We start from the raw sequence: 63,972 nt of genomic DNA, 5'->3' as shown, positions 1-63,972 counted from the left end.
TATATTTAAATTATTTTTTTATTAATCTGAGATGACTATAATATAACATATGCTCAAAGATAACCCTCAACCATATGATATTAAACTCTCATACATTATTCATAGTATTTGAACCCTCGCTTTCTATCGTGTTGTACGCCTCATAAGCGCCTTAAAGTGGCCGTTCTGCTTAGCGGAGGCGTCGATAGCAGTGTCGCCCTTCGTCTCCTTCATGCTGCTGGCCACTCCTGCACTGTTTTTACCTCAAAATTTGGTTCCAAGTAACCCCTTTTCACAACTTTTTGTTTAATTGTTAGGGTTTAGGGTTGTTAGTGTTTATAATTTGGTTTGCTGGTGGGTTACTTTGTTCGGCAATGGGAAAGTCATTTTACGGTGTGTAATCAAGCAGATAAAAATGTTATTACACTTTTTGCATACAATTTTCATTTTAGTTTTCGAAAATTTAATTTAATTTAGCTTTAATAAAAATTGTGAAAATTTTAAGTGATGCCCATTCTTATGGTACTTAATTTATGCTCGTTCTTATGCTTGGTTTTATGTAGGAAGACTTTGAGAACTACTGGACAAAATGCCCTTGGGAAGATGATTTGAAGTACGCAAGGGCTGTTTGTGATCAGGTTATTTTATTTTATGAAGTTCCATTTTTTTTTGTCTTGAAAAATTCTATTTTGGTTGGTAGTAGAAGGGCCGAGTTGGATTGAATGTAAATATTAAAAAAATCTTTGGACATGCAATTCTTTCATCTGTTTTACTGTCATTTACATTTCTTTGCTTGCATGAGTGGTGCTTCGTGTTTTTGTGGAAAAGCTAACACGATTGGCTAACTGGTTTTTTCTTCTTCTTTTTCATGGTGTTTGCATTGCAGCTGAAATACTTTGACTGAACGTATTATCATGTTGGTTGTCAGGTTGAGGTGCCTTTAGAAGTCGTGCATCTAACTGATGAATATTGGAATAATGTGGTACGTATTTATCTTTCGAGTGGAGTTTTCATCTTGTCTTTACCAAAATTTAATAAAATTGGTCAATTTGATGAGTTCAATAAGCTGTACTAACAACACCCAACTTTAACATTTTTAAAATATCCGTGAAAAAAAAATTAAAGGAAACTATAAGAAAAAACAGTAAAATTTTGAACATATAGAACTCAATATTATTGCCAAAATTCAATATACACATAAAGTTCAGGTATAATCAGTCCATAAATCCAGAACAACAGAAGCAGACACTCTTATCGCAGGAAGACCCATCAAACCATGAGAGTGAATAGAAACATGAAATCAACTAGCTTTAAGAATGTGAAATCTAAGATGCATGATAAAGGAAGAAATAATCTATAGCACCAAATGAAGAGTAGAGAGAACACGATGCATGGGCACAGCAACAAGCTGGAAGCTTCTAGAAAACCAGAAGAGAGGCAGAAACTGGAAAAGAAGGTGCCCTAAGCTTTGAAAAAATATATTTTTAGTGATTTTGGGATTGGATCCGGTCGATCTTCTTTAAGAGTTAATTTTAGTATGGCTGTATGAGTTGAAAAAGTTTGACAAATAATTTTGGGAGTGGATTAGGTTGATCTTTAACCTATTATGATTCAGTTTTAGGAGTCCATTTTAATTTGTCTTGAAAAAGCTTGACAAATAGAGTAAATTGAATCATTATCTGGTTCTATTATTTTTAAACCCCCCCCTTTTTCTGGTTCTTGGTATTTTTCCAGCTTTAAGTGGTTTTTACATAATCAGCATGTTATGTGTATCTTAATGGAATGCTTCGCCAGTTCCATGTTGAACCAGCCGGTCTGATCTAGTTTTTTTATTCATTGGTCTTTATAAACTTCCTTCTCTCTAGTTAACTATTGGAATGATTGGAATTGGATTTCCTTTACAAGAATACTTAATTTAGTAATTATTGATTGTCTTCATTGATCATGAAAGTTACTTCTCTCTCAGGTTTCCTACATCATTGAGGAGTACCGATGTGGCCGCACTCCAAATCCTGATGTTCTTTGCAATACGAGAATAAAATTTGGTATGGAATCTAGCTGAAGTTAAGCCATTTATCTATGTTGAAGGTTTTTTGGCTCTTTTTGGCTCTTTTTGGGTTTGGTAAACTAGTAGTGAGTTATATCCATGCTATGTTCATTTTGCATTTATGTTTATAGTGACTTCCAGGTGCATTCATGGACGCCATCTACAGTTTGGATTATGACTATATTGCATCTGGGCATTATGCGAATGTTGTTCACCCATCTGCTGATCAGAGGACATGGTACTTGTGCAATAATTCTTGTCAATTCTTATGGCTATCTTGAAAGTGTCTTTGTTAACTTTTATCGAAATTTTATTCTTTGCTTATTGGAGAAGTATCAGGCTGTCGTATGATCATAAGGGTTGTGCTTCATGTTGAATTTGCTTTGATATGGAAAACCATAGTTTTAAACAATGCCTAAGCATTTTCTGGAAAATTACATTGTCAACATGTCTACTCCTATTTCTTCCAGTGTTTTATTTCATGTTTTGGACCTATAATCAGAACTTTGCATTTCTTAATGGAAACTATTAGTCAAATCTTTGTTACATACCGATCATATATATACATATAGTATGAAAACAATGCTTGAAGAAATGATTTACTGGAATATTAGGAGTTTGGTTATTACATACCAATCATTTGTATGTTTATTCAAGATCATGAGTGTGCTTTGCTTCTTGTAAGATACTGGTCTTTTTTCTATATCCTGTTATATATAGGTTCCGTACAACAATTTGTTCTGTGTATGTTAATGTACAGGTCAAGGATCAAACATACTTCCTTTCACATCTCTCGCAGTTCCAGCTCAAACGACTTATTTTCCCACTTGGATGTCTCTCGAAGGTGAGTAGCACTAGATTAATTTCAATTTGGTCAATTGGGATGCTATCTTCTCTATACCCTCTGTTTGTCACATAAGGTGGCATCTACTTTGTCGTCATTGTTGTTATGATTAATTTAATTGGTGAATTTCAAATTATTTCAAATTTCTGTTATTAGAAAGGAAAGCAGGATGGCTATTGTATAAACACGTAGATTCATTGTATTAATCAGTTCGTGTAACAAACAGTTTTTTTTTTTTATTACCTAGATTCTCTTGCCTTGATGTCATCCTGTTCACCTGCAGGTTTTCCATAGCACTTATCTTTTAATACTGTAGATGTTTGATTGTTTTTACTGAACTCATTAAGTTAGTAGTCTGATTTTTATGGCCTTCTCTGAAACAAAACATGTTTTCCTTTTTGCTTCCAGGTTTTTGTGGTATTGTTATGCTTAAGCCAGTCTGTTGTGCTGCTTTTTAGTTCTGACTTTTCTTCTATATACTACCACATCATCTACAGGATGAAGTTCGCCAACTTGCTACTAAGTTTGACTTGCCAAACAAAGATAGGAAGGATTCACAAGGAATTTGCTTTCTTGGGAAGGTATGTTTTTCTCTTTGATAGGTCAAGAAGGAAATGCTTTAGGTGAGGTAATTGAGGAAATCTAGAAAATCTTCTAGTAGTCTTTTATGCACTTAACTGGCACCAACCAACAGTTTGTAGTAATGTATGAAACTTTTTGCTGATTTGATATAGTGGATTGTTACAGATAAGATTAGTGATTTTGTCGGTAGGCACATTGGGGAGATGGAAGGTATCATATTAGAAGCCGAGACAGGAGACTTCCTTGGGAAACATAGGGGGTTCTGGTTCTAAACAATTTGTCAACGCCAAGGCCTACGTCTCCCTGGAGGACCTTGGTATGCTCTATACCTATTGACTATTCATATCAGTCTGATCATCATCATTTTATCCTGGGTGATGGAAGTTCTTAAATTTTACGGAAGAATTGCTTTAGTATCCATTCTCTACAGTTCCACTTTGGAATTTGAAGGAACGATTCTTTTTAAACCAAGCTTGTCTGATAATTTGCATATAGTATGGGTTGCATGCATCTTAAAGATGCTTATGTTGATGGTTGATCCAATTTGCTAACATTATTCTCCATTTATTCCTATAAATCAAATTGATTAGGCATCCCAACACCAGTTGGCAGAAACAAAAACTTTTCTGCCAAGTAAATATGCAACCTTAGCTTTGGCTTTGAGATTGTATCATATGATAGGATCATGGACCAGGGGCTAGGTCTGTTTTGATATAATTTTAAAGTTGGAAATCGAACATAAATACATTGGGCTTAGGTAATGGTGCTCACCTTGAGTTGAGGACTCCAGGAGAACCTCCCCCTTTTGACTTGTTCTTTGACAAGTTGTTGATAGACATTGTCTTCTTCTTTCAGATATTTTAGGACCTTAAGACTTGGAAAATTCCATTTTTCCCAACCTTCTGCTCTTGTTTCCAACCATATATTAGTTTTTTCTCAGGTATGTTGTTCAGAAAGATGTAAAAAATAATGTTGTATTTGTATCAAGAAATTATTTCTCATTGGACAAAAGAAGGCGAGTGTTTCGTGTTGGTTCTTTGAAGTGGTTTAGTGGGTCACCTCCAAACTATGATGGTCAGCTCCAATGCAAGGTAAAACAATCCCTTTACCCTTGGTTTTCGGTGCCAGTCTTTTGAAACGACTTTATCGCATAACTAATTTTATTGCTAGTCTGCTAGTATAATGGTTTTGAGTCTTATCGCTTGTAGCTAACTAGTCTGAACTTTCTAGGTGAGACATGGTTCTGGCTTTTATAACTGCAGCTATGAAATGGTGCATGTTGAAGATGACAAGGAAGACGTTGCAGTTGTTCAGTTATCTGAAGATGATCAAGGTCTTGCCGCCGGGCAGTTTGCAGCCTTCTATGAGGGACAAACCTGCATTGGTTCTGGTGTGATTTTAGAGTCCTGGGATGATCAAGGTTTTCCTGTTTGTGCAAAGGCTCTTGAGATTGCAAGAATGGAAGATAAATCGAAACTTGGGAAACCAGTTAAGATCATGACGAAACCAGAAACTCTTCCAGAAAAGTCTGTTCACACTCAACTTACCCCAAGCTTATGAGTGCTTGAATTTGTGTCTCGGATAAATGACAGCATTCATCCAAAGATGATGCATTGACCTTGGTTTCAGCTAAAGATTGAATTGGTTGCATATACTTGAGGGAACCAGCCATTAACTGTGTTGCCAAATCCCGACAAATCATTTTGAACAGCTTGGTTCGGATAGTGAAATGTGTCTGTGCCGGCATCTGGAGGTTAATGCGTCAACTGTATTGTTATTGTCGGTACTCAGTACCCTAGGGTCTAGGAACCTTGAAAACGCCACGTGCCCACAACACTTAATGCTGGCCTTTGTAGTTATAAAAAAAAGTAAATGCTTTGTTGTCGTTGTGGTTTTTTTTAATATTATATTTAATATATTATTTTTACTGATTTTAGGAAAGAGTATATATTTAATCAAGACATAATACAACAAAATTACCATAACGTTTGATAGCAGTGTTAAGTTTATCCGTATTATTTTTTTGGAACATTTGACTCTTTAATGTTTCATTTTAAGTAAAAAAACATCCTCATTGGATGAAAATCGTTAATCAACTAACAATCAACGTATGTAGATGACATAATAAGCTTATATAACATCGAACGCTGATATAGTAATATCATATGCAAAGTTGATGATGATATTTGCCATGTCAACAAAAATTATTTTTTTAAATAATTATATTAATTTTTTAATAATTTTTAACCAATACAAAAATGACATGTGTCATCTTTTCATTAGCTTAAATATAAAATTGTAAAATTTGCCTTCCAGTAAGAATTTATGCTTATTTTTTAAATATTATTATTGTTTTTAATATTTGTGAGGGATAAATTGTAATATTGGCCAAAATCCACCGCTTAATTCTTTCCGTTACAAAGAAATGGCAATTTCATCACCAGCAGTTCTAACTCCTCCTCTCTACCTACTCACTCTCACTCCTCCTCAGCCACCTTTGTTGTAACCCCCTCAGATCGATGCAGATAGTTCGATCCGATCTGGAGTGTCACATTAGGGCCACCGGAGCGACCCACCGTAAAAATAGCAGAAAATTTAAAACTTTTCTTAAAACATGTAAAATCATAAATGATTTATTATTATTCAGAAAAAAATAGGTTTTTCAAATTCAAATATAAAACAAAATACAATTTACATGCCTCTTAATCACATGTACCATACTCTGCAAGCAACGCCGGAAGAACTCCCTTACTGATGTTGATAGATGTACTCGTACAATTCTTTTAACCTGCAATGGTGAGTAATAGAGTGAGCTTTAGAAAGCTCAGTAATACAGAACTATCAGATGATACTACATGACATGCAGATAAATGGGAAGCCATAATTTCCTTATTGAATCAAACGTATACCAGTTGCGGAATAATCTGGGGTTCCATTAGTAGTTCATCGAGTAGAATCCATGAATCTCAGTTTATAAGAAACCTTTCATACTATCACGTTTTCATGAGGTCGAATAGGATATCTAGTGTGTTCCATCAGTACGATAAAATCATAATAGGTACACTAATCAAATGATAGTTCAGTAAAATCCCATAAACCATACTGTAGTGGAGCTTTTTAAACTCCTATTTTAAACCATCTTACAAAGAGTTAACCTAAGGGAACATCTTAGGGCCTGAGAGCCTACCCAAGATAGATTTTAAGGCTGTGGGGGGCCTACCTAAGAACACATCTTAGGGCCGCAGGGCCTACCCGAGAATGATATCAGGGCCGCAGAGCCTACCTAAGAGTCACATTAGGTCCATAAAAATTTTCCAGCTTGATCAGAGCTGTACTTTACAAATCTGTATCTCCAAGTTACAATTTATACAATGATACAAATCCATAAGCCATCACCGTAAAGTCGGTGCATCCATAAAACAGTAACCATAGATTTTAGTGTACCACATGTTAAAACAATAAAACAATTTTCAAAATATAAGGAACACACTAGAGAATCCAAATATTTTTCAGATGTATTTTGTAGTTATCAATATGGATAACATGAACTTGTGCAATTTGATCGGATTCCAGTAATAAGATCTTATTGAAGAGAATCGATTTCTAACCGATCTAATCAGACATTTCAGATTGATACTTTAGAATTCCACTAAGTTTCTATGTGTATCAGGAAAACGTTCAGGAACCTTTATACATAATAATTCTAAATTCAGATTTACTGCGAGTGATTCCATTACCCAAACAATCAGGGGTATTCAGGAATATACTTTGAATTCATAGGATTTCAGCCCAATTGAACCAAATGAGGTATTCTGAATCTTTTCCTTATGCGTTACTTGCGTTTTCAAACATGACCGAAGTGATTTTAGATGAAAATAAAGAATCAAAGATTCAAGTAATTTACAATCTATGACTATCGACTGTATTATCAACAACTCGAGTTATACAACTCTCAAACTGATGCATGTCAACAAGTCAATTCATTATTCTTCCAGTGTATTCACTCTTTAATACCATAATACAGATCCATAGATCATCCCCATAATCATCGCTGAATAGATCTCCCAACTGTCTTTATTTCATTTCCATATTTTAACGATATCAGGAAATACGGACGTACTTGATTCATGGTTCATAACCCATAAAGATAATTCATCATGTAAGTTCAACAGTGTTTCCAAACTCATCCAAATCACTTATTTAATCCTCATTCATTGAGGTTATTTAGTTCATTTAACAATCATATCTATTCTTATTACTTCAGAGTTTTCCAGATTAATTCAGACGTTTCTGAATTCAAAATACATATTGCATTTCCATTCAGTTTAATTTGGTCTTCATGGTTTATTTGTCGAACAAACGTCCAATTTTTAATACTGAATGCGATCTAGAGTTGAGCTGAGCTGAATACTTCCAAAATTATCATCGATCTAAACTTGAGTAGACGAACACGTATTCAAGTAATATCTATGTTGTTCGGGTACTGACATATCATTAAAGTTGATCGGCTTACTTAAGCAGTGTTCCATAACTTTTTAAAGGTAGCCCAATACATGTGCTTATTTGGATTCCTTAATTAATCTAAGGCATATACTTAGAATAGGACACAAGGGTATTTTGGTAATTTTGGTGTTCATTTTTATTCCATTTATTTCAGAGCTCGAAGATATTCAATCATTCTTGAGCTTGGTGGTATTCTTGGGTCATTTCCATTACAGGGGTATTTTGGTCATCTTACAGATCTAGAATATTTCAATCATTTTCTTTCGCCCAGTCTTATTATTAAATTCAAACGTATCATCTACTTCAGTCCTTTCAAACAATTATGCCAAAAGAGCAACATCTATAAAATATTTGTCATGTGCTTACTCAATTCGGTGATTTCCAAGTTGAATGCCTTCTCAGATGTTAGTAACGAATTATTAGTAATTTTCATACAAAAATAGGATCTCAACAATTAAATTCGTACTTAATCGAGTTAAGTACGAATCCTCAAAGTACTTTTTCATTCAGGGTCAACTCTGACTATTTTACCCCTCAAGGGCATTTTCGTAATTTCATAACCAGATAATTTCGATAGTAATTCTTAACGAAAATAATTATAATATAGAAATCCTATGATTAATTGCTTTCTTGAACCTTTTATGCTCTTGAAATGGTTCCCTTAACAACTTCTAGTATCTTGTACAAACCACCTTGGGGTTAAAAACTGATTATCCATATTTTGTAAGCAAAATCTAGCATTTCTTAAGCACATTTGTAGTTTTATCATATCAATATATCCTTTCAGAGTTATTAATCAACTTCCAGGGACAATTCTTGACATCTTACAACTTAAGGGTATTTTCGTAATTTTACCCTACCAGAGTATTATCATAATTTCCCATCCAAGTACCTTTAACATTTAATCTTTGATGAAATAAACTATAAGTTACAAATCCATGTTGATTTCTTTATCACTAAGCACAGAACTTGTAATTTAATTCTAACAATCCCTCAATTTCTTATAAAAATCATATGAACCATAATCAATTACTGAACCCTTTTACTGTATTCAGATAGAGTGTAAAAACTAATTAACTACACAAATGAGACCAACATTATCTTAATCATGCATTTACCAATATTCACATGTTCCATAAAGCATAAAGAGGTAGTAAAGTATTACCTCGATTTCTGTGCAATACTGATCGACCATAAAAATTCCATTCGAACGCCTTTGATCTTCAATTCAACTTCCAATAATTCCTCAGATACATATCAACAAAAATTATATCATAAACGGAGCTTAATTGTGATAAACGGATCGAATCAGGTATAAATAAGTGAAAAACAGCTTACCGAGTTTGAATTTGGCGAAACGGACTTCGGATTCAGATTTTGGACGTCGAAAGCATAAAATATGACTTCGGAAATTTGGAATTTTCGGTCAAAATCAAAGTCAACGGGTTTGACTGGAACTTTCGAGGCCTTCGGGTTCGAATTTCAAAAAACAGATACCAGAATCGGATTTGGAACGTCGAAAAATGTCAGGATAGGTATACTCAGTCAAAGTCAAAGGTCGTTTAATGCCCGATCAAAGCTAGTCAAAGTTTTAGTCAATAGTGGTCAATGTCGGTCAACGGTCAACGGGTCCGGTCAGGTCGGGTCAACGGGTTGGGTCGGGTTGTGAGTGGTCAAACCGGTCAAAACAATTCTAAAACCGGTCAAACCGATCACTTTTTCCTTCCCCACGCGCAGTGGCGGCGCATGGGGGCGCGTGAACAGTGCTAAATTCTCGGAAAAAAATCTAAAAATTATTTTGAGTGATTTCGAGATACTTACAAAGCTCGGTTCACAATTTTGAACGGCTGAGAGCTCGATTTCAACAAATCAGAAACTTTGACCGCTTCACCTCCTCACGCGCCGCCGTCGACAAAGACCAAGGATGACACCGGCAGACTCGGAACGATGCAAGGAACACGATGGTGCGGGAGGTGTCGTAAAAGGATGACCGGATCGTCGTGAATTGATGAAAAACCAACTAAAACCGAGTTGTTACTGACGATGCTTCCGATTGAAATTAACGACGAACGGTGACGATTCACGACAAAAGGTTTGAGGGGTTTTGTTCCTCGCTCGACAACGAACACGATGGTTGTTTCGGCTCGTCGATCGGAGGTCGGACGGCGAGTAGATCGGAGTTGAAAGTTGGTGACCGAGAGATGAATTAGGAGCATTTTCTGTAGAAAATGCACGGGAAATGGGGGTTATATTAACTCCTAAAGAAAAATGGTCAAATCATGAGTTTAGCCACTGAACTTCCTGCACTTTTTAAAGCGGTCTGCCAACTTTGAAATTTTACAATTTAATCTTATCATAACTCTCCCTTATTCCATTAAAAGAATCAGAACATATTTATTCTTGTAGAATCAATTCAGCATCGGTTTTGAGAATAAGCCCATAGAACGATAACATATCCCAATTTCATTTATGGAGTTGGATCGGAATTTCTCAGATGAGTAACTCTCACATGGCTTGTGAGGTACTTTACAGAATTCAGATAAACGTTATTGATATTCCTTAATGCAAAGGTAGAGCTTTAATGGATAAAAACTTAGGTTTGCTCGTTACAGATAGGGACTCAACCTTGGAGTTCCAGCTTAGAGAGGTACGATTGTAGTCTAGGGGCATGTACTGATCAGACATATTTTGACATTCGACCGGGCGGTCTATCTTGAAAAATTTTGACTCAAACCGTAGCTCTGATACCACTAAATGTAACCCCCTCAGACCGACGCGGATAACCCGATCTGATCTGGAGTGTAACATTAGGGGCATCGGAGCGACCCACTGTAAAAATAGCAAAAAATTTAAAACATTTCTTAAAACATGTAAAATCATAAATGATTTATTATTATTCAGAAAAAATAGGTTTTTCAAACTCAAATATAAAACAAAATACAATTTACATGCCTCTTAATCATATGTACCATACTCTGCAAGTAACGCCGGAAGAACTCCCTTACTGATGTTGATAATTGTACTCGTACAATTCTTTTAACCTGCAATGGTGAGTAATAGAGTGAGCTTTGGAAAGCTCAGTAATACAGAACTACCAGATGATGCTACATGACATGCAGATAAATGGGAAGCCATAATTTCCTTATTGAATCAAACGTATACCAGTTGCGGAATAATCTGGGGTTCCATTAGTAGTTCATCGAGTAGAATCCATGAATCTCAGTTTATAAGAAACCTTTCATACTATCACGTTTTCATGAGGTCGAATAGGATATCTAGTTTGTTCCATCAGTACGATAAAATCATAATAGGTACACTAATCAAATGATAGTTCAGTAAAATCCCATAAACCATACTGTAGTGAGCTTTTTAAACTCGTATTTTAAACCATCTTACAAAGAGTTAACCTAAGGGAACATCTTAGGGCCTGAGAGCCTACCCAAGATAGATTTTAGGGCTGTGGGGCCTACCTAAGAACACATCTTAGGGCCGCAGGGCCTACCCGAGAATGATCTCAGGGCCGCAGAGCCTACCTAAGAGTCACATTAGGTCCATAAAAATTTTCCAACTTGATCAGAGTTGTACTTTACAAATCTGTATCTCCAAGATACAATTTATACAATGATACAAATCCATAAGCCATCACCGTAAAGTCGGTGCATCCATAAAACAGTAACCATAGATTTTAGTGTACCACATATTAAAACAATAAAACAATTTTCAAAATATAAGGAACACACTAGAGAATCCAAATATTTTTCAGATGTATTTTATAGTTATCAATATGGATAACATGAACTTGTGCAATTTGATCGGATTCCAGTAATAAGATCTTATTGAAGAGAATCGATTTCTAACCGATCTAATTAGACATTTCAGATTGATACTTTAGAATTCCACTAAGTTTCTATGTGTATCAGGAAAATGTTCAGGAACCTTTATACATAATAATTCTAAATTCAGATTTACTGCGAGTGATTCCATTACCCAAACAATCAGGGGTATTCAGGAATATACTTTGAATTCATAGGATTTCAGCCCAATTGAACCAAACGAGGTATTCTGAATCTTTTCCTTCCGCGTTACTTGATTTTCAAACATGACCGAAGTGATTTTAGATGAAAATAAAGAATCAAAGATTCAAGTAATTTACAATCTATGACTATCGACCGTATTATCAACAACTCGAGTTACACAACTCTCAAACTGATGCATGTCAACAAGTCAATTCATTATTCTTCTAGTGTATTCACTCTTTAATACCATAATGCAGATCCATAGATCATCCCCATAATCATCGCTGAATAGATCTCCCAACTGTCTTTATTTCATTTCCATGTTTTAACGATATCAAGAAATACGGACGTACTTGATTCATGGTTCATAACCCATAAAGATAATTCATCATGTAAGTACAACAGTGTTTCCAGACTCATCCAAATCACTTATTTAATCCTCATTCATTGAGGTTATTTAGTTCATTTAACAATCATGTCTATTCTTATTACTTCAGAGTTTTCCAGAGTAATTCAGACGTTTCTGAATTCCAAATACATATTGCATTTCCATTCAATTTAATTTGGTCTTCGTGGTTTATTTGTCGAACAAACGTCCAATTCTTAATACTGAATGCAATCTAGAGTTGAGCTGAGCTGAATACTTCCAAAATTATCATCGAGCTAAACTTGAGTAGACGAACACGCATTCAAGTAATATTTATGCCGTTCGGGTACTGACATATCATTAAAGTTGATCGGCTTACTTAAGCTGTGTTCCATAACTTTTTAAAGATAGTCCAATACCTATGCTTATTTGGATTTTTTAATTAATCCAAGGCATTTACTTAGAATATGACACAAGGTTATTTTGGTAATTTTGGTGTTAATTTTTATTCCATTTATTTCAGAGCTCGAAGATATCCAATCATTCTTGAGCTTGGTGGTATTCTTGGGTCATTTCCATTACAGGGGTATTTTGGTCATCTTACAGATCTAGAATATTTCAATCATTTTCTTTCGTCCAGTCTTATTATTAAATTCAAACGTATCATCTACTTCAGTCCTTTCAAACAATTCTGAAAAAAGAGCAGCATCTATAAAATATTTGTCATGTGCTTACTCAATTCGGTGATTTCCAAGTTGAATGCCTTCTCAGATGTTAGTAACGAATTATTAGTAATTTTCATACAAAAATAGGATCTCAACAATTAAATTCGTACTTAATCGAGTTAAGTACGAATCCTCAAAGTACTTTCTCATTCAGGGTCAACTCTGACTATTTTACCCCTCAAGGGCATTTTCGTAATTTCATAACCATATAATTTCGATAGTAATTCTTAACGAAAATAATTATAATATAGAGATCCTATGATTAATTGCTTTCTTGAACCTTCTCTGCTCTTGAAATGGTTCCCTTAACAACTTCTAGTATCTTGTACAAATCACCTTGGGGTTAAAAACCGGTTATCCATATTTCGTAAGCAAAATCTAGCATTTCTTAAGCACATCTGTAGTTTTATCATATCAATATATCCTTTCAGAGTTATTAATCAACTTCCAGAGATAATTCTTGACATCTTACAACTTAAGGGTATTTTCATAATTTTACCCTACAAGAGTATTATCATAATTTCCCATCCAAGTACCTTTAACATTTAATCTTTGATGAAATAAACTATAAGTTACAAATCCATATTGATTTCTTTATCACTAAGCACAGAACTTGTAATTTAATTCTAACAATCCATCAATTTCTTATAAAAATCATCTGAACCATAATCAATTACTGAACCCTTTTACTGTATTCAGATCGAGTGTAGAAACTAATTAACTACACAAATGAGACCAACATTATCTTAATCATGCATTTACCAATATTCACATGTTCCATATAGCATAAAGAGGTAGTAAAGTATTACCTCGATTTTCGTGCAATACTAATCGACCAAAAAAATTCCATTCGAACACCTTTGATCTTCAATTCAACTTCCAATAATTCCTCAGATACATATCAACATAAATTATATCAGAAACATAGCTTAAATCCGGTCAAACGGATCGAATCAGGTGATAAATCAGTGAAAAACAGTTTACCGGGTTCGAATTTGGTGAAACGGACTTCGGATTCAAATTCAGGACGTCGAAAGCATAAAATATGACTTTTCGAAAATTTGGTATTTTCGGTCAAAATCAAAGTCAACGGGTTTGACCGGCAATTTCGAGGCCTTCAGGTTCGAATTTCGAAAAACGGACACCGGAATCGGATTTGGAACGTCGAAAAATGTCAGGATATGTATACTTGGTCAAAGTCAAAGGTCGTTTAATGCCCGATCAAAGCTAGTCAAAGTTTTGGTCAATAATGGTCAACGTCGATCAACTGTCAACGGGTCGGGTCGGGTCAACAGGTTGGGTCGGGTCAACGGGTCGGGTCGGGTCGGGTTGGGTTGTGATCGGTCAAACCGGTCAAAACAGTTCCAAAACCGGTCAAACATGTCACTTTTTTCTTCCCCACGTGCAGTGGCGGCGCGTGAACAGTGCTAAATTCCCGAAAAAAATTCTAAAAATTATTTTGAGCGATTTCGAGATACTTAAAAAGCTCTGTTTCACAATTTTGAACGGCGGAGAGCTCGATTTCAACAAATCGAAAACTTTGACTGCTTCACCTCCTCATGCGCCGCCGTCAACAAAGACCAAGGATGACACCGACAGACTCGGAATGATGCAAGGAACACGATGGTGCGGGAGGTGTCGTAAAAGGATGACCGGATCGTCGTGAATCGATGAAAAACCAACTAAAATCGAGTTATTACCGACGATGCTTCCAACTGAAATTAACGACGAACGGTGACGATTCACGACGAAATGTTTGAGGGGTTTTGTTCCTCGCTCGACAACGAACACGATGGTGGTTTCGGCTCATCGATCGGAGGTTGGATGGTGAGTAGATCGGAGTTGAAAATTGTTGACCAGGAGAGGAATTATGAGCATTTTCTGCAGAAAATACACGGGAAATGGGGTTATATTAACTCCTAAAGAAAAATGGTCAAATCATGAGTTTAGCCACTAAACTTCCTGCACTTCTTAAAACGATCTGCCAACTTTGAAATTTTACAATTTAATCCACAGTTTCTTTCAAAATACCAATTAAATCCACCACTTTATAATTTCTTAAAATTTAACCCATAAATTGGGATGTTACATTTGCAGTTCTCTCCTCTAAACTAACCCCTACTCAACTCTCCTTTTTCTTCCTCCCTATTTTTATGACCACCGTTTCCACCTCCTCCTCCGTCTTCCTTAGCCGCCGTGCCTCTTTCACCGTCAAAGTTGCCCGCGGCAAATTCGAACACAAAAAGCCCCACGTCAACATCGACACCATTGGTCATGTCGACCACGGTAAAACCACCTTGACCGCCGCTCTTACTATGACCTTAGCTTCCATGGGTAACAACGCCCCCAAAAAGTACGACGAAATCGATGCTACTCTTTCACCGAAGAGCATGCCCGTGGTATCACCATCAACACTGCCACCGTCGAATACGAAAACGAGAACCGCCATTACGCCCATGTTGATTGCCCCGGACATGCTGATAATGTCAAGAACACGGAGCTGCCCAAATGGACGGTGTTGGCTAAACAATTGGTGTCCCAAACATGGTCGTCTTCTTGAACAAACAGGACCAGGTCGACGATGAAGAGCTTTTGCAATTGGTGTTGAGGATCGTTAGGAGGAGGAGTGGGAGTCTTATAAGCATTTTGTTGTGGATCAAGTAATTAATACCTTGGACTCAAATACTCAATTGAATTTCATTGATAAGCAAGGAAAATACAGCAGAATAGAGAAGGAAATATAAGAAGAGAAATATGAGAGAATTATTAAGGAAGAGAGGATAACAGATTTGTAAGAATTTAATCTTAGATAGTTAACGATATGAAAATTGAATTCAAAGTGATGATTTCCACACTTACTGCCATTGACATGATTTTGGATGCTCTTTACATGTAGGTTCCCCATCTCATTTGATTACTGCTCTTGTAATTTAATATTCTGATCTTCAATCGGAATTTCTATTGTTTCCACAGGTTTAGATGAACCTATGGTTCCCGTTGTATCACTTGGAAAATCAATTTTCTTACTGCTTCGATTTGTTTGCTCTTCAACGCCATATTTCTTTGGTGTTGGCAAATCGTCGAACATATAGTGAGCATTTGTGCTTAAGTCATTTTGCTTAGGCTCAACTTTCTCTGATCCATCGATTTCAAGGTATTCATTGAACGTCAACCCCAACTGCATTGAGATTGCAGTTATTTAACGCATTACATCCTGAAGCATTTGATGGGTCTTTTCGTTTACTTGCTTCTGCTCCTCAGCATGAGCTTCAAGAGAACCCAATAGCTGTTTGTGGCGAGCGACAGTCTCATGCAGACTTTTAATGGTCTCTGTTTCGTTCATCATAGCACAATCTCTCAACGAAAGCACCAATGTTGTGGATCAAGAAATTAATACCTTGGACTCAAATACTCAATTGAATTTCATTGATAGGCAAGGAAAATACAGCAGAATAGAGAAGGAAAGATAAGAAGAGAAATATGAGAGAATTAGTAAGGAAGAGAGGATAACAAATTTGTAAAAACTTTTTCATGCTTTCCTTCTATCTTCTATTGCCTTTAATAGCCAGCTAATGTAACCACCAAACGAATCGATTTTAGGTTTTGACAAGGAGAAGGAGAAGTGAAATAAGGTTGGGTTTAATTTGATTTTGATTAGTAATTTTCTTCCTTTTTCAGGGTTTTGTTGATAAAGAAGGAAGATTGAAGAAGAAGAAGAAGAATAAACAGTGAGCTTTGAGTACAATTTTATATTTAAGTCAATGAAAAGATGACATGTGTCATATTTGTCTGGGTTGAAAATTATTAAAAAAATTTAATATAATTATTTTTAAAAAATTATTTTTTATGAAGTGACAAATGTTCCATCATCATCTTTGTATATGTGGTATTGTCACGTCAGCATTCGATGTTATGTAAGTTTGTTATGTCATTTTTATTTGTTGATTCTTATTTGATTAACGGTTTTCATCCAACGAAGATATTTTTTGATCTAAAATGAAATATTAAGGGATCAAATATTCTAAAAAAATAATACGAAGAAATTTGACACCACTACAAACATTAAGGTTATTTTGTTATATTATATCTTTAATCAATTACTACAATTTTAATATATCGTCCTGTCAGTACTTATAAGTTAAATTTTAGAAAGTAATCTATAGTGTGTGTTTTAAATAATGGAAACATTCTTTTAAAAGTATGTCTACTTTATTTTTAATTTTTTATAAAAAATTATAAAAAAAATAATTGGGGTTCAATTCTCCCCGGCGTGAGCGATGTGTGATTGAATAACGATTGTTTTCTTTTTCAGATCGTTTGATTACATGATGAAATGGGTATTACAAAGCTTAAACTTGGGTTGAAATTTAGTCTTGTCGATTCTAAAATCTTTCTGTAATTTTCTTTTTTGTTGAAAGAAAAATCATTCATATTTGGGAAATTAATTACACACCCAACCACATCTCGTGATCATGGTTTATAAAGGTTATGTCATTAACTGTCTAAAAATCCTAATCTTTTCCCTCTTATTATCGCGATTCTTCAACAGGTTTAGGGCCACATCGACGCTAACTTTATGAAATTAATGATGTATATCACACATTGAACCATATTACATGATGCGCTATGATTTATCATGACGATGCAAGTTGATATTAAAATTAAACATTTTGTTCAAAAAATGAAATTTAAACACATCTTGATGGGCTATATAATGTTTGTGGTACAATAGCCAGAATTAAATATTGGCATAGTCGAAATATTAGACTATTTGAGAAAAATATAAAGACTTATTAGGTATTTAAACTCGAAATTCAGCACGAACCAAGTGACCTTTGTGATTAAGTGATTGTTGTTATCCTTGAGGTATCGAGTTCAAGCACGTATATAGGTGTATGAGCGTTCATTGTCAAATAGTTGAAAATCTTTATACAAATATTACCTTGTATTCAATCTAAATTTAAAAAAAAAACTCAAAAGACAACTTCTAATTTGTATAATATTTAAACTTACAATGACTTAAATTGTAATTAGACCAAAATTTGAGTTCAACTCTTATTTGATTAAATATTTAATATATTTTTTAAATTTAAATATTTATTTTTATATAAATCAAAATAATATTAAACTAAAATTATATTAAACATATAAATTTTAATATAACTTGGGCCCTTGAGCCATAAGGGAGCTCCGTCCCTGAGTACAAAACGAGAATAAAAATGGAAAGCATGAAGAAAGTTGGAAATATGCATAAAAGGCATGTTCGATTGACGATTCCACGTTAAGATTTGCGTTGAAATTGATTAAAATAAAGTTTAGAATTTTTTGAAAATTTAAATAAAGTTTACAATTTTAAAATGTATTCAAATTAATAAATTAATGAATCAAATGCTAGTGATTATATAAAAAAAATTAAAATTGATATCAATATCTTTTAGAATATTGATACCAGAACAAGAGTACCATACTTCTGTTATGATATTGATAAATGCGCTACTTTTCCTTATTAAATATTAATTTTTTTATTAAATGATCAAACAAATTATCCCTTCAAATTTTAAATCATTTACAAAATAACTCTTAATGACACAATCATGCTTTATATGTATTATTTTAAGTTTGATTTGATCGTAGAACAACTCAGATATAGAATGTGGCATTTTTTTTTATTTGATTGAATAAAAGTGTTACACCAAATCAACATTTTTAGACTAATAAATTCATGTTTCTGGTAATTGTTCAGATGTGCAAGCGGAAGTGGTAAGTACAATTTACTCCCGACACTTGGAAGTCTCGGACAAACCACATCATTAGGACGTCAAATTTTATCACGTGATTATTAATGGTGGTGATTGAAATATTATTTGATAATAAATATTTAATTACCTTTATAATTGTTGGTGTTCGAGTTTGTGATATTTAAGAACAATAATAATTATTTTAATGATTAAGATAATTTGATTCGTGTTTATTAATTTTATGTTTGTTTTTAGTTGAGACGGCAACGCAGATATTAGTGGATTAATATATGGCATGCTTTCATGTCACATGCACACAACAGTCTTCTCTTGTCACCAGACTAAGTGGTGACAAACTGAGATTGTTAATTTTTCTGTTTGATATCTGATCTCTTTATTTTATATATTACATTTGTTGTATAAAAAATGGATTTGAAAACTGTAAAAATATTAATGTGTAAGGTTAGATAAATTTTCTTAAGAATTATAATACTTTTTGCTAATCCAAAAGAGTTTTGCTCGAACGTCTTTCAATGATGTGTAGTTTCGGAATTACATTCCGAGGTGCAGACTGAGTTATTTCTCTACAGTCGATTAACTAACACTTTGAATAGTTCAATCTGTAATATTTAAAAAAAAAATATGATAATTTTAGTAGGAACAAAATTTATATTAATATATAATATCAAAATTGGTCTCTTATATTAATTAAGGATGATGAGTTTGGACTAAGGATAGTAAAAATCAAGCCAGAATGTAGAGAATAATCAAGTTATAAGAATTTGGGATTAAATTGAAAAGTTTTAAATATTAAACACAAAAATGATAATTTTGCCATTAAGGGGTTGCAGAAGTCACATATGAGATGATTCTATCGGTTTTTGAATAAAATGAACTAAATTAAATTTTAAAATGAAATTCAATAATCGAATTGAATGATTATTCAAAGTGAAAATATCAAGGTCATGTATTCGAGTATTAACGACTATAACATAAGTGATTGAACATTTATTGTTAAATGATTTTAAATATTTAAAGTATATACTACTTTAGAATTACCTTAATAAAAGAAATTATAAATTTTGTATTGAAATAAAAAAGAATATAAAGTGTTTTAGGAGAAGACATTAAATACTAGTATTGATTAAAAATAATAATAAAAGAAAGGGTACCAATGTTACTTGTAGGAACTAGGAAGGGTCAAAATGATAGATAAAGGGAATATGAATCATTTCATTCCCCCCCCCCTTTTTTTTATATGTGTTCAATTTAATAAAGAGATTTTATCGAATAATTTTAGTAATGGAATGGAATGTTAATATTTTTAGAGGTTTTAGATTCGAATAACGAAGATTGTAAGACAATGTATTGTCAATAAATTAAAAAAAATTCTGATATTTTAATCATCTTTGATTATTAAAAGAAATTGATAAAAAAGGAAAAATATTCATTAAGGTAGGAGGACGTTAAAATTTTGACGAGGTGAAGTTTATGGGCATGTTTTTAAATTTGAAGAATATTTTTTAAAGTTGTCACTTTGTTTATTTTTTAAATTATCATGGATTAAAAAGAATCTTACACTAATTTGTTAATTGATGTTTTAAATATTCAATTTATAAAAATTAAATTCGTAAAATTAAATTACTTTTTTCAATTTATTTAATAATAAATAATTAAATTGAATTAATTATAAATTTTTAAAGAAAATAACATTCTTTTGATTTTGCTAACAGCTAATTACATGCTCTTGTTACAAGTTTAACTTTTTTGTTTACTTTTTTTTATATATTTACTTATCATAGATAAATTTACTATGAGTTCATTATTAAAAGGGGTTTTTCCATAGCAAAAGCGGTATTGCCTGTTAGCTATAGTAACCAACCATTATTCTTTTCAAGATTATCTTCATATTTAGTCTTTCGGTCTAAACTTTCATGGTTTTTGACGTAAATCGGATCCATAGAAATGACAAGTTGCAGAGCATACACCAGGAAAACTCACTGGAGGTCTATTCATTCATTCCAAAAGACTCAGAAAAAAGAAGAGAGGAAATTTAGAAGGTCATCTTTTTGAAAACACACAATTTTTTTTTATTAAAGGCTAAACTATGCCTCCAAGGCATTTACTTAGAATAGAACACACAGGGTATTTTGGTATTTTGGTGTTCATTTTATTCCATTTATTCCAGAGCTCGAAGATATCCAATCATTCTTGAGCTTGGTGGTATTCTTGGGTCATTTCCATTATAGGGGTATTTTGGTCATCTTACAGATCTAGAATATTTCAATCATTTTCTTTCGTCCAGTCTTATTATTAAATTCAAACGTATCATCTACTTCAGTCCTTTCAAACAATTCTGACAAAAGACAGCATCTATAAAATATTTGTTGTCATGTGCTTACTCATTCGTGATTTCCAAGTTGAATGCCTTTCTCAGATGTTAGTAACGAATTAGTAATTTTCATACAAAAATAGGATCTCAACATTAAATTCGTACTAATCGAGTTAAGTACGAATCCTCAAAGTACTTTTTCATTCAGGGTCAACTCTGACTATTTTACCCCTCAAGGGCATTTTCTTAATTTCATAACCAGATAATTTCGATAGTAATTCTTAACGAAAATAATTATAATATAGAGATCCTATGATTAATTGCTTTCTTGAACCTTCTCTGCTCTTGAAATGGTTCCCTTAACAACTTCTAGTATCTTGTATAAACCACCTTGGGGTTAAAAAACCGGGTTATCCATATTTCGTAAGCAAAATCTAGCATTTCTTAAGCATCTTAGTTTTATCATATCAATATATCCTTTCAGAGTTATTAATCACTTCCAAGGACAATTTTTGACATCTTACAACTTAAGGTATTTTTCGTAATTTTACCCTACCAGAGTATTATCATAATTTCCCATCCAAGTACCTTTAACATTTAATCTTTGATGAAATAAACTATAAGTTACAAATCCATGTTGATTTCTTTATCACTAAGCACATAACTTGTAATTTAATTCTAACAATCCCTCAATTTCTTATAAAAATCATCTGAACCGTAATCAATTACTAAACCCTTTTACTGTATTCAGATCGAGTGTAAAAACTAATTAACTACACAAATGAAACCAACATTATCTTAATCATGCATTTACCAATATTCACATATTCCATAAAGCATAAAGAGGTAGTAAAGTATACCTTGATTTCTGTGCAATACTGATCGACCATAAAATTCCATTCGAACGCCTTTGATCTTCAATTCAACTTTCATAATTCCTCAGATACATAACAACATAAATTATATCAGAAACGGAGCTTAAATTTGGCGAAACGGAGTATAATCTAGAGATTTCCACAAATGTCTTAAACATAGGTTTATATTTAAGACCATTAGGTAGAATTCTCAGATGTTTGGCTTTTGTATAGAGATCAAACCCCACTATTAAATCCTTTCCTAGGATGTGTGATCCTGACATTGTGGTTGTAATAGCACAACCTAGAAAGAATTGAATAGTAATTGGCTTACTAATGAGCTGAGTTGCAAACGTCTGATCCACTGCTAAATTAAAATATCTGGTATGAGATTTCCACTATTTTGAATGAAAGATCTCCGGATTCATGACCGTCTCAACAGCTTCAGTATCAATAAAAGCGATCACTAGAATCAATTTTTCATATTTTCCAAGGTAGATAGATGCTAGAATATGACAAGAACAATTGATGTCGATGATGAGCTTGTCTTGATTTAAAACATATAAACTCCTTCATTCTCAGAAGACCATTCTGTTTTTGAATCAATCTGATGATATTCCATGCTTTGCATGGAAAATAAGGATTGATCAGTAGGTTCATCTTCAATGGAAAAGAGGGATTCAACATCATCATCTTCTTTGATCTTAATCCCTATTTTTTTTTGGATTTGTTGTATCATCTTTGATCCCTTTTTGTTTCTGGGATATTTTTTTGTAAAATTTCCTTTTTATCCACAGACATAGCATCTTAATGACTTTACTCCTTGGGCTCACTTTTTATTCAGATATCTCCATTTTCTTCTTCTCCTTGGGAAGGATGATGATCTAAAAGATTCTTTTTTGAGATCTTTGTAGAACTTCTTCTTTCTTCTCTTGGATCCACAATGGCATTTTCTTCTTTCTTACATTTAATAGTCAATCCACACTCCTTGCAAGCTTTATCTAGCTCTCTGCTTCCAGTCATATAGTCTTTAATGATATTTTTTCTATCACAAATTTCTTCAAGAGTGATGTAAGTTTTCTGTTGGATTTCTCCCATAGTCAAATGTAAAATATCTCTCATTTGCTATTGTAGATGTCTATTGACTGCATTTTGCAAGATTTCTGGGATCGAGGCCAATATTGCTTGCTTCAAACTCTGATATGCTCCCAGAGTACAAAAGAACTTTGTCATAATGTTGAAATGTTTCTCTCTATCTCTTTTTTTTTTTCCCAAAAGAACAACATATTCTTTTGAAGAAAAAAATCTTTTCTCTTGAGAGTTTTTACATCATCTGGGTTTCCAAAGAAGCAATTATTCATGGTCCGAATAACTACTGCAAAATCTTGTTGAACTAGGAATTGCATTTAATCCTCTGCAGCCAACGTAATCCACCACTCTCTAAGTACACTAGTAAATCTAGAGACAAATTCTGTGAGGATATCATAGTTGTTTCCCCTTGTCAGCTTCTGTGTTTCCATCCACGAGTGTAATTCCTGTAGTCTTTGAGATCATATTGATACAAGAACATCATCAACTGTGAATGTATACTTCCTGTCATTGACTGGAAATGTTTGTGACTGTCTAGCTATTTAAGTTTCTTTCATATGTTCTGGTTCTATATCTGAATCTTATGTATTAACTTCTACCTGATGGGTGGTTTCCATAATCATATCTTTTGAGGAAGTATATGAATCTTCTGAAGAAGCATAATTACAATATTCTTAATCTGATATGTTACCTTCATGCTTCTCCTTAAGGCTAACTGCAAAAAAATTTTGGATAGTGTTTTCTCTGTATTCTTTGAGAAAGGAGGTCAGAGGGTTCTTCTGACCTTGTTGAATCATCAATGCCATGGAGAATTTTAGAGAATAAAATGGATCATCATCTTTTTCTTGGTTTAGTCTCATCCATTTATCTCTTTCTCTTTTTTTCTCAGCTTCTTGTTTCTTTATCTGCTGATAAAGCTCATAAATTGATGGCTTCTTTGTTTTTGTAGGCAAAGAGGAAAATAGTAACCCCTGCGAGGGCTTCATCTGTCTCTTGAAAGAGGCAAACATAGATTATGAAGGTTCTGGAATGGATCTCTTCAGAGATGGGAAAAGTTCTTCTCTTTTAAGGGGTTACGGAACTTGTCATGTTTCTTCAAGTACTTTAATATTCTCTTTTAGCTTCTTGATTTCCTTTTTCTTTTGTTTGAGATGGAAAAAGAAATCTTGTCCCGGTGAGGTAATTTCTTTTTCAACTTGTTGTAATCTTTTATGAAACAATACAATTAGCTCATTGACAATTTTTGTATTGGCATCTACTTTTGATTCCACATGGTTGAGCTTGTCATCTATCTAGGTAATCTTGGAGTCAATCTTCTTTAAGGTAGCGTTTTGAGTAAGAGCATTTTCTGTTTGCCAATTAAGAGTTGATTCTGCTGCATTGATCTTTTCACCTTGTAGTTGGACTAAAATCTTTGGAGCATGTTTATATTCTTTCTCAGTGAATTCCTCAAGAAGAGGAAATTCTTTATCATGAAGGGTTTGATGGTTGAAACATATAGATTGCAGGAACTAGTTGGTCATGTATTGGTGATTTTTGTTATGGGTGTTTACTAACCCATTTTTGAATTTTCTTGTAGCAAGATTGGGTCAATTTTTCTGGGTTTATTTTGGGTGTTGGAGGTGGAAGATTTGGTGGAAAATATTTTGGAAGTGTATCACTCTGTTTGTTTGTAGGGATTTGAGATAAATAATCCACAAGGAAAATTAATTTTCCATTGTCTTCTCCGAGAGGTCTAATAGTAGGATTTACTTGCATATATCTTCTAGAGACTAGAATGAGAAGCCTTTTTTCTTTTTCTTGCCAACCTTGTAAGGATAATATGTTGTATGATGATTTCCTTCAATCCATGTATCAAATCTATCATCAGCACAAAGTTCACACGAGCATTCAGGATCCCATGGATAATGACCTATGACTGGATCTTTATGCATATATATTGGCTTTCCAGAGACATCAAAATTTTCTATATAGGATATTTCAAAAATGGGCTTACAAAGCTCATACTAACAATTTGGATCTTTATTGTCATGAGCTTTTATGGGATCTCCAAGTGACAACATCATCAACTATGTGGGGAAGATTGATGGTGTTGGTTGTTTTTGTTGTAGATGACTATGATCAAATCTTATCTCCGAAGTTCCATATTCTTTGGAGACAATCTTGCTGTTGTAGGACCCGACTGATTGTTTTCTTTGATGAAATTGCTCATAATTTGTTATCCACCTGTCTGGTAACAAATGCAACAGTTCTGCTCTTGGAATTTAGCGAGGTACATGAACACAGTGTGATTGTTCCCGTGTGTTAACTGAAATCCAAAGTGATGAATCACTAGATCTGCTTCTAGTGAGTTTGAAAGCATGATCTTGAACTCTATTCACTATTTGATATTGAAGAGTTGCAATTATTGAAGATTCTACCTACGGGCTCCAACTATATGGATATGAACTTTTAAAGTATCCATAAGAATTCTGCAAGGGTCACGGTAAAATTTGGAAACAAATTTACCATTACAAGCACATTGTTCATAGTAGCCTCAACAGTATCAATACAAGCATCTTGGTACTTTAGATGACGTGTATCCAGTAAAGCAATTCTTGCTACTACTGATTTTCCTTCGGTGCCATCATAATTAAGAGCTAAGCGAAATGCACCAAAATGAAAATGAGAATGTTTTTGAACATTTTCCTGGGAAATCTGGAGGAATTTCCAAAGTTACAAATTGTTCTGTTGTGGATCCCGTGATAAAGTGTTTATCAAACAGAATGACTGGACATATTCTTTAACACCTTTAGAAGATGTATGAATAAGATATTTAATACTTTTAATAGAAAAAAGGATGATTTTCTGCAAGTAGAGTAGGGATTTAAAAGAGGAAGTTTTGTAGGTTAAAATTTCTCATCTTCAGAATAGTTAACTTCATAAAATGATGAGATCTTTTTAGCTATATGAATTTTAAGGGAAAAATCTCCCATGGTAACAAGTATTTGGAAGAATAAGCTTTTGCTAAAGTACTTTTTGACATGATTTTAGGATTTATTCTTTCTGGAATTTTTATAAAGTGAATAAATAGATCTAGGATTATAACTCTGATACCAAACAAGATGACAGAGTTGACCGAAAAGATGATCGGAGTACTGTAGCAAGTATGTTTTACCAGAATGAGACTTTTCCATTATAAATAAAGAGACAAAGAATCCAATTCCAGTAGGGACTCACTTCAGTTGGGGGAGAGATAAGCTGATTAGACCCAGTAAGCTTGGATTACCAGTTCTGACAATGAAGTCAGTAGGTTTATTACAATCTTGAGGAACCCATACAACATCAGTAATCCAGTCGTTGCATCTAAGAGCATCGATAAATCTAACAAGTGAGAAGGGATTACAAGTGGTGTTTGGATCGTTCATCATGTTTATAGCTTCAACACAACCATATTAAATCCGTAGCAATTCAAATCATTTCTTCTGGACACACTGAAGACCAATGAGAATCGCCCAAAGCTCAACTTGAATAACGGATACCATCCCAATTGTTTTTTGGAAACCAGAAAGCCAAGCCCCAATATAGTTAGTTCCATTGAAAATGTATTCAATGAATAATAATAAATTCAGGTTGACGAGAGACGATACTATTTCAATGAAAGTGTTTAGTCGATTGTTATATTTATAATTTATTATATTTTTATATTTTTTATGTTTTATTTTATTTTTTATATTTTAATGTGTTTATAATAATTTTATGAATATTTTAAAGTTTAAATTTTAGATAAATTTACTGATTTTCAATTAATTTAATTATAATTTTAAATTCGATTAAAAAAATCAATAAATAAAGTATAATAAACTATTGCGTTAACACCATTAACTGTTATATTAATATTATAACAATCAATCTAAATCAAAGGATAATTTTATACAAATAATTTTAAAACAAAATTGATACAATAAAAAGGTAAAAATAATCGCTTGATTCAGATTTACCTCAACAACAAAATAAGCCATTAACACTCTTTTATATTAGGATAAACTATACATTTAGTATCTAAATTATTAGTTTTAGTATTTAAATTTTTAATTTTTTTAAAATTATACATAATATTTAGTTTTGTTTCATTTTAGTACTCCAATGTTAAAAATTTAACACAACTTTTGCACGTGATATTTTATGAGTAAATTACATCATTCATCACTTAACTATCTTCTCACTCATATTTTGGATATTAAAGTTTAAAAATTTTCAATTTAACTACTCAACTTTCAAATTGCTCATGTTTTAATCACTCTAACTTATTTTATTAATAATATTTTGTGGCATGATATTTTTTAATTACTTTATTAATATATAATTAAAATAAAATATTAAATTTGAAACTTAGATTGATTAAATTAGGAGTAATTTAAAAATTAAAGTAATTAAATTAAAAATAAATAAATTTTAATGACTAAAATAATAGTGAGAAGATAGTTGAGCGATGAATGATGTAATTTATCCATAAAAAAGTTCCAGGTTGTAATAGTTCTGCTAAGTTTTTAACGGCTAGTATTAAAGTGAAACAAAACTAAACGTTAGGTATGATTTAAAAAATTTGAAAGTTTAAATACTAAAACGGATCAAAACTAATAATTTAAATACCAAATTACTTTATTTCATCTAATGATGCAATGGAAAAAGACATGTAATTGTCATAATAAAGTAGGGTTTCCAGATAGGTCGAATACCGTCTCAGTCCCAGAGCAAAGCCGTTAACATCCACCAGGACCACCACTGTTTTAATCAAGCAATTGATTTTAATAAATATATTAATAATCTGGAGATTTCCATGGGTAGATTTGATCTAATCCTAAATTAAAATTTTAATAAAATTAATTTCGGGAGATTGACAAATAACTTAGTCCATGGTAATGTAAACACAAATAACACAATTTATTAATAATTAAACTTTTGATCAGGGTTTTAAATAACGTTCGCGGTCACGTTTTCAGTCGCATCGCGTTTTTCACGGTTGCGGATATACCGTTATTTTCCGCGATAGTAGTTTCGGACACTGCCGCAACCGTGATATAACGATCATGATATCGTAATTCGGCCGCTATTTGAACCTGGTTTTGATTGATCACAAATTTGACTATAATTGCAGCTTATCTTATTCATTTTCAGTGAATTAATATTGTAGTAATAAAGGAGGGAGGTTAGGAAGCCCACACTATAATGGTGGGTGGGTGGGAAAATAAGTAGGGACTGCAATGACTGAGACGATTTCATGGAGTCCTCACCCGATTGGCCACGAGGGCTAAGCCTAAGTCTCCATAGCAGAGCTGAATACACACATGTATAAATATGTATGGGCAGAATTGAGAAAATGCAGCAAAAAAGAGTCCAACGAGAAGGATGGAAACGATAGAGGGAGAGATGAAGGAGATGAGGGAGTGTTACAGGAATGGCAACACCAAACCTATAGCGTGGAGGAGGTCTCAGCTCCAAGCCTTGCGATCTTTCCTTCACGATCATGAGGTTCAAATTTTCAGGGCTTTAGACCTCGATTTAGGGAAGCATTATGTTGAAGCATTCCGAGATGAGGTACGCACAAGCATCCTTTTCTTATTTTTCTATGAATCTCGATTATTATTTTACAATTATTTACTTGTTATTATTCCTGATAATTTTCTTACTTAAATTTGCAGGTAGGACTCCTGAAGAAATCAGTGAATCTTGCACTCAAGGATTTGAAAAGATGGATGTCAAGCACAGAGGTAATCATCCTTCACATCTTATTATTGCTTGCATGACTTGATTAAATCGTAGTATTCTGTTCTTTCATTATAATTTTTCAAGTGATTGGGAGTCTTTTATAATTTAGTGTAATGATGAGAAAATTATATTGTTATCAAGACATCATTCAGAATCAAAAGTAAACGATATTTTCTTCCCTCAAAAAAAGTAATTGATTGAGGAAAAAAAGTGCAGTTTTTTAAGCAATTGTATGATTAAAATAAATAAATAAACTTCAATATCATTAATTTGACACATTTATTGTGAGTACACATGTTTGATAGTTGCTTGCTGTCTACGGTGTCTTGGGTAGGGTACTACTCCATCTAGGCGAATTCTACTCCAAATTCCTGCACATCTCGATTAGCTGTCAACCATTAGAGAATTTATATACACTGATGTTGCAATAACAGGCTAAACTTCCTATAATTGCACTGCTATCATCTGCTGAATTGGTTCCTGAGCCTCTTGGCCTTGTCCTCGTTCTCTCATCTTGGAACTTACCCTTCGGTTAGTTTACTTCTGTCCATTTTCTTTTCGCATGTATTTGGATTTCTGTTTGGTTTTATCGAACTCTGGAAGAGCCTAATAGTATCCAAATTGCTATGCCTTGTTGCATGTAAAAACAGGGCTGTCGTTGGAGCCTTTAATAGGAGCCATAGCTGCAGGAAATGCTGTGGTTTTAAAACCATCAGAGCTGGCCCCTGCTTGTTCTTCACTTCTTGCTAATACCCTCCCTAAGTACCTTGATAATCAAGCTATCAAGGTCTTCGAGGGAGGCCCTGCTGTTGGCCAACAACTGCTTCAGCAAAAGTGGGACAAGATTTTCTTCACAGGTATCAACTCATACCAGATTGGATTGTCAATAGAAAATGTAACTGAAAACTGGGGATCATGTTGTTCTTCTACCTTAGTTTAGCTTGCTGTATAAGTAATATTTTTCGGAATTTTAAGAGTAAAACTAATGGTAGGAAGTGCAAAAGTGGGACGGCTAATAATGTCAGAAGCTGCAAAGAATCTAACGCCTGTAACTTTAGAGCTGGGGGGGAAATGCCCTGCTGTTCTTGATTCCCTCTCCTGGACTTTTGACAAAGAGGTTCTTTTTTTTAAATCGCTTGCAGATTACATGCTTAGCGGTCCGTAACAGTTCGATTTTCGTCGTTTGAATAATACTAATCTGAGTTTGTTCATTCTATCGAGGTGGCTATAAAACGAATCATTGGGGCAAAATATGGATCTTGTGCAGGTCAAGCATGTATATCAATTGACTATATATTAGTGGAGAAGTCATTTTCATCTACTGTGGTATGTGAATCTCTTATATTCATCATACACGCTATCCGTTTCTTCTCTTATATCTTAATAATCATAGTAAATACAGATTACCTCTCTTTGCAGGTGGAAATGACAAGGGCCCTGATCAAGACAATGTATGGAGATAACCCTAGAGAATCACATAGTGTTGCCAGGATAATTAACAAGCATCATTTCCTGAGGCTGAAAAACCTTCTAACTCGTCAAAATGTTAAAGATTGTATCGTCTTTGGCGGTTCGATGGATGAAGACAACTTGTAATCCATCCACTCTCCTTCTAGTTTAGCTCTGGTCAATCTTTTCACTGTAACTGCAAAAGCTTGAATTATTAATATATCTGATGAAGATACAAAATCCGTGCAGGTTCATTGAGCCAACAATATTAGTGGATCCCCCACTTAAATCAGCAATAATGACAGATGAGATCTTTGGCCCACTGCTTCCCATAATCACAGTAAGAAACATCTAGGCACTCTTAAACCACATTTATAATGCTAATAAGCTCAAGAAGTAGTAGTTTGCAGGGAGCAGTCCCTTTTCTTCACTTGAAAAATCGGGGTTTTTTTTGGGCAGTTGGATAAGATTGAAGACAGTATTGATTTCATTAATTCAAGGCCTAAACCCCTAGCAATATATGCTTTCACCAAAAATGAAGTGCTGAGGAAGAGAATGGTATCTGAAACATCATCCGGATGTGTGGTTTTTAATGATGCAATCATTCAGGTACATTTACAGTAAGTTGTAAGTTTAACAACCAAGCCATTAAATGATAGAACCTAATCATTAATGCCCCATCAAATGCAGTTTGCAGCAGACACCATTCCTTTCGGGGGCATTGGTGAAAGTGGGACGGGGAAGTACCATGGCAAATTCACCTTCGACACATTTACACACTACAAGGCTGTGGCTAGAAGAAGCTTCTTAACTGATTTTTGGTACAGGTTCCCCCCATGGAATAATCATAAGCTGGAACTCTTGGAGGATAGTTACAATTTCAATTATTTCGGATTGCTTCTTGTCATTTTGGGGTTGAAGAGGACTAGAAAGACTTTTCATGTCAACTAGTTATTCTTATATACATACATACATATGTCTGTGTGTTAATACACGCACGGCTACGACTCTCCTGTTAAAAGTATTAATGATATGTCGAGCACAGAGAATAAACATGGGAAAACAGTAAGTATAGTTTGCGGTCACGTTGTAATTTTATGTTTCTTTTAAATAATATATATATACATACATACATGTTTTTATGTTATCTCTCATGTCTTATTTCAATTACTATTCAAGTGATATAATGATGGCATACCAAAAATTATCACATCTTTGTATTATTCAAAGCTTACCATCACCAATAATCGTTACAAGAACATATCTTATTTTTAAAGTGGTGGAAACGATTTGAATCCCTAACAATGATCTCTTTCTGAAGAAAATCCGACGCCAACTTCATGAAGTTATGGCAGTCGACACAGATTCGGATGTTCTTCATTATTCTTATCACATTCCCACCACAATGTAAGTTCCCTTCATTCATCAGTGCAAAAACCAAAGCCATCTTCTCACTGTGGTGGAACAATTGCTCTTGTTTGTGCTCCTCCTCTATATCATGCAAGGCCAAGCTTGTTTCCGGTACATATCCGATCTCCTTTAATTGCCCAATTAATACCTGAAGCTTGGCGCATATGGCATCTCTTTGAGGATGATGTCTGCCTCCGGAGGCAAACTCGTGCACTTGATTCCCGACCTCGATCCAACTTTGTCCGGGCTCCTTTTTTACTCCTGAACCATCCATTTCTTTTCTAATTGTTCTTGCTTCGTTGAATCTTCCGCCTGAAGAGTAGATATTTGACATTTGTACATATCCCAATGAATTTTCAGGCTCCATCTGTTTCAGTTTGGATACGGCAATTTTAGCTAACTGAGTTTCACCGTGCTTCCTACATGACCCAAGTAGTGCACTCCAAACTACAGAGTCAGGCTCCATAGGCATCCCGCGTATAAGCTCCTCAGCCTCGGTGATTCGGCCAGCTCGTCCAAGAATATCTACCATGCAAGCGTAGTGGTCTAACTGTGGAATAATACTGTGATTCTTGAACATGGAGTCAAAGATTCTCATTCCTTCCTCCACCATTCCAGAATGGCTGCAAGCTGAAAGAAGAGCAACAAAGGTAGTGGTATCAGGTCTGAGGTCCATTTGTTGGAAGAGTTGTAGTGCTTCCTTAGCTTTCCCATGCAAACCATAGGCCTTAAGCATCGAGTTCCAGGAAACCAGATCACGATATCCCATTTCTTCAAACACTTTCTTAGACAAAACAATGGAGCCACATCTTGTGTAAGCATGGATCAAGGCATTTCTTAACACCGTATCATCCTCGAAACCAGCTTTAATCACTTGTGAATGAATTGCCAAGACATGCTTCTCAGTTACAAAGCCTGCACAAGCTTTAAGTACTATTGAAAAAGTATACAAATCGGGTCTCATGTCTTCTCGAAGCAATTGTCGATAAAGGAAGAAAGCTTTAACTGGGTCACGTTCTGCAAATGCAGTTATCATGCTAGTCCAAAAAATTATATCTTGGCAACTTGTGTCCAGGAAGAGATGATAAAATTCAGAAATATCTCCTCCAAGCTCCGAATAAGCTTTCATAAATGCAGTCGCCACTTCAACTTCAGAAATGAATCCAGTTTTAACACTGAGGCAATATACCTGAAAACAAAATTTAAGACCCAAATCCATCTCAATATCATTGCTTCCACAAAATGAAGAGAATACACTGAGCAGTGTGGCACGGTTAAAGCCAATGCCCTCGTGATGCATTCTGACAAAAACACCAATAGCATGCATCCCAAGCTTTGCTAACTGAAACCCAGCAATCATTGAATTCCAAGAAACCTCAGTCCAATAGCGCAGACTCTTAAACAATGTCCAAGCCTCCTCTACCTTATAATTCTTGCTATACATGGTAATAAGAGCATTTGCTATATAAACAGAGGCATCCAATCCCATCTTCAACAAGAGTGCATGCAATTGCTTACCACGCAAGTCATCACACGAACTAAGCACGCTTGTAAACGCAAATTCATTCGGCCGAGAGCGACGATCAGCTAACATATCCGAAAAGATTCGAAAACTCTCTGCAATCCGACCACATTGTGCATACCCCGAAACAAGAGCCGTCCAAGAAACGACATTCCTTATAGGCATTTCATCAAACAGCTGACGAGCATATTGTAAATAGCCACATTTGCAGTACATATTGATCAAATGGTTAGTGACAAAGAGGTCAGATGTGCCGTTGGGAAAATGGGCAAGCATGAAATAATGCAAATGAAGACCTTGTTGAAGATACCCATGGCGGGCGCACTCATGGAAGAGAGTGGCACATGTTTGTAGAGAGAGGAGTTGGGGTGATGTATTGTAGACGAGTGAGAGAGCTTCCTGGAGTTGTCCGCGTGAGGATAGGAGCCGCACCTCGTTGAGAAGATCGTTGGGTCCATTGCCTGCTACTGCTAGTGCTGGCTGGATATTGGAAGAGCTCAAGCTTCGGATTGAGACCAAACAGGCGCGCATAGTTGGGCGTAACATCATTTATATTCAAATTGCAGTTTCTTTAACTTAAATAGCTAATTTAGAGTTTATACGATGGTCGACATTTGGTCAAATAATTGTTTTGGTCACTTCATTATTCTTTAAATTTCGAGTATAACCTCCATACTTTTATTTTAACATGATTTAGTCCCTCTATTTTTATAATACATCAATGTTTTTCTCTTTCAAATAGTTGATAATGTTTTCTCCGTGCATTCATGCCCAGCATTTTGGATATATAATCGCAATATGGCATTCAATTAATACAGTAATAAGAAAAATATCCAAAGCATCACTATGGATCTGATAAGAAATAGTACAAGGGAACACTCATTATCACAGAATTCATCAACGATCTTTATCAGCATTATACCCTTTTATATTGTTAAGAAAACTAACACAATATACATAAACGAAGGCGGCTTAAAAACGTTATAATTATTCTTCTTCCACATCAAATCTTCAACCCGAACGAAGAGATTAAAACAATAACTTATCTTAACTAGCCCTTTGAAAATGTTGATGATGTATGATAGTAATGAGGTGGAGATTTCACTTGAGGATCGGTGACTAGTAGTGAAGATATGGTGGAGGGGGTGACTTGTAATAGTAAGGTGGTGGTGGTGACGGAGATGGTGGGGGTGGTGACTTGTAGTAATATGGTGGCGGGGGACTAAGAGATGGTGGCGGTGGTGACTTGTAGTAGTATGGTGGTGGGGGACTAGGAGAGGGCGGAGGTGGAGACATATAATAGTATGGCGGTGGTGGGCTAGGTGAAGGTGGAGGTGGAGACTTGTAAATGTAGGGAGGCGGTGGTGAGGAAGATGGTGGAGGTGGTGATTTGTAGTAGTATGGTGGTGGGGGACTAGGAGAGGGTGGAGGCGGAGACTTGTATATGTAGGGAGGCGGTGGTGAGGAAGATGGTGGAGGTGGTGATTTGTAGTAGTATGGTGGTGGGGGACTAGGAGAGGGTGGAGGCGGAGACTTGTATATGTAGGGAGGCGGTGGTGAGGGAGATGGTGGAGGTGGTGACTTGTAATAGTATGGTGGCGGGGGACTTGGTGAGGGTGGAGGTGGAGACTTGTAGTAGTATGGTGGTGGGGGACTAGGAGATGGTGGAGGTGGGGGTGAGGGAGATGGTGGCGGTGGAGATTTGTAGTAGTACGGTGGTGGAGGAGAATGTGTGTGCTCAGGGTGCTTTGGTGGAGGTGGAGAAGAATATTCATAAGGTTCATGATCAGCAACCACAGTAGCTGCCACAAGGCTAAATGTTAAAGCAAGGATGAAGAGAGGCCAGTGCCCCGGTGGGAGTACTGAAGTCCACATGTTTGTGTCAATACAATTTCTATTTCTGATAGTTAAGAAATTACTACTCTTGAGGTATATCCATGAACAAGAGAAGGCCCTCTTTATATACTCATTAATCTAATATAAAAAGCAAGCTGGATTTACATAACTGTATACCACTACCTTAATATAAAACTCCAAATTGCCATCGGAATTGGCTGTTTCCCCTGAAGTATATTTGGCCTGCGTTTGTTTGACTAATGCTCACCCGAACTAAGCATAAAATAAAAAACCCCAACGCGTTGAAGGTAAAAGAATAGGTCTGATGATGACTTCTGCAATATAATAATTATATGGTTTTGAACTCAGCATGCAGGCTGGCGCCGGTTAATAATTCATCAGTAGAAGCAATTTGGGATCAACCCTTGTTTGACCCTTTCGTATCCACAGTTGAAGTGTTCCTTTTTACCCGATCGTTTCTAATGCTTGAAACAAAAGGAAAATTCATGCTGTTAACCCCAAACACTGTAAACTACTTTTAATTCATTTAGAGCCTAAAGGAGATTGGATTTCTATTTTGTTTGTGTAAAGAAAGAATTTAAGTTTTGGTTATATTTTTTAATGGCTTCTAACTCTGTCTGCAAAGGAGTTCTTTCTCTGCTTAGTATTTTTACAGTATGATGCCCTGATTTTTTTGTCTTTGTGTGCATAGGTGTTCTTTGTCTGCAGGGTTCTCTTTTAAGCAGGATCTCTGTAGTTGGTTGCTTTCTTTGTGCCTTGTAAGGTTCTTATGGCTTGTTAGCTGTTAACCCCAAACCTGTAAACTACTTTTAATTCATTTAGAGCCTAAAGGAGATTGGATTTCTATTTTGTTTGTGTAAAGAAAGAATTTAAGTTTTGGTTATATTTTAATGGCTTCTAACTCTGTCTGCAAAGGAGTTCTTTCTCTGCTTAGTATTTTTACAGTATGCCCTGATTTTTTTGTCTTTGTGTGCATAGGTGTTCTTTGTCTGCAGGGTTCTCTTTTAAGCAGGATCTCTGTAGTTGGTTGCTTTCTTTGTGCCTTGTAAGGTTCTTATGGCTTGTTATGCCATGAACTGGAATTGAAATTTGGCTTTCATTCTAATAAAACTATTATGGTTGATCTATTTTTTAATAATTTGTAAAAATTAGGTTAAATTATATATATATATAATTGTACAAAATCATCATTACTACTACTTTAAAAATAATGATTTTTTCAAAGGATGGTAAGGATTGGAATATTTTAACTGAATTGATCTTATAGAATATATGGTGTACTCGGAATTCGATTTTTCTTTTTATAATCCTATTGAGAACAATGTTGGAACACTCGAGCGGAGCAGGTGGCTTCCAATCATGACATGTTGAGCAGGACGGCGGGATTCTCTCAAGGCAGTCTGGCTCGACCGTGGAAGCTGTTGTTTGGAGGCCGCCTCCGAAAACTTAGACTAAGATGATTACGAATGGGTCAAGAAGGGAGAGTAATGACATGGCATCTTATGGGGTGTTGTTCGTGATCACAAGGAAGTGTGGAAGATGAGTTTTAAGAAATTTCTTGGTATTTGCTCGGTCCTGAAAGCGAAACTTTGGAGTGTATGTTGGGCTCCATTGCACTTGGAATATGGGGATGAGAAAAGTTTTTGTCGAGACTGATAGCTTACATGCTATTCGTGTGCTCAGTGATAGTAAGATTAGCGGTGGTTCAATGACTATTTTGGCTCATATATATGGTTTGAATGATCACCAATGGGAGGTTCGGATTCAACACGTTCTTAGATAAGGCAATCGAGTGGTTTAACTAGGAATGTTGGGCCTAATGAAGTAGAAACTCAAATGTTCGCCCTTCCCCCTGATAATGTTCTTGACATGCTGAATGATGTAAGATGATTTTTAGGTTGTGTTTGACTTTTGCTTGTAAGGTTTTACTTAATTGATCATGTTGTTTCTTTGTTATTATCATGTGTACTCTTTTCCTTCGGTTAAGATTTAAGAGATTTTTAATGAAGCATACGATAGTAATCCTTTATTCATCAATAAATAAATAAAGATCTTTTTGGCAAACGTGTGTTAGGTTTATTTTCATGTGAATGCCTGCATTGAAGTTTTCATAAACTGATGCATTTTAGTACTTCAACCATTTCACATTTGGGATTCCACGAAATTGCTAATTTAAGCATCACATCCTCTCTACCAAATATTCTGACTAATTTATTTATTGGAATTTATCAATTAGAACATTTATCATTGCAGCTTCTTATAATTATAATATAATTTTAATCATTTTTGTTTGGTGTGTGTGATAACGAGGGAGCCTCCTAAAACTTGTTTGCATTTGAGATAACCTTCTGAAAAGCGTTTGATGATGATGAAAATGGGCAGGAGCACTAATTGGAATATAACAAACATCATCGAAAACTTTATACATCCATCTTCTACCATGTTCATTACTTAACCCCCCCGCCCCCGCCCCCCCCCCCCCACCCTTCTTTTTTCCCTTATCGCAAGAGCCAGTCAACTAATCTTCCGTTAAACAAAGTAAAAGATACAAAAAAAAATAGAACATCTTCGTAATAACGATAGAAAAAAAAACCCAAATCCAAGGGCAAAAAAGTGATAAAAAGCATACCATATATTTTCTTTATGTTCATCGTGATTATCCCTTAATGTTTGATCCGTCGCCAAACACCTCTGTATAACATATAGGGCAAGCCTGGAGAAATAAAGCTTCAATTAACACCTTCCCAAACTGCTGCCTAAATCAATCATGAGAAAGGGGGAAAAGTCAGTGGGCTACCTTATTGATGCTAAGCCATTTGGTGCCACATCCAGCATGGTAGACATGTTTGCAAGGTAGAGTAATCCGTCGCTCACCTCTTTTATATTCCATCTGGCAAATTACACATCTACTCCACAAAGATAACAATGATGAGATTTTCACCATATTGGCTGAGAGAAAGAGGAAGAGACCAAAGGAGGGGAGTGGGAATCCATACACTAAAACAAGCTGCAAATATCACTGGTGCATGATGAATGCGCAAGCATGCATATTATTCACAAATATAAACAAGACCTTGCAAAGCAGTAAAATTTATGTCGAGATGCACTAGGGTGGTTGTGTATTTCAATTTAAAATATGTGAAGCCCATCGGCCGCTGCTGAAAAAAAACCAAATTACATTTTTAACAGGAACGAAAGACGAGGCAGATGCCGTACCTCTCATTCCTTGATTTCTTCCTTGAGAACAAACTGCGCTTGTATTTTGAAACAGGTAGCAAAGAAATAAGTTCTTGGGAGAGACCACGACTTTGTGTTCCAACACTCTCGCCTAATTCAAGTAATTCCTAGAGCGGTAAATGTAATCATGAATGATCGATCACGAAAATAAAGTCAAAAAATAATTCATAAATACACAACCTATGTTTTCTAGAAATGTATGAAAACGTCCAAATTTGTTTGTTCTATTTTAATTTCTTGTTCATAAACCCACTAGATCTCATTGCAAAAAAAATGTTGTGATTAAAGAGAGAAGTGCTCGATGATTGTTTTAATTTTCAAATGCATCTCAACAAATATTGATCCAATTGTGTTTTTATCTTTTTCTCGAACTCAAAATTGCACCAAACTAAGCGTTAATTGAAAGGTTGCTAAAAAAAATAGAGAAACAAAGCAACAATAAAGCCAGGAATAAAAAATAGTAGGGAGTTTTTTCTATAACCTCATATGACATGGTGTCGGGATCAACACAATCTTGCCATATGGCCTGCATATTTTGACAAAATTTTGCATCATTTAACTTTGTGAACCATGAAGCTGAAACAAGGATTTAAGCCTCTATAACTGTACTATTATTAATTCTTTGGAAAAGCATAGATACTCTTCAACATGTATACAGCATAAAAACGTAGAAGATTGAAGTCACTAAAATTAGATGGTGATGCAAATAATCACTGACATATAAAGGAATGAAAGTTCATAGTACAAGAAAAGAGTTGCACCCATGTATTCATCAAAGAAAATAACAGAGAGAAACACCTGGTAATCATGAGCATTATGTTGTCTCCCTGGACCTGTAAAGTGAAAAGAAAAAACATTGGAATGAGGAAACTTCATCGAAAATCCTAGATAGCTATTGTTATAAGAATATGGCAGTCACTTTATTACCAGAACTGGCGATACAGAGAAAGCGACTACATTCACTCCATGCTAAAAAAAAGGAGCAAATACACCTTTAAAGAAGAAGACAACAAACTATAAAAAGTCCATCTTGGAAAGAAAGCCAAAAACAATCACCAAGGGAAGGAAAAACAGATTCAATGGATAGTTTTAAAAAATTTGTAGCTTCTAAGAGGGGGCATTTTATTAGGATCCAAATGAAATATAAACACAACTTAATCATTAGCCTCACTGAATCCTTAATTTCTCTTCAATCAAGTATGATTTAAAGTTCAAAATCCATTAAAACAGAGGTGCTGTCTGGGAGCAAATACTTGATTGCTAGAAAACATAGTATCCAGTCCAATCATAAAATATAGAGAAAGCATTAAATTTGCAAACAATTTGAAAATTCACCATAGAAAAACAAAGACCTCGGGAGAAATTTAATTCATCACATTATGCAACATAGTTAGGAAAAAATCTTGAGAAGGAAAGAGCTATGTATCAGAGGTTTATTAAGTGTAACAGTTAAACCATGTTGAATCATGCCATTGACATAAATCCTCAGCCTAATTCTAGAAATGCATGTTATGATTTATACATCATTATAACCTTTTTAACATTATATTACATATTTATGTACCTTCAAACGCGGAATTGAAACAATAATGTAAAGTATAATTGAGAAACTTACAATCTACTGAGTTCTCTAGCGAGTTGGCATTTGAGTTTCTTTCCCATTCCACATTCATTGCAGCAGTGTGTTGATTACTCATTGACGAGGAATTCTCTGATGCCCTTCTATATTCATCAATGCATAGCTCATGGTTATTCACCTCGTAACTATGATCATTATCTTGATCATAATACAAAATACTGCCAGAATCAGATAGGCCAAACTTGTAGAATCTTGAAGTCATAGATGGGTACACACTCTCCTGCAGACAGAAATTCAAGTTTTGGCTGTGACCAATAGTAACAATTCATTTACAATAATCTAAACAGAGGATCAATTACAATCAACTCTTCCAAAAAGTCAGCCTGTTTTTCATCTGATTAATTTGTTCTTGCAAAAACAAATCAATTCAAAACATTCAAAAAAATTATATATAAAATAAACTTTACCTGGACATGGGTAGCACCGTCAAAAATAAAATTGACATGTTGATAAGTAAGACCTTCAAAATATTCCATAAAGCTGCCAGCACTATTATAAGGGTAATTATTGTTGATGTATTGAACCTCCATATGTGGATCCCAACTCATTTCCAAAAATCGAACAAATCTACGGACATAAAATTTGACAATTCAAAATTTCAACGAGCAGTAGAAACAGACGATGATAACAACATAACATAAAAATCCTGAAACCCTTAAATTTTATGAACATAAGAAAAATAAATAAATAATGTCTAGAAGAACAAGTAAATCGAAACAATGAGATTCAAGTACTGCAACAAAACGTGTAACGTGTGAGCAAATATTCAAGTGAATGACAATGTCTGAAACAAAATTATCAACTCCCCGTTTGGTAACCGAGAAAAGGCATGAAAATGAGGAAGAAGAGAAGGAAACTACAGTCAAGCTTAGTAAGAGCTTAGTAAATCTTGTAAAGAGAAGAAACTTACTTTTCCTATTGCCTTGATTCAGAAACTGAACTTTTCCGAGCAACCAAACAGGAAAATGAAAGAGAGAAAACTAAAAACGAATTACCTCATTCCACGCTTATCAGATCTCCATCGGAGGAAATGCAGGATCTTCTTGCGAGAGAGCTAAAAATGGATTTAAATAATCACCAAAAAGCGTGAGGGGTATGGATAGAACAGAGTGGAATATATAACGATGAGATGCTTTTTGATTCACTACATATGGAGATACGATTTTTAGAAGAATTTGGTTTAAAACAATAAATGATGATATTTGAGTATTATTAATAGATATTTAGAATCAAATTAATGCGGTGATACTTCGATTATAAAATATTATTTTATTAAATTCTTTAATTATTCCGAGTTTTAAAATTATCTTCCAATTATAATAGGAGGGAGAATTATTCCAAATCAATCAATTATTTTTTGAGATTAATTTTTTAGAACTTGAAATTGATTTTATTTTTGCATAAATAGTCTGTTTGCAATTGAAAGTGTTCTTGGGACACAAAATTTCTTTATTTTATACTATAAAAAATGAAAAAGACATAAATTAATATTGACACACAAGGAATAGATGAGTTCTTAAAATTAAAATATTTGAGATTTAAGATTGTTCAATTTTTATAAAATGAATCAAATTGTGAAAATTTTCCTTTATTTTTTTATTTATTTTGTTAAAAAAATTGAAGCAGGAAAAGAAGGAAGCAGATCAAATGCTACATGTGATGCATTTACTAGACAAAACTAAACTAATGAACATCTAAAAATGATTAAAGAATAAAACGTCAAAAACATTCTTTCACAAAAAAAACTTTAAATAATCAAATAAAATAAATAATTTGAACAGTTTTTTTTTTAATTATATCTGATAAAAGTGAAAAATAAAATAAATATTTAAACAAAAGATTCTGTGAGAAATTAAAGAGATTAGCAGCCGACATTGATCGCTTTAATTTTAAGCTCAGTTTAGCAAACCACCTCTTTCTGCTGTAGTGGTCCTTTTCGCCGTAGTTTCAGCAACACGCAAACTCCGTTAAGACTTTAGATGGGAAATGATACCATGCCTCGCGGTTGCAGATATGGTTATACAATTTCAACCCCCAGTCAGCCAGTGCTTTTGCTTACAAAAATTGAACCGTGATATACGAAAATCAATTAACAAAAAAGAAAAAATATGAATAAAAAGATTATTGTTAAAAACCAAATTTTTTTTTAAAAAAAAAAGCATCCCCATAATATTGTTTGGTCCAATAATAGTAATAAATAACTTTTTCACAGGTTGAAGTCGACACAATCTACCAAAGGCAGTAGGCTGACGATGATAACCACTGCCATTCCACAAAGCAAAAGCTGTTTAAGGCATGTGTGGGAGAGAGAGTGCAGAAAAAACAAACAATGAATTATGAACCAAAACCAAAACCTAGCGTGCAAGCAAACACTGGACTGCGAATCATTTTGTTCCTACGTTCTTTTTGTCTCCACACTCTGTGTCATCGGAATCTCTAAAGTCAATCATCCTAAGCAGTAAAACCAACTCATGTCTTTCCAGTCTCTTACATGCCAAACTACAATTCCTTAGATCATACTTGTACTAATATCGATTTAAGTTATACGGACTCGAATATCGGACACGACGATATATATATGTGTACAAATACTCGATTCTTATATCATACTTCTATGCTTGTATCTATATGTATACTTGTTCCTTGGATCATACTTCTACATTTGCATCGAAAAGTGAAAAGTTGGAGTAACCTAGCCTTAAAGTTTTCCGAAGTGTGTCTATTATGGCTCTGCTGGTAGCAGTAACTCTGAATTCATTCCAGTAGCCTAGTAATGTTAAAGAGTTCTGTGCGTCAGCAGGAGAATGAAATTTGGCTTTTCAATCATTCCCAAGATAACTTTTATTCCTATATGGGTCCAGAAACTTGTCGACTACCCTCACAGGACAAAGCAGATAAAGAACATGGAAGACGAATATATACTTAACTTGGCTGCAGTAACTATACGGACCAAGGGCATCTGAATAAGGAACTCCTAACAGTGTATGTAGAGGTTCTGGAGTGCACAAGAATACAAATTACTGAGAGCTAGTATTTGCAGAGCTTGAAGTAATTGTGGTCGAGACAAATTTAGATACAAAACAATTTTGTAGCATGGGGACCTAAATAATCTTTGACATATACATGCACCAATTTTCACTGTATATAGAGACAGTTTCACTATTAAGAAACTTGTAAGGGAAAACAGGTTATGGGCTGATTTTAATTTTTATTTTGTGTAATTGGTAATGAAATAAACGTTTCTGGAATCCAATCCATTGCTTCTATAAGTAGTCTCCTAAGTCTACTGACCCGATTCATGAGTCATGGCCCTAAAACGAGAGATACGTAGGGCACAGCTCTGAAAGCCCCTTGGATGCTTTTGTTTCTCTTTCTTTGAACACAACATCAACAACCTTCGGTATTACGTTTTTTTAACATGTACTTCTCCAAGCAGCCCGCTGTACAACACGTTTTCTCACTGCCATGATGGGAACTTCGAAAAATAATCGACATAATAGTGTTTGGTTTTTGATTGCTCCAATTATAATATATGCATGCTCTGTCATGAATCCAATGAGCACAACGATGAAAAGAAACATTGAGGCAAAGCACAAAGTAAATCGAATCTCATCACAAAAGAATTAAGGAGAGTATTATTCCCAAATTAGATATGGGCTACACCAAAATTTGCACCAAGTCCTAAAAGGGCATTCAAAATCAAACCTAAACCTTGCAGGGTTTTGCATCTTTCATTCTTCTGTTATTTCCTACTCCACCAGAGAAGCAGCCGAGGATTCAGAAAGAGGGGAATTATAGAGCCATCCCACTAGATTCAGCTTCAAGGTACCTACAGATCCTCTCCATAACCTCTCTACCCTTCACACTATTTTGCATAAACCTCTCAGCACATCGTTGCTCGACTTTTTCAGCCATGGATGCCAGAGCTGATAACGGCTTAATACGAATACTAGTCTCCTGTTGACAAATCGTCCATCCCATTGGATTATCAGGGTGAGGATCATACCTTATCTTCTCCTCTACCTCTATAAACTTCTGAAGACTGACGTTACGGGTTGTAAGTTGCATCGACTTAGATTGGGCATCAACAACAGTTGTTTCAACACAGTGGCAGATATCCTGGCCGATGATTTTGCGAACAAACCATGGCCCTGGAGCATGGATGGTAAGAGCACGTGTAGTGTAGAGCTTACCAGAGAGAGAATCAAGTTTATGATTCAACGTATCAACTTCAAGGATGTGAGACAACGTCCGCTTGTTCTCAGGATCAGCGAACTTACGCCAAGAAGCAGAAGTTACTCGCTCCCATGGATGCTTGTAAATGTGCTCTTGAGCATATGCCTTCACCATCACGATCTGACTATCACTGTAAATAGATAAAAAAACAACTCAGACCTCACAACAATATGCATCCATGATAATTCAGGTAGAGATCACCTCATCTAAATGATAGCAAATGCGAGCTAAACATACATAAATCAGGTAGGTTCAAAAGATCAGGTTTTGTCTACAACAATCAAACAAAATAATAATCATCTTTAAAGGTTTTAACTCAATTTACTACAAATCCAATCTCCAATTAGGCGTAAATTTTGAGAAATCACAGAAGCAAGTCAAGATGGCTTCCGTGTCATTCAGATCAAGCATAAAATTCATTTTAAACATAACATTCGTTCCTACATTATAGAATTATGAATTAAATATAAAACTAATCAGTAATTTACATGCCAGAATTAAGCTCCAAGAGTTAAAACCCTAATAATTGAAAAGGAAAAGAATTTCTAAAAATTACAATTAAGCATCTTTTTCTTCAATTCTCATCATGATTTACACAAAACAAAACAAGGATTAACAGAAGAAAAAAGATTGTATAATGGACATCAATTTAGTACAAAATCAAAACTCGTAAAAAATAAAAAAAATTACCCCAAAGAAGAAAGGATCTAAACTATAGATTCAAAGATCCACCAATATCCCAAAAAAATTGCAGACATGTATCATCTAAAACCCGGTAAAGAATTTAAGATAAGCTGAACCACCCATGAATCAATTGGATCCCCAAATGAAGAAAAAAGGCAGACAACAAGCTCGAATCCTTCTTAAAAACGGGACAAGAAAACAAAAATGAATTTTTCCCCACAGCCTACTGCCATTAGCCCATTACTTAAGAATTGTTTAAAAGTGTGATCATTATCAAGAATCCATCTATAATGCATGAAGATCAATAATCATAATAGAAATGAAGATGACTATGAGAAACAGAAATGAACAAGGAAATTTGAGAGAACAAAGCGCACCATAAAGAAACTTTGAGGCAGAGTAAAACCCTAAAAAGATCTTGAGGAAATGTAAAAAGGAAGGAGAGGACGATGGTGATGGTGATGGTCGTGCTCGTGCCTACACTAAGAGCCTCCACGGTGTCGTTTTATGGCCGCCCCTAGACCCTTTGAGTTTGAATTTTCTTTCAGCCCAAATTTTCTGTCCTACTTCTGGATGATCATAGACGGTTGGGGCAAGTAAATAAAATAAAACACAAGTTAGCCGATTTAGCAGTAGACCTGGGCCTATTTGGTCCACACTCCACATTTCAAAATTTCCAGGCTCAGATCTGAATTTGATCCCATCTTTTCTTTCATTATTCATACGTTATAAAAGATAACTACTCATACATAAATTATCCTTTTTTTCAAGCCCTCTTAATTATTTAAATAAATATATAAGATAATAACAGTCAATTAAGACCACTTGTAGAATCAATAATTTCTACCTTTCATTGTTCGTACGTTATTATTATTATATGCTTGTAGCAAAAATTAAAATTTTAAATATAATTCGTTAGTATTATTAAAAAGTAAAATCTAACTGCAACGGCAATCAAATCACAAAAAATGATTAACCAGTTGAAAGACCACCGAGAACTGTAAATTAAAGTTGAGCGTTGTGATAAACTATCCACAAACGTAAAAATCGCACATTCAAATTCAATCTGATGGTCCATATCAGGGCAAAGCAATATGATTATAAGTAAGCATAATCTTGATCAGTCGTGACGTCGTTAAATCCCACCTTAAACCCTAAACTCTAAGAAAACATAAATAAAAAAACGGTCAAACGATCGAGAAAAAAAATAATAAGTGTATCATAAAGAAAGATAAAAATATATTATAATATAAAATTATTCTTACTAAAAAAAACTAAGAGGCAAAGAGAAAATAGAACCATGGACAATCAAAAAGAAAAAAGTTTAGATCTATAAAAACCAGCACAAAACTCTAAAGAAAAAATAAATGATGAGAGGGGGAGGGAGAGCTGCTAACAATCAATATTTAGATATATAAAATTAATTAAAATATAATATGATATAAAACAATAACATGACGATAATACAAATCTCGTTCTTTTATTACAACATGTGTAAACTACATTAAATATCATTGAATTTTATATGTTGACTCGTTTATGTTATTAAATTTTTAATTTTATCAATTATAATACTAAATTTTAATTTTACATTAAATTATGTCACTTCGTCGTTAAGTCAATAACATGAAGATGACATGGCTAACGTTTGCTCACATGGCATGCCATACCAAAATGATGTCATTTTGGTGTAAGTGTTATGATGCTTAAAAAACGTTGTATTAGACAATAAACTTTTGAGGTGTATTGATTTTGTTATTGAACTTTTAAACAGATTTCTTTTTTATCAATGCACTTTATGGCCGCTGCTGGTAGCCAAGCATCGTCATTCATCAATCATGTGTTGCTGTAAGATTGGTACCACAATGTTCATATTTCATTAATCTTTCTTCTCTTATGATTGATTTTTCATGAAACTCACTCAAATTTGATGAAAATCCATTTAAAAGTTTAACGTATTCAAATCTCCTTCAATGATCGATTGATAAGACTAGTTTTAAGGCATGTTGTTTGTCTTTTCAAAATAATGCTTTTCAAATTTCACCGTTCAGATTTTTTAACGAACACCCAAAAAAATGTTAGATTTTTATATTTAATTTCATCGAATTTGAGTGGATTTCATGGAAAACTAATCATATGAGAAGAACGATGAGTCAAATACGAACATTTTTGTACCGATTTTGCTACAAAAGATTATTAGTAAAGAACGACAATTGGCTGCCAGTGGCGGTAGAAAAATGTAGTCGTAAAATAGAAAATTGTTTGAAAGTTCAGTGGCATAATTGATACATCTAATGTTCAACGTGTAAAACAAAATCATTTTAGGCATCAAGACAACTGCACCAAAACAACGTCGTTTTGGTATGGCATGTCATGTCAACAACCGTTAGCCATATCATTGTCTCGTTAGTAATGTAACGACAGAGTAATAATTGAATGCAAAACTAAAATTCAGTGTTATAATTGATAAAATTAAAAATTTGATAATATTAATGATTCAACAAATAAAATTTAGTAGTATTTAGTGTAATTTACCCTTACAAAATTATACTCTTCTTTTTTACAAAGTTACGATTGATTGTCAAACTGGAATGATTGGTTTATGTGTTTATGATATGACACGTATAAGCACTACCCTTACATATTTAGGAATATAAACCTAAGAAGAAGAAAAACAAAACAAAACATGCACATGTTATGTTCTTCTCATCCCAATATGTGCAATCTTTACATTCCTTCAAAAATATGGATAGATTTATTTTAAAATATGGATTGATTTATTTTAAAATATGGATTTATTTATTTTAAAATATGAAAAAAATTATTTTAAAATATGGATTGATTTATTTTAAAATATGGATTGATTGATTTTAAAATATGTATTGATTTATTTTAAAATATGGATTGATTTATTTTAAAAAAATTATTATTGTAGTTATATAGATTATTTAAATTTCAGTATTATAAAACTAAAATTATTTAAATTTCAGTATTGTAAAACTCTTTTAAGTTTAAAAAATCAGTTTATTTATATTTCAGTTTATTTTAACAGTCTGCAGACGTTAAAAAACAAACAGTCTTCTTCTTACAGACTACAGACTTTTGATCCACCTCTTCTGCTGCAAATGCCTGCAGATGTGGTTCGCATACTACAGACCTTTTACCTCTGCAAAAACAAACACCACCTTAGTCATTATCAGGAACCTCTTCCTCCCCCCAAAAGGAAGATATTTTCATAATTTTTATTTACATTAATTCTCTTATAAAAGAATCAATTTTAAAATTGATAAAATCATATATTTTTAATGTTTGTCTCACACACACACACACATATATATATATAATATTTGTTTTAACTCTATTTACAAAATAATAAAAATGTTATAATTATATTTTAAGTTTACGATTATATTTATAAATTTTTATTATAAATTTATAAATTTTTATTTTTAATAAAATTAGTGATTTTCTATAAATAAAATAATTAATGATATAAAAATGTCATCAATGATCATGATCTTTTCTTGTGAAGATTTCATCAAATATGTCTGTATTTTATTAAATGAGATGTCTTATTCACAAGTTTCATCGAATTATATCCACGTGCAGTTCTCAGTTCACTGAATGGACCGTCTCTAACTTCCAATGATCAGCTTTTTGTATAACTACAACCTAATGAATTTGAATGTAAATAGTATTGGTTGAAGTACTTCATAAACTAGCATGCAATCAATGTAAAATAAGTAAAATTAATAATAATGACAGTTTTTTTCCCATTTTCATTTTGAGTGCTGCTCTAGAAATGATACCGGGACATTTCGAAATAGAATAATAGAAAGGGTATTGTTCTAATGTGGTAAAATCATGGCCACCAAGAGCATGATAAGTGTATATATGCCCTTTTGCTTTAAAGCAGGCATATATTCACAGCATTGACATGGGTGGGTGGAGGGAATATAATTACAGGTTTAATTCCCCCTTTGCTTTTTTTTTTTTTCTCTTTGAGCTTAGGTGGAACCTTACAATTTCTCCACCAAATGATGGCAGACAGGGACACATCATATTAGAACAGCTAAATCTTCAAAATAGTTAAAATTAGGTTTTTGGTGCATATATGTGCTGGTGGGGTTACAATGTCCCAATTGGACAGCAAAGACAACAGTAAAATAGATTTTTATGTATCCTAAAAGCTGTATAGGATGGAGTTTGTAAGCACGTGGATCCTTTTTTCCAAATAATTACTTTCATTTATTGAGTTGGTATTTCAATTTTTAAAAATCTTAATAAAAATAAGTAATGTTGATGGGCTTAAACATGTCCAAAAACTAGTGTACGTTTTGAGGCGGAAGATGCCAACATCTAAAACTCGATCTTTTGTTATTCTGTCTATGCCTTGATTTGCACCTCAAAAGTATATCTGAGATCATATGCAAAAACATGACCAGCAATTAGCTAGGAATATAAGATCATATTATTATAAATTTTAAATTAAAAATATCTAGAAATCTACGGAAATAGATCTGAAATATGCAATAATACTATTATTAAGCGACGCTCAATTTGAAGAATGAATAGTATCTATTGGGGGGCAATAGAATAGATCTGAAAATTAGAATTTATTGTTATAGAATATTAATGTATGCATCCAAGTAAGAAAGTGATCATATGATTATGCTGAGAATATAAATATGTTATTCACTTTTGGAGAATATAATGATCAAACAATTCAAAATATATTTACCCTTTTAATTAAGGGTAAAGTATATAAATGGTCACTGAACGTTTCAGATGCTTGCATTTAGGTCCTCCAACTTTTAAAACTTGCAATACAATCACCAAACATTTAGTTCGTTTGCAATATGATCCCCGACGTAATGGTCATTTCACTGTCGTTAGGGTAAATTATATAAATGGTCACTGAACTTTTCAGGCATTTGCATTAAGGTCCCCCCAACTTTTAAAACTTGCAACATAGTCATCAATTACATTCTAAACCCCCAAAATTCAAAATGATTCAATTACATTCTAAACCTCAAAATTCAAAACACTTCAATTACATGCCCAACCCCAAATTCATAATACACTCTCAAAATCTACCATAACAAATTAAACTTGAAATAGCAACCCTAAACCCTCAAAACATAATCGTTTCAAAAAAAATTAACCAACTATAAGTGAACAATAAGTGATTATGTTGGGTTTAGGGTTATGTTGGACCTAAATACTCAATTCAGTTTATAAAATAGTTGGGTCGAAATTTTGTCGATTTGAGTTTATAAAATTTAAATCAAGTCGAATTGAATTGAATTTTCGAGTTTCTATTTAAATTTAATTATAAATATTTATCATATTATAATATTATATGATTCTAATTAAGTTCAGTTTATAAAATAGTTGACTCAAAATTTTTTCGATTTAGTTTATAAAATTTAATCAAGTCGAATTGAATTGAATTGAATTTTCGAGTTTTTGTTTAAATTTAATTGTAAATATTTATAATACTATAATATTATTTGATTCTAATTTAAATAGTTTTTTTACCATAAACAATACACATATTTCTTCATATTTTTCCATATGTGATATACATATATCATACAGAGTCAATGGACTTGACTCAAACTTAAAAATTAATCAATTAATTACTAAAAGTTTTGAAATATTCGTGTTGTATTTTACAACTCGATTTTAACTTGAAAATTTTTTAAGTTAAGTTTATGAAATTACAACTAAAAGTCAATTTGTATCAGTTTTTTTGAATCAGTTCAAGTCGAAAAATAATTTTTTCGAATCGAATTGAGTATTTTTCACTTATAGTTGGTTAAATCTAAATTTTAAATCCTAAACCCAACATAATCACTTATTGTTATGGACCCAAAATGAACTAAATGTTGTTGATTATGTTGGGTTAATTGGAGGGGAAATTTAGCATTTAGGGTTATGTTTTAAGGGTTTAGAATTGTTGCTTCAAGTTTAGTTTGTCATGGCAGATTTTGAGAATGGATTATGAAATTGGGGTTGGTCATGTAAGAAGTATTTTTGGAGTTTGAGGTTTAGAATGTAATTGAATTATTTTAGAATTTGGGGTTTAGAATATAATTGATGACCGTGTTACAAGTTTTAAAAGTTGTGGGACCTAAATGCAAGCGCCTAAAAAGTTTAGTGACCATTTATATAGTTTACCCTAACGGCAGTGAAACGTCCGTTATGTTGAGGACCATATTGCAAACGAACTAAATGTTCGATGACTGTATTGCAAGTTTTAAAAGTTGGGGGACCTAAATGGAAGCATCTAAAAAAGTTCAATGACCATTTATATATTTTACCCTTTAATTAATTATCCTTCCCCCCCCCCCCCTCAAATATGTCTACAAAGCCTTGACTTCGATCTAATATTAAGATCCCACACTATATATGATCCAAGCTAACCGACCCTGCCTAATCATGAATTTAAAATTTCATCGAAAAAACTCGTATTATTCTATCTATTGTAAATTGGATTCGAAAGATAACATTCCAAAAAAGATCATTCAGAGTTGCTTTCTCTCACTGTCATTGTCTCTTTTTTCTTTCATTAGCATGCAGGGGCACAAGCCTTGATGCGGGCATCTACGGCCAATATTTTCTTTTTATTTTGTATATTTGTTTTCTTTAGAATAATCTTATATTTATGACACGAATTTATGTGTTTTCATAGTACGTTTTTCTTTGCTTTTATATTACATTTTTCTATGTCTTTTGGCATATTTTTTATTCTTTTTATATGGTTGAATTTTACATCGTCGCGATTGATCAATATGATGCTCATTTGTTATCTCATTGACTTTCCCTGTTTTGGACCATCGAATTAGATTTGAATATGTAACTTGCGATTGCAAATAATTATCTCATGATGGTTGCCTCTTATTTACGTTTTGTCGGTGGTGTTTCAGTAGTTTAAATCCCCTATTGTGGTTGGTTTGTCGTAACAGTCAGATATGTTCTTATCTATTTGTTGTTCAAGTTTTTCTGAATGAGATTTTCATCTTTTCCTTTCATGGTCATAATATGATATCGTTAGTTTCTTCATTATTTTAGAATAATTTCTAAACTATATATCTAATTTACGATTTTGTTGTAAATTTTATTATAATTTTAAAATTTTCTTATTTATTAATAAAATTAACTGCTTTTATTTTTTAAAATTGAAAACGTTCCAACAAAACCCTAAACTTAGGACGATGATGTACCAACGATCGTACTCAGCCCTTTGATTATGGGTAGCCCCCATGTGAAAACCGTATAAAACTAATCATTCTTGTTTAATTTTTTTCTGTCCTTTATTTGGTTCCATGCATCATCTTTCATTTCTCGCAAGCACGTGTGCCCATTTTTCTTGTCAAGGTTTACATATATCGATTTTTTTTATTATTTCAAAATTTTTAATTTAATCATCATATATATCTATCAAAAGTTAATTATAGGATTAACATTTTCAAATTTTAAACAATACATAAATTTAATTCAATAAATAATATAAAAGCAAAATTTAACTTTTAAAACTATACATGAATATTTAATTTAGTTAACCCTTCCTTATAATAATAAAAAATAAAAGGGAAAAAAAGGCTATCCACTTTAACAAACTCAATACACTTATAGAGACCTATTCAATTAGGGATGGGAATGAGACCTAAATTTAATGGGTTCGGACTTAATTCGACCTAATCGGTCGGATTTTTTTAAAAAATTGGATTTGGGTCGGGTTTTTAAAGATGATGTTTGGGTCGGGGATTCAGGTTTATGGTGAAAAATCTTCGACCCGAAAAAAATATAATTTTACCTTATATATTTAGAAATAATTACAATAATATCCCTCTATATAGTATTTTTTCAATTAAATCACTGTTTTTATTGAATAAAATAATATTTTTTTATTATTTCATGTCGGGTTCAGATTTTATCTCAAAAAGTCAGGTCGGTTCGGGTTGGGTGGAGGGTATATATTCTTCGGGTCGAATGAATGATGTAAACTTTTTTGGTCGGATCGGGTTAGCTGAAACCCGACTCATGCCCATCTCTAATTCTATATAGAAAAATTATTTTCAAAAGTAAAATTATTGTACTCTCCTAATAAAATAACAGTGATAATAAAATTATACTTATAAAATTAATAATATACAGTTTTTATGAGACATATGGGATAATTATTAGCAATAGTGATGTGGAATGGTACAAAGGGCACTCCTTTAGACAGTTTGGCCGATTTTAAAACTTGCCGTCTTCCGTCCCTTCGCAATATTTGTCTTAGGGATATCATATTATGACCTATTTTATATTCCGTGCCTTCTCAGTATTTGTCTTAGGGATATAATATTATGACATATTTTATAATTGTTTTATATCACAAGAGTTTGTACATTATTTTTATCTTCCATTGTTAGATTCATTGAATGAATAATATACTCGTTAATGTCATAAAATTTATTAATATTTAAGAATATTTAAATAGAGTCATAGACAAAAAAAGCTACCCCTTGTTTTACTAACTTGTCTCATTTGTAATGTGTTATTTATATTTCTTCTTTTTATCTATATTGACTGACGACGACAATGACTTTGATGTTGGTTGACAACCGTCGATATTTTATATTGTCGTTTATTTTTGTATATCACATCTTTATTTTTATCTTGTTTTTAATTTTCAATAAGTATGTTTTTATGACACGTTTTCGTCTGTCTTTTTATGCCACTTTTTTTATATTTTTATGGCACGTTTTCGTCTGTCTTTTTATGCCACCTTTTTTTTTATGTTTTTTGGCACGTTTTCGGTCGTTTGACCTATTTTCATTTATTTTTTTCTAATAATTTACTCGACATCGCCATGACTTATTAAGATTGTGTTTATCTGCTATCATGTTGATTTTCCCTATTATAGACTCTTAGATTAGATTTGGATATTTGATTTGCGTTTGTAGCTAGTTTTTCACATCACTCGACTCTGATTTATGATTTTGTTGGTGATCTTTCAATAGTTTGATCTCCTATTATGGTTCATTTACTAATGCGATCAAATCCGTTTGTATCTATCCTTGTTCGAGTTTTGATTAAGTTTTTTAATGGCCCTTATGTGATCTTATGTTGCTAATTTTGTGTCAATAAATTAAAAAATCCTAATTATATATTTATTTTATGATTACGATTGTAAATCTCAATTGTAATTCGAAATATTTTCTTTTTTAATAAAATTAATGGATTTTAGAAAGAAAATAGTCATAAATAAAGGAAAGGTTCAAATAATTACTAGTTAAGGGTTCATATATTGTTTCTTTTAAGTTTATTTGTTAAGTTAAATAAACAAAGTCCAAAACAAAAAATGTAATCTACACGTTTAGTACATATATTAATATTATTATTTATTTAAGTATCTAAACTTTCATTTATTTTAAATTTATATATAATGTTACGTTTATTTTTTGTTTAATTTTAGTACTCAACTGTTAAAAACTTAGTGAAACTGCTATATGTAGTTCTTTTATAGATAAATTACATCATTCATCAATCTTCTCACTTCTATTTTGGTCATTGAAGTTTATTTTTTTAATTTAATCACTTAACTTTCAAATTACTCCTATTTTAATCACTCTAACTTATTTTATTGATATTTTCTAAATGAATGGATGAGTTGGAGAGGCCGATAAGAGTAAAAACGTGAGGGTGAGGTTAGTGGTTTGTGATTTAGGGTTTATGGTATAATTTTTAGGTTTCAGTAAAATTTTAAAATTGTTTTTTATTTTAATATATTAATAAAAAAATAAAAAAAAAATATCATGTCACAAAAATATTAATAAAACAAATTAGAGTGATTAAAATAAGGGTAATTTGAAAGTTAAGTAGTTAAATTAAAAAAACTTTAATGACCAAAATAAAAGTGAAAATATAGTATATTTTATAAAAAAAAAATGGGTGACCGGGTCTGAACCGTCGTATATCGGTATATGTGTAGTCGCGGGTCTTAGATATCGTGAGGTGAAATCCTTGTTTCACAGACACCAAGAACAAACCTCACTTCCACCAAAAACAATTACTTAAACCAACCAAATCAAACTTTTTATCGTACTTGTATATATCCAAAAACCAATCCTCAGCCATCACCAATCTCTTCCTCCTCCTTCCTTGTCTCTTTCCCTCTGAAATTGTTATGGATAATCCTTCATCTCCACCCGAGTTAGATTCCGAGAACCTCAAAGCCATTAAAATCCTGGGCGAAGGAGCCATGGGCCGTGTCTTCCTCGTGCACCACACATCTACCGATCCCACTGCTCGTTCTCCGTTTGCCCTCAAGGTTGTCCAAAGGTCCCAACGTGATGCTGACCGTCGAGCCCGTTGGGAAATGGAGGTCTTGACCAGGCTTTCCTCTCCCGACCCTACTCTTCACCACCCGTTTCTCCCTCGTCTTTTGGGTCGCTTTGAAACTCCCGAGCTCATCGCCTGGGCTGTCCCCTACTGCTCTGGCTCAGACCTCAACGTCCTTCGTCACCGTCAACACGACCGCGTTTTCTCTGCCGCTGTCATCCAGTTTTACCTGGCTGAGATCCTCGGCGCTCTCGGTCACTTGCATTCCCTGGGCATAGTTTACCGAGATCTCAAGCCTGAAAACATCCTCATTCAACGCTCAGGTCACATCACTTTAACGGATTTCGACCTTTCTCGCTACTTAAAGAAGAAGCAACTATCACATACTGAAACTGTATTACACGACAAAGAGGATCCGAATTCATTGCCAGTCATTCCGGTTCCACGTAAACATCTCCGAAACTTCATCCGATGGGTCCCCGTCGTAGCTGATGACAAACATAGCAAAGCTTATAATAAGAAACCGAAACCATCCCGAGTCAGCCCAGTTAGTCGGAGAAAGCTCAGTTTCTCAGACGGGGAACGCTCCAACTCTTTCGTGGGCACCGAGGAATACGTCTCACCTGAAGTAGTACGCGGAGAAGGACATGAATTCGCCGTCGATTGGTGGGCTCTCGGGATCCTGACCTACGAGATGCTCTACGGTACGACACCGTTCAAAGGCAAAACCCGCAAGGAGACGTTCCGAAACGTTTTGTACAAAGCGCCAGAGTTCATGGGACCACGAAACGATCTGACTGATTTGATCGGACGGTTATTAGAGAAGGATCCCAAAAAAAGACTCGGATATCAGAGAGGCGCGTGCGATATCAAGGAGCACACGTTCTTTAAAGGCGTCAGATGGGACCTCTTAACGGAGGTGTCGCGGCCGCCGTTTATTCCGTCAACTGATGAGGGCGACTCGACGGAGAAAGTAATTCCAGGACAAATAGATATAATGGAATATTACGAGAGTTTGAAGACTCCGTTACCTATTCAACAGTCACCGTCGCCGTCACCTTCTTCATCGGAGCATAGACGAAACGATTCTTTCAGGGAGTACTAACGCACGTGTAAGGGTCAGTTAGGTAAATTACTTTTAATTTTTTTCGCTTTATAGGATTAGTGTACATAAAGTAAGGGCGGCAACGTGAAAAATGGCGGGGATTAGTGGTATAAAGCAGTAATAAATTTGAAGTGTGATATAAACAAGCTCTTAAATTATCTATTATGAATTTTATTTTTTAAAATTATGAGTGAAGCCCAAAAGCAAGCTTCGTTGAACAATAATTTAAATGATTATTTTAAATTCACTAATTACACTATTATTAAGATGATCCTTTCTTGGCGCCATCTTGCACGCTCCACCAAAATTATAAGATTAAAAACTATATTTTTAAAGATTAACTAATATGTATAATATAAAGCATATTAATTGTATTTTTTTAAAGAATCATAATAAAAAATTAGTTATATTGCACGGATCAAATTACCTCTTAAAGGAGTAATTATTATTCTAAGAGGTCCTGAGTTCGAACACTAATAACTGCAATAGAGGTGATTGAGCGTTAATTGTCAAATGATTATAAAAATTTAGAACTGATACTATTTTATAATTGACTTAGTTTAATAAAAATATAGTAATATTTATTAGCTATTTTTTAATAGCAATGAGTTTTTCTTTTAAAAAGATATCGTTAATTACTATATTTTTAGTGAATTAAAGGATTTTAATTCACGTACTAAATGAGATATGAGTATTATTGATTTATAGTTAATTAGTTTTACATATAGTTTCACCATGTTCAAAAATCACTGTTTCAAATGAGAATAAATATGGTCCAAGGCAATGATCACACACTAAACATTTATCAATCATAGTGATGTATTCATTAGCACCACACAATTCAAACCAAAAAGGGAAATTATTTTCATCATTTGAAAATACACAACTTGGAAGTAGGATTAATTTAATCATTTCTGCAATTTTTTAATAATAAAAATATATAGTGTATTATTCATTAAGTGGTCTTATCCTTAAAAAAAATATCATTCTTCTTAGAAAGTAGATTTGAGTAATTACGTTTGTATAGACTGTATGCATTATGAATTAATTAAGAAAATTCTTACCGAATATTATATTGTAATACTAATATAAGTTTGCAAAAAGCCCATCCCATAGATGCATACCGTCTATTGCCCACAAAATTCAGCTGAGTGGAGCAAAAGATGTATTATTAATTGGTATGTAGTGGTTTTCCTTTATGATGTATATTTTCCCGTGACCGAGTCAAAAACAAAATAAGAGAATGGATATTTTGTCATATTAGGGGGACTGACATGCCCCCAGTATAGTCTCTCTCTATACTTCAGTAGAGAAACAAAACAGCTCATAGAGTGGCCCTTACCTTTGTCCCTCTACCTATATATACATCATCTATTGCTTTATTTTCTAATTGTCTCTCAAACTGTGATATTTTGGCCCTTTTCTCTTGTTTTAGTCTCAGTACCCCATCATCCTTTAATATTTATAGTGAATTATGGCAAAATTTAACCTATTAGGAAAACGTCTTAATTAGTATTTTTTTAAGCATCATATCTGTATTACGGGCATCGCCGTCGGCCCACCATGGCAAAAGCAGAGGGCATGCACGTGCTATTGCACGCAGCAAGGACGTCTCTTCATGGTTGCATTTATTTGCATAACATTTTGTCTCGTGCATTCGGTTTTTAGTACGTTATTATATTAAAAACTCTCATTGATTTTTTTATAGAATTACATCGCGTCCTATAAAATGTGTTTAATAGACCTCATGTTTTATAGAGAGTGAGACCCATCAATTTTTCAGATAAAATTATTTAATTTTGTATAAAAATAATAATAAATACATGAAACTTGCTTTACGTAAAATGAGATATTTGACATCGCTTTTTACAGAACACGAGGTCATCTTGCGTGATAGTTTTGGTGAATTTTTCTAACTAATTTAGTTTTAGGATATTTCTCAAAAAATAATAATGAGAATTTTTAATATAATAACACCTTTTTCAGGGATATCGTAGAAATAAAAAAATTATAAGGTCATTTATGAAATACTTAAAGAAACAAATTAAAATAAATAATAGACTTAATATGAAAATAAGTCAAGAAATATAATTTGGTGTCTAAATAATTTTTTAGATAAAAATAAGCATCTAACGTTTCCAATTACACTTTTAGGTGTCTGGAATGTAACGGCTGTTAAATTTGGTGTTATTTCACACGTGTCACGCATATAAAATTTAAAAATATAATATTTTAATTAAAAATTAAAAAACTCAAATTTTATATTTTTCATCACCGGTCGGTCATCTTCGGTATGTGGATGTCACCGTTGACAACATCATAACCGCCATTATGAAATTTCGCCGATTATCGTGAAAAACGTTGTGATGGATCGCCATATTTTTAAAAAAATTTGTTTAGGTTTTCCAACAATTTCGACGGCTACAATCGTCCGTACGTTACACGGTAGTCACCATTGTGTTCCACTTCGTATTCCAAACAAAATCCAATCGATGATAATAGTTCGATGTTGGAGGTGAGACGACAGGAGGGAGAGTGACGATGAGGGAGAATGGGGTTTGATTTTTAAAAAAATATTATTAAAAAGTTATAAAAATAAAAATATAGTGGAAGACACTTAAAAATGTAACGAAAAAAACGTTAGATACTTTTTTTAACGAAAAAAATTTTAGACATTAAATCTTATTTCAAAATATAACTTAAACACTTATTTTTGTATTAATAGTAGATAATATTTATCTCTAATTGAATACAATTTAGGTAAAGTCGTTCTATGTTACTCTAAATTGAGAGGCTCATCATGAAATTGAAAATTATATATAGTTGTCGATAACTTTATTAGAGTCGAAATAATTATCGATGACTTTAAATCTTGCAGTTCACATAGATTAAGTAAAAGAATTTAAAATTTTATAAAATTTAACACACGCCTACCAAAATTAACTTTGTAGTAATGTTGAAAATGCATGTATTTTTCCAGATGACAATTAAAGTTTTATCATTTCTCTTTCCACTTGCAACTTCAATTCGAATAGTCACTATTTCATTTGATATTATTGGCAATTTATTTTAAAAAAATATGATCCATTTACTTTATATATTCGAAAACAATACCCACATGTTCTTCTCATATATCTCACAGTGTGTTACATGAATTTTGATACCCATGTAATATTTTTTTTAACGATGGCAACTGGATCTTATTAATAATGGAAGGAATCAAAATTACAATACTTCAGAATAAAGAGATAAATTTGGAGACAATAATCACCAAAATACTCAAACAAAAGTAAATAATAAACCTAAGAAGAAAATTAAAACATTATACTGAGAATGACGACCAATATCAAAACCCAATAACTTTCATACAAACTCTTTGTCTCTGTCGAATGAGACGCTTGACGAAGTGATAAAAGAGCGGAGAGTAGGCTGCTTCGCTCCACAATTTTGATTACATCAGCAAACAACCTTTTACCAACAGAGGAGATCTGGCTATAAGTGACCACGACTAACCAATCAGAAAATAAATGTCGTGATGATTTTTGTGCGAGAACCAAAACGACCGCAAAAGTATTCGAAAAAATGTATTGAAAAATATGAGGATCATGCTACAAGAGCAGAGAAATCGCGTGCCACAAGAGTAGAGAAAAATTTTGTCACAAGGACAAAAATGCTTATTCAAAAGTAAAAAGACTGAAGAAAAACATAAAAACATCATATAAAACATAAGAGAACTAATATTTCTCGGCGGCTGACAACCAATATTAAAATTAGTGCCGTCGCTGGCTAAACAAAAAAAAAAAAAAAAAAGAAGAAGACGACACAAAAATATTGAAAGAAAACTAAGTTAAGAGAAAAAAGATGGGAAGGGTTTATACATTATATATTCATCTCAATTCATATATCATATCTTCTACCTTATACATTCATCTCAATTCATATATCTCCGAAGCACTTCTCTCATTTCTATTCCGTTACAAAACATGTCATTTCAATTATTATGATAAAATACGATCGAATTATGTTTTCTATGTCCAAATTTACACACCAATAATGATGTTAACATGTAAACTTATATTTAGAGCTCCCTTTTTTTCCTCATGAGGTGTCTTAAATACTCTTTAAAATAGAGAACACCACCCATGACTTCTCACAAGTCATTAAATTAAAATTACTAATAAAAATCAAACGTATAAAAGGCTAACCTTAACAAGCAAAATTTCTCAAGCTTCCGACGAACATTTTAAATAATTTCTCAAACATATAATCCTATCTAATGATCCATCTTCCTATATGTATATAATAAGTTCTTGTCCAATGACGTGACAATTGAAACGAAAACGCTAGAAGAAAAAAGAAAAGAGGAACACTGCGGTGTCGCTTTTGACCAAAGACCGAGCATTGGTTTCATTAACGTTAATTGGAGTTGTTCATCTCGGGGTTTACCTTTAGAGAGCATGCGTCACTTTGTCATGGACTTGGTCAAGCCAATTTCACCATTTGGCATGCTTTGATTTTTTGTTTTGGGTAAAATGAATCTCTGTTGGATTATTTAACGTTTATGCTCAAAGTAACTTGTTTAAAAAAGCTTTCGCCTTTTAATGGCTGCTTTTGTTAATTGCATCTTTAGACCAAGTGGCCGTGAGATCACTTCTCTTTTTCAAAGGTCAAAAAGGAAGACCCTTTTTGATCGGTTTTAAAGGCACTAAAGCTCCTTCTAAATGATGGGAAATGAGTATCAAGAGACCTTGGACTACGGAGTTTTCAAACTCCTTTAAGTAATCACCTTTGGCTTAAAGGTGTGCATGTGATGTAAGCACTTTAGGTATCAAATCACTATCATTATCACAACAAGATTATAATTTAACGCATCATTCTTTCTGTAGTTCAGAAATGTTTTCAAACAATGATATAAATAAGTGATATTTCAGTGGATTATTATTTTGCACCAAGGGTGTCGGACAACGTTTTATATTTTTTTTTATAAAAATAATCATGGAGTGTTGATACTTGAGATGTGTTTCATAAACATGAAGGTTGGGCATTGGAATTAGGGTGCAGAGGAAGCAGATTATGAAATTAGTCCGAGTATTATTGGGCTTAAATAATAGACCCAATTATCAACAGTATTAATTTGTTGGACACATGAAGCTAAGGAATTGATTGGCCCTAAACACTCCCCTGTCAGACCAAATTATTTTATTTTTGAAAGATTGAAAAGAGATTACAATCATTAGTTCTAAAATAAAAATACAAACCCTAAATACATCCATACAATAAAAATAATATAAAAGAATTATTAATAAAAGATAAATCAAATCAAATAAAAAATGTGCCTAATTATGATGCACGTCTAATTTTCATTATTATTATTTTTATTAAGATAAGATAGTTACAAAATAGTATCTACTCTAAATATTTTCAATAATTTGATAATGAACGCTCAATTACTCTTGCAATCACTGGTGTTTAAATTTATGACATCTAGAAATAGCAACAATTCATTTAACAAACGAGATAAGTTGATTGCTACTCCAATCTTCATTACTTTTCCAAAAGTTCTATATAACCATTGCATACTAAAAAACATGTTCCATTGCATTGTACAGATTGAATTGTAACCGACAGAGGTATTTCTTCAGCTGTAAAATTACTACATATTATTTTCTTCTATTAGTTTGATACGAATGTTAGGCATTGTTGGAGGGTGAGGTTCCCAAAACGGAACATCGAAACGGTTTGTTTGTTTGCTGTAATAAATACGGCTAAATACAAGATAATATTTGTTTAAATATAACTTTTAATCTTTTTGATATTAACGCTCATACCCTTATACCTATAGTACTCGAACTTTAAGTCTTCAAAAAATAATAATAATTTATTTACCAGATATTTTGTTGTTTCTCAAATCTAAATGCATCAAATTTGATAATCTCGTCATTGAAGCGGGAGTTCTTCCCGTTAACTGGTTGTCTGCGACATTTCAAACAGTGAGGCGCTTCAATCTCCCGATACCAGCAGGAATCTGTCCCGATATCTTGTTACCAATCAAATCAAGGATACGAAGGAATGGCAGACGGGTGATACATTTTGGAATCTGGGCTGTGATTCCTTTCCAATCGGCGATAGTTATACTGGAAAGGCGTGATAACTTGCATATTTCGGGAGAGATAAAACCGGTCCGGTGGGCTCTCTCGAAGATGGCATCTTCGGACTCGCCGCGGAGATTGATGTCGGCGACTCGATGTGTCTCTTGGTCGCAGCTAACGCCGTACCAGTTGTGGCAGCAATCGGTGCCTTTCCATGAGTTGAAGATGGCCAAGTGAGGCTCGTGGAGAGCTGCCTTGACTGCTAGTAGCGCCGGCCGATCCGACGGTCTTCATTATTGGTTTGCATGGGGAAGTGGGCATGTGCTTACGTTGTTTAATTACTATATTTAAAATAAACTTTAAATTGTTTATTTACGTTTGAAGAGAAAAATACCATATAAACAAGGATTCTCCTAAAATTCAGAACATGCTTACACTTTTTCATAAATCTACGTGTGGATAATCACGCAACAAACAATAATAAAATAAATCAAAAATCGTGATTTCAATTTTCCTTTACAATATTTTATAAATTATTTATAATTGATTAAATGGATATAAAATTAAACATTTTTTTTTGTATAAAGCTAAATACATTGTTAATGTTGTAGGTGAGGTGGTTCAACTAATACTTTAAGGATCAAAGTTTAAGCTCGTCCCTTCCTATTATAATTGTACAAGTAGACATCCTCTATCATGATTAACAAGCGCAGAGATGACACTTCATCAACGTATCTAATCAAATCCATTTAAATATATAATTGGCAAGCTTATGATAAGATTTGTTTTGTAATCAAAACCAGTGTCATCCAGGGGTGGACCGAGGGATAACGAGGGATACGATTGTTCTCTTTTAAGAGTTTAATATTTTTTTGTATTTTATATGAATTATTTAATTTCACACCCCTAATTACTTTATAATCTCGTACCCGTAAATTTTTTATATAATTGTTTATATTCATACCCTCTAAGGTCCTTTTTGTCATCCCGATCTTACCTTTTATTTGAAGGCTGGGGAAATTTGTTGTTTAATAGATTGCCATCCAAGAACTCAGCAAAACGATGCTACCTTTATTTTCTTTGATCAGAGTGTATTTAAATGGCAAAATTGCCTTTATATTAAATAATTATTCAAGGGATAAAATATTGTCTTTTTAGGGTTTTTAATGTGCCCCCGGTTATTAGGGTAGTCCCTCTTTAAGCTGTATATCGCCGCGTGGCTCCTAGTGATCCCCACATTGAGGAACAACATATACGATTTTAGATTAAAAAAATTTAAGCTGTTCAAATGATAATTCAATTTACCGATCAAATAGAATTATTTAAATTTTATTAATCGAATTATTTCTTATTAACTGTTAATTAAACTAATATTTTTTTTAAAATTTAACCGAACCAAACTAAGTTCTGTTAATTTATCGGTTAATTGAATTAATCAAAATTTATAAATAATATATATTATATATTAAAAAATTTTAGTTTATTCGGTTAATTAGTCGGTTAATTCGGTTAAAACTATGTTTAAACACCCATAAAGCTAAATAATGTGTATAACATATTAAAATATTTAATGATTTCGATTAAT

General features: G+C 33.4%; 7 protein-coding genes and 1 pseudogene across 10 annotated transcripts; 3 read left to right on the top strand and 5 right to left on the bottom strand.

Moving 5' to 3' along the window:
* LOC120194241 overlaps positions 1-5,012 on the top strand; it is a 5,676-nt pseudogene extending 664 nt beyond the window's left edge.
* Positions 5,013-28,438: 23,426 nt separating this feature from the next.
* On the top strand, positions 28,439-31,353 carry LOC120193972 (aldehyde dehydrogenase family 3 member F1-like). The gene is made up of 11 exons (XM_039196381.1): positions 28,439-28,653; positions 28,758-28,826; positions 29,259-29,355; positions 29,475-29,681; positions 29,817-29,941; positions 30,046-30,150; positions 30,244-30,416; positions 30,523-30,613; positions 30,733-30,882; positions 30,964-31,234; positions 31,269-31,353. The coding sequence occupies exons 1-10, from the start codon at positions 28,465-28,467 to the stop codon at positions 31,222-31,224; spliced, it is 1,467 nt and encodes a 488-aa protein (XP_039052312.1). The 5' UTR covers positions 28,439-28,464; the 3' UTR covers positions 31,225-31,234; positions 31,269-31,353.
* Positions 31,354-31,486: 133 nt separating this feature from the next.
* LOC120193971 (pentatricopeptide repeat-containing protein At1g71420) lies at positions 31,487-33,751 on the bottom strand. The gene has a single exon (XM_039196380.1). It carries the CDS (start codon positions 33,749-33,751, stop codon positions 31,511-31,513), a length of 2,241 nt encoding a protein of 746 aa, XP_039052311.1. The 3' UTR covers positions 31,487-31,510.
* Positions 33,752-34,181: 430 nt separating this feature from the next.
* On the bottom strand, positions 34,182-35,115 carry LOC120193976 (extensin-like). The gene is made up of 4 exons (XM_039196387.1): positions 34,961-35,115; positions 34,667-34,801; positions 34,556-34,633; positions 34,182-34,459 (listed from the first exon to the last, which is right to left on the bottom strand). Exons 1-4 carry the CDS (start codon positions 35,078-35,080, stop codon positions 34,325-34,327), a joined length of 468 nt encoding a protein of 155 aa, XP_039052318.1. The 5' UTR covers positions 35,081-35,115; the 3' UTR covers positions 34,182-34,324.
* A 2,563-nt stretch (positions 35,116-37,678) lies between these two features.
* On the bottom strand, positions 37,679-41,021 carry LOC120193973 (E3 ubiquitin-protein ligase BIG BROTHER-like). 2 transcript variants are annotated; one of them, XM_039196383.1, is made up of 8 exons: positions 40,849-41,021; positions 40,346-40,505; positions 39,915-40,158; positions 39,098-39,132; positions 38,781-38,825; positions 38,279-38,406; positions 37,860-37,968; positions 37,679-37,775 (listed from the first exon to the last, which is right to left on the bottom strand). In XM_039196383.1, the coding sequence occupies exons 2-8, from the start codon at positions 40,484-40,486 to the stop codon at positions 37,719-37,721; spliced, it is 759 nt and encodes a 252-aa protein (XP_039052314.1). In that variant the 5' UTR covers positions 40,487-40,505; positions 40,849-41,021; the 3' UTR covers positions 37,679-37,718. The 2 variants fall into 2 exon arrangements, with proteins under 2 accessions (XP_039052314.1, XP_039052313.1); XM_039196382.1 differs by having other exon boundaries at positions 40,799-40,998.
* Positions 41,022-43,533: 2,512 nt separating this feature from the next.
* LOC120193975 (protein slowmo homolog) lies at positions 43,534-45,366 on the bottom strand. 3 transcript variants are annotated; one of them, XM_039196386.1, is made up of 3 exons: positions 45,236-45,292; positions 44,693-44,765; positions 43,534-44,304 (listed from the first exon to the last, which is right to left on the bottom strand). In XM_039196386.1, exon 3 carries the CDS (start codon positions 44,286-44,288, stop codon positions 43,731-43,733), a length of 558 nt encoding a protein of 185 aa, XP_039052317.1. In that variant the 5' UTR covers positions 44,289-44,304; positions 44,693-44,765; positions 45,236-45,292; the 3' UTR covers positions 43,534-43,730. The 3 variants fall into 3 exon arrangements, with proteins under 3 accessions (XP_039052317.1, XP_039052316.1, XP_039052315.1); XM_039196385.1 differs by lacking the exon at positions 44,693-44,765 and having other exon boundaries at positions 43,534-44,294; positions 45,234-45,366; XM_039196384.1 differs by lacking the exon at positions 44,693-44,765 and having other exon boundaries at positions 45,236-45,340.
* A 9,513-nt stretch (positions 45,367-54,879) lies between these two features.
* Positions 54,880-56,439, top strand: LOC120194026 (serine/threonine-protein kinase UCNL-like). The gene has a single exon (XM_039196429.1). It carries the CDS (start codon positions 55,039-55,041, stop codon positions 56,296-56,298), a length of 1,260 nt encoding a protein of 419 aa, XP_039052360.1. The 5' UTR covers positions 54,880-55,038; the 3' UTR covers positions 56,299-56,439.
* A 5,842-nt stretch (positions 56,440-62,281) lies between these two features.
* On the bottom strand, positions 62,282-63,136 carry LOC120194239 (DNA damage-repair/toleration protein DRT100-like). The gene is made up of 2 exons (XM_039196609.1): positions 63,066-63,136; positions 62,282-62,675 (listed from the first exon to the last, which is right to left on the bottom strand). Exons 1-2 carry the CDS (start codon positions 63,134-63,136, stop codon positions 62,282-62,284), a joined length of 465 nt encoding a protein of 154 aa, XP_039052540.1.
* Between the last annotated feature and the right edge of the window lie 836 nt (positions 63,137-63,972).

Source organism: Hibiscus syriacus, unplaced genomic scaffold (genome assembly GCF_006381635.1).
Source record: "Hibiscus syriacus cultivar Baekdansim isolate YM2019G1 unplaced genomic scaffold, ASM638163v2 tig00116997_pilon, whole genome shotgun sequence".
Classification (NCBI taxonomy): domain Eukaryota; kingdom Viridiplantae; phylum Streptophyta; class Magnoliopsida; order Malvales; family Malvaceae; genus Hibiscus; species Hibiscus syriacus.
This window is presented reverse-complemented; position numbering and strand designations above follow the sequence as displayed.

Coding starts and splice junctions, on each gene's coding strand:
- LOC120193976 (XM_039196387.1), bottom strand. CDS start 35,080: ATGTGGACTTCAGTACTCCCACCGGGGCACTGGCCTCTCTTCATCCTT. Junction 34,802..34,960: donor ATGAATATTCTTCTCCACCT/CCACCAAAGCAC, acceptor AGTCCCCCGCCA/CCATACTATTACAAGTCACC. Junction 34,460..34,555: donor CCTCACCACCGCCTCCCTAC/ATTTACAAGTCT, acceptor CCACCACCATAC/TACTACAAGTCACCACCGCC.
- LOC120194026 (XM_039196429.1), top strand. CDS start 55,039: ATGGATAATCCTTCATCTCCACCCGAGTTAGATTCCGAGAACCTCAAA.
- LOC120194239 (XM_039196609.1), bottom strand. CDS start 63,136: ATGGATTTGATTAGATACGTTGATGAAGTGTCATCTCTGCGCTTGTTA. Junction 62,676..63,065: donor ATGATAGAGGATGTCTACTT/GTACAATTATAA, acceptor CCAATAATGAAG/ACCGTCGGATCGGCCGGCGC.
- LOC120193975 (XM_039196385.1), bottom strand. CDS start 44,288: ATGGTGAAGGCATATGCTCAAGAGCACATTTACAAGCATCCATGGGAG.
- LOC120193971 (XM_039196380.1), bottom strand. CDS start 33,751: ATGTTACGCCCAACTATGCGCGCCTGTTTGGTCTCAATCCGAAGCTTG.
- LOC120193973 (XM_039196383.1), bottom strand. CDS start 40,486: ATGAGTTGGGATCCACATATGGAGGTTCAATACATCAACAATAATTAC. Junction 38,407..38,780: donor CCGACACCATGTCATATGAG/GTTATAGAAAAA, acceptor TTACCGCTCTAG/GAATTACTTGAATTAGGCGA. Junction 37,776..37,859: donor AATGGCTTAGCATCAATAAG/GTAGCCCACTGA, acceptor TTATTTCTCCAG/GCTTGCCCTATATGTTATAC.
- LOC120193972 (XM_039196381.1), top strand. CDS start 28,465: ATGGAAACGATAGAGGGAGAGATGAAGGAGATGAGGGAGTGTTACAGG. Junction 28,827..29,258: donor GATGGATGTCAAGCACAGAG/GTAATCATCCTT, acceptor TTGCAATAACAG/GCTAAACTTCCTATAATTGC. Junction 30,614..30,732: donor CACTGCTTCCCATAATCACA/GTAAGAAACATC, acceptor TTTTTTGGGCAG/TTGGATAAGATTGAAGACAG.